General features: G+C 34.7%; 4 protein-coding genes across 6 annotated transcripts; 1 reads left to right on the forward strand and 3 right to left on the reverse strand.

The window, feature by feature from the left end:
• Positions 1 to 1371: 1371 nt before the first annotated feature.
• On the forward strand, positions 1372 to 5504 carry LOC112732376 (probable serine/threonine-protein kinase PBL17). The gene is made up of 6 exons (XM_025781079.3): positions 1372 to 2100; positions 2170 to 2444; positions 3009 to 3144; positions 3575 to 3711; positions 4580 to 4703; positions 4781 to 5504. Exons 1-6 carry the CDS (start codon positions 2025 to 2027, stop codon positions 5275 to 5277), a joined length of 1245 nt encoding a protein of 414 aa, XP_025636864.1. The 5' UTR covers positions 1372 to 2024; the 3' UTR covers positions 5278 to 5504.
• A 1539-nt stretch (positions 5505 to 7043) lies between these two features.
• On the reverse strand, positions 7044 to 12220 carry LOC112732378 (26S proteasome regulatory subunit RPN13). 3 transcript variants are annotated; one of them, XM_025781082.3, is made up of 14 exons: positions 12083 to 12220; positions 11813 to 11876; positions 10691 to 10783; positions 10495 to 10554; positions 10263 to 10301; positions 10083 to 10157; positions 9918 to 9984; positions 9471 to 9552; positions 8459 to 8574; positions 8349 to 8369; positions 7810 to 7904; positions 7650 to 7727; positions 7512 to 7566; positions 7044 to 7399 (listed from the first exon to the last, which is right to left on the reverse strand). In XM_025781082.3, exons 2-14 carry the CDS (start codon positions 11849 to 11851, stop codon positions 7275 to 7277), a joined length of 945 nt encoding a protein of 314 aa, XP_025636867.1. In that variant the 5' UTR covers positions 11852 to 11876; positions 12083 to 12220; the 3' UTR covers positions 7044 to 7274. The 3 variants fall into 3 exon arrangements, with proteins under 3 accessions (XP_025636867.1, XP_025636865.1, XP_025636866.1); XM_025781080.3 differs by having other exon boundaries at positions 7044 to 7402; XM_025781081.3 differs by having other exon boundaries at positions 7044 to 7402; positions 11989 to 12166.
• A 25184-nt stretch (positions 12221 to 37404) lies between these two features.
• Positions 37405 to 40417, reverse strand: LOC140177649 (uncharacterized). Its single transcript, XM_072210793.1, has 10 exons — positions 40189 to 40417; positions 40027 to 40101; positions 39671 to 39843; positions 39213 to 39413; positions 38624 to 38906; positions 38080 to 38546; positions 37959 to 37978; positions 37734 to 37843; positions 37478 to 37578; positions 37405 to 37431 (listed from the first exon to the last, which is right to left on the reverse strand). Exons 1-10 carry the CDS (start codon positions 40415 to 40417, stop codon positions 37405 to 37407), a joined length of 1686 nt encoding a protein of 561 aa, XP_072066894.1.
• A 6463-nt stretch (positions 40418 to 46880) lies between these two features.
• LOC112735132 (uncharacterized) lies at positions 46881 to 47723 on the reverse strand. The gene has a single exon (XM_025784704.1). It carries the CDS (start codon positions 47721 to 47723, stop codon positions 46881 to 46883), a length of 843 nt encoding a protein of 280 aa, XP_025640489.1.
• Between the last annotated feature and the right edge of the window lie 24366 nt (positions 47724 to 72089).

Raw genomic sequence — 72089 nt, forward strand, 5'->3', positions numbered from 1 at the left:
GATGCATAAACACATATACGAACATGAAATATAATATGATATGTGATATGTAGATACATCAATTTTAAATTTTGATATGAGATGAAAATACGATATATATATATATATATATATATATATATATATATATATATATATATATATATATATATATAAAATATTTTAATATTTTATTAGTATTAAAATATAAAATAAATTTTTAATTATTTTTAATACTTATTAATTAAATAAAATATTTAAAATACATATTAAGAATAAGATTTGACATATTAATATGTGATAATATTTAAGTGTATCCAAGTATATTTGATGAAAAATTTATTTTTATTAATATACAGTTAGACACAAAAAACACATATATTGAATGAATGATGATAAATATTATATTTAAAATATATTTGATATGTGAACACCACAATTAGATAAAGTGTTTGTGTTTTACAGGATTAAAAATTTATATATTATATATTATGAATTTGGATCTTCTAAATTTTAAATTTGTACTTTAGAGGATAAAGTGTGATCTTTTATTCTTGAATAGTTTTTCTCTCATATTTATTTTTGGTCCACCTATAAAATAAATGATAAAAGATCACACTTTATTTTTTAAAGTAAAATTCAAACTTTAGAAAATTCAAATCGATATATTATATACCAAGTATAATTGCTCATCATTAGAAAAAAAAAAAAAGCCTGTAATGTTCACGAAGAAACTTGATAGTTGATACATTGATTATAATAATTTTATATAATGGGTTGAATTATTGATCAACTTTCCGTGTTGACATATTGAAAGATCAATCTCCTCCAAGATGAAAAATAAATAAACTAATGAATGAACAAGTCAATTATCTAAAAGAACAACTAAAATTGGTAATTAACAAATCAACAAAATAGCTCATACAGTTGATACATTCATTCAATTTGATACTTAGAATGGAAATCTTTCGGTAGCAAAAAAAAAAAGTATTGATAAAAAATTATTAAAATTTATTATTTTTAACTTTATTTAATATATTTTGTAATAAATAAATATTAAATAAAATAAAATAAATTTAAATAATTTAGACAGATATTTTTTTTTCTAATAGTAGTGTATTTAAATACTTAAAAAAATATCAAAAAGGCAGTAAACTGTCTACTTGGATTAATTTTAATATCCTCACGTTAACAAAATAATTCTTTTCATTTTTAATTATTTTATCAGATATTTTTATCATTAAATAATATTCTCTTACATATTCTTTTATCTCATTTAAAAAGTTATACGATAAAAGATTACACTAATAATTTTAAAAGAAAATTGATAGGATCTATTCGAGATTAACATTAACTGTATAAAGTTATGGATCCTACTCTGTTACCAGTAATCCTATATTTAGATATTCATACTGACATTTTCTTTTTCTTGTTATAGCTCTACGCGTATAGTGAGGCTTGCTTTGCTTCTGTTTAATTTTTCGTACCGTCGTCAATTAAAAAAAATGAAAACAAATATCTGTTAAAGTGGTTATAGATAGAAGTTGCCATATTAATAAAAGTTTAAAAGCTGAAAGGGTTTTCTCTACTCTGTATTACGAGATGAGATGAGATGAGTGATTAGATAGATATTGAAGAGTTGAAAATGAGAGAGGAATGCAAAAAAGAAATGGGAAAGGAGTACAAATAGAAGAAAGTGTAGGGTTATTTTGTAAAAAGAAAGAAAAGAAAAGGATTGGGGAGCCCTTAGTTTGGCGCTTTCGGCGCTCCCGGTGGAAGCCACTGCGAATGCCATCAAACCTTTGAATCATTCTTCACTCGTTTTTCTTTCTCTCTCTCGCTCTCAAAACTTCAAATTCAAAATTCCAATCCAAATACCTCGGGAGTCGGAAAATCAGATCCAAATCCCTCCTCCTCCGTCGAGCCATTGCCATTTCTGGAATGGAGGGGCAACCATGAATACTGAATGTGAATGCGCGTTCTATTCTTCAATCTCCATCTAGATTCCGATTCCGATTCCGATTTTGCTATTCCGCTTCAGATTCATGGGGATTTGCTTCAGCATTGAAGACCAAAAGCATCACTCCATCTCCGATTCGAGTTCTAAGCCTCGGCCTCAAGGTAAGTTTCGCTTTGAACCGTTCCATCTGACGTGTCTATTGGCGAATCACTGACGGTAGGGTTTTTCAGGATATGAATCTGCATCGTCGACGACTCCGCTGAGTTCGATGAATATCAAAGATCTGCGGCAGAGTGCTGGATACTGCAATGTTGATATATTCACGTACGAGGAGCTGAGGCTAGCGACAAAGTACTTCCGCCCTGACTTGATTCTTGGAGAAGGTGGCTTCGGAGTGGTGTATAAAGGTGTCATTGATGATAGTGTGAGGCCAGGCTTCAAGCCCACTCAAGTCGCCATCAAGGAGCTTAATCGTGAAGGATTTCAAGGCGATAGGGAATGGCTCGTACGTAACTTACTTCTCTTTCTCTCTATTCCATTTATTGCTTTGTTTGCATGTTCATTCAATTTAAATTTTTTAATGGAGTTGTCGTATCAGATATTAACTAGCCATTAAAAGTGTTCCACTCTTACATTAACTACGCTATAAGTAGGATTTTAATTTTGAGAACTGTCGGTGAAATTAAGAGTTGTACAAAAACCTAATTGGTTGTAGATTGACAGTGAATTTTTTTTTTATAGTTTATCAAAACTAACTCATGGATCAGTTATTGCCAAAAGCCAAATTGGTTGAGTGGTTGACAATATAGCGTTTTACATAGTGCCTCAAAATTATTCTTCTAGAAATCATACCTTGATAGTTCATTGAAGTTAATCTTGTATAATTGATTGACAGCGTAAAGATATTTTTGCTTATAGTGTATCCAAGTTAGCCCATGGATCATTTGTTGCCACATTTTATAATAGTTGAATTCATTGTTTTTCAATAACGAGTAGCAAAATAGACTTGTGGCATGAAATTAGTAGTGCGCAATGAACTTAACTGCCTGGTTTTGCTCTCTCTTTGCAGGCTGAAGTTAACTACTTAGGTCAATTCAGTCACCCAAATCTTGTAAAGCTCATTGGATACTGCTGTGAGGATGAACACCGGTTATTAGTCTATGAGTACATGGCAAGTGGCAGCTTGGAGAAACATCTTTTTCGCAGTAAGCTTTCATTTGTAATTGCAGGCTACCTAAGTCTTAGATCAGAGTTAGGTTCTGATCTAACTGTGTAATGTCCATCAGAAGAGCTATTGTTGCCAATTGAGAGGGTTTATATATATTTTTGTCATCCTTAACATGATGAATCATATTATGAAACAAGATGTTGGAAAAATTGTTCTAGTTCTAGATTTCCTCTTCAAAATTTACCCCGAGAATACCGAATAATCAAGGCACTTGATCTTCAATTCATGTTATCAGTATCTCATCCCGTATTTCGCCATATCTCTCTTTTAATATGGAAGCCTTGAATAAATCTTATGATTAGTACAATTCAATTCCTGAAGACAATATTACTGAAAGAAAAAAGAAAATAGGTAAGGAAACTGCCTCTACTTTACAGTCCTAACCTTCCCATTGTTTATTGGTGTAGGAGTGGGCTCAACACTAACTTGGTCAAAAAGAATGAAGATTGCTTTACACGCTGCAAGAGGGCTTGCTTTTCTTCACGGTGCAGAGAGGCCCATCATATATCGTGATTTTAAGACATCAAATATCCTGCTAGATGCGGTATGTTGTCTTTTACTTTATACTTGAGTAAAGATATGACATTCTAAATACTAAATGAAGTAAAAAGCAGCTCAGTGTCTTGGAATTTAAAAATGAGAAAAGATTGGAAACCATTTTTTTTTTGGCTAATAATCAACCAACGTTTATCTTTGCCTTTACATTTCTCTTACCTTCCCTTAAAATTTGTTCATTGTCACTTTGTTGGCTGATTGTTGGTTAAAAAAAGTTGTTCCCTAGCAAAGCCATTTAGAAAAATAGTAAAATCTTCCTCCATTTAGTAGTTAGGAGAATATTTAGAAAGATTTACTTAGAGGATGAAACATTTCTCTTTATGTCTTATTGTTCAAATTGACTTACAGATACTTCAAACTAAAAGAATTCTTTTGAGCATCTTTTGGTGCTCAGCTAATGGTTCCTTCTCAAGGGTTTCACTTAAAGATATTTAGAGAGATTGATGGGGTTTCACTGACAGATTTAGAAAGATTGACAAGCTTCATTTAGTTGATATGTTCCTCGCCTACTTTATGTGTTTCTGTGATTCTTTTTGGAGAATCGTTTGTCCTCAATAAATGCATTTCTTTGGTTTAATTCTCCAGTAAAATTTAGCATTTTATTTAAAACAAAATGAGAAGAGTTTCCCGCTCAATCTCATCACAAGTCTTCCAGTACCATTGTTTTGCTCCGTCCCCCCTTCTCTCCCCCTCCCCCCTTCCCCCTTCTCTCCCCCTCCCCCCTTCCGTTCTTCCTCTTCATCCTCCTCTTGTTTTGGGAAGAGCAATGTAGAAGAATCAATCATCACAGGTGGTTTACCACTTAAGAGAATTTTGTCTAGTCTTCGGCTATTTAATATCAACATATAAATTGGCAGGATTTCAACGCAAAGCTTTCAGACTTTGGTCTTGCTAAGGATGGGCCAATGGGGGACCAAACCCATGTTTCAACACGAGTGATGGGCACATATGGATATGCTGCTCCTGAGTATGTCATGACTGGTAAGTTTAGTTCTAATAAAATTGTAGGTCAATGTTTGACTCCATATGTTGGCTAAGCTGTGCATCAATATGAACAGGGCATTTGACAGCTCGAAGTGATGTGTATGGCTTTGGGGTGGTGCTACTTGAATTGCTTATTGGTAGGAGAGCGTTAGACAAGAGTAGGCCCAGCCGAGAGCATAACTTGGTTGAGTGGGCACGGCCACTGTTGAATCATAACAAGAAACTTCTAAAAATTTTAGACCCTAAAATCGAAGGGCAATATTCAAGTAAAACCGCAATAAAGGTAGCTAATTTGGCATACCAGTGTCTTAGCCAAAACCCGAAAGGCAGACCCCTGATGAGCCAGGTAGTTGAAATTCTTGAAAATTTTCAGTCAAGTGGGGAAAATGAGGAAGAACAAATGATTCAAAATGGCAGCAGCAGCCTAACCATTTATGAGGTTCCGAAGGGCGGCAATGGCAATTCACTTGAAGGCAGGAACCAAAGTCGAAATGATGAGCTTCGTAGGAACGAACGAAGAATAGAAAAAAGCAAGAGTCAGCCTTCAAATCGTAATTTATCCGGTTCTTAAGATGTAATGCTCGTTGATAAAGTCAGCTCGTAATTGGGTCTGAATAGTATGGACGTTAATGAAAATTTGTACAAAATGTTAACAAGTGCATTTGGTTAATGGTTGGTATTTCCAGATGTTTGCCTGTTGAGTAGAATTTGGCGAAGTCAATTATGTAGCTTGATCAATTTTCTTTATATTCATTTTTCCAATTTTTATCAACGAAGATGTTAATGGGGTTATTTTCATGGGCTGTTGTTAAACAATTCTTCCGCTGTTTTCTTTTTTAGGATAAATGTCCATTACTGTCCTCAACAATTTTAATGGGCTGTTTCCAATCTTCTAGGCTTCCTTCTGTACACAAGATGATGATGATGATGATGATTATTATTATGATTATTATTATTAAACTTTAACAAAAAAACTATTAAACTAGAAAATTTTTTTGGTATAATATACGAACATTTTTAAATAAAGTTTGCATTAATAATTTAATATTGAATAAAAATTAGGGCAATGATATCGCGCTCCTATGTTTTACAAGGATTGAGCCATCTCGTTTTCTGAAAACACATCTTAAAAGTATGATTATAGAACTTTTTTTTTAATTTTTAGAAATAAAAAAAATTCAATAATGTTTAGTCAAATATTTTTAAGATATTAAAATGTTAACAAAAGACCTTTTTTATAATACTACTACACTTTTTTTTTTCATTATATACTTGCATGAATTTATAAATATTTAACATTATCATAGTAGGAGTATTAATATCTATCCCCTTAAAATTAAATTGCAATACATTATTTTGTGAAATTTGATTTATGGATATTAATTTAGATCTTACTAAAAAATATTTTTCATTGATAGTGCTCCTCTTATGCTCAATAGGCTAATGGCTGATGATGTAAAAAGGGTTTTAATCCGTAAACATTAGTTTTTTTTTTTTTTCCCTTTGGGGGCTTAGGCCACGTGTAAACCAGAAACAATTTCCTGTAACTATTATAAGATATGGTACAATTAAATTGTAAATTGTTACCTAATAAGTAAAATTATGCGATGATAGAAGTTAATATATAGTTTAGTCATTTAAAGATTTTGGTGATATCAGTTTAATTATTAAAAGAATTTTTCATTAATGAGTTTGAATAAGTTAAAATATATCAACAGCTTTTCCGGACAAATAATTATTTCGACTATTACCATACGTTGGTCTAACCCAAATTAAAAGTTAAATTAACTGATAGGCTCCAACCAAGGGTTAACAAATATAACAAACTAAGTACCATTGGCACAAATATTTTAACTATTGGTATGAAAGTTCAAAAGTAGGGAAGAGGATAAAAATAAAAAGTTCATGTTATAATAAGGAGAAAAAATAATGAAAAGATAAAAGTTCTCTTTAATGGATAGTTGAATAACTATCACATGAAATACCTCATTTTATTTTTTTGTTTATTTTTCAAATAAAATTAAGAATTCTTCATTCTATACATAAAAAAGCTTCATTATAATATTGGCCAAAATAAAAATGCAGGACAAACCTGAATTTTTTTTCACGAGAACACGGTAATGCTATCAACTTGAATGCATAAATGAGTTTCACCGCTTATCCTCTAACCCTTTTAAGACTTCATAGACAACTAATCTATTATGGCTCATCATAATTTTTCAAGTCCTACTCACCAAAGTGCATCCTACATCGATGCACTTCAAAAGCCATAACCTTTTGACAGACACTAGCTAATATCTTACTATACAGATTACAATTAGTAAAACAAAGTAGAAAGGAAAACAATGGCTAAAAATTTAATTAATTGTTGCCTTAAAAGATCCAAAGTAAATTAGTATCCTTTTTCAATGCCCTTTAATTTTTTTCTTTCATGCAGAAATGTTTATAAAAAAACAATGTCTTATCTTTAAACTTTAAGGGAGGGGGAGGGAAAGGGAAGGGGAGGGAGGGGGAGAGAAAGGAAGGGAGGGGGAAGAGAGGGAGGGGGAAGACAAGGAAGAAACCTTGCTACTTAGATTCATCCATAGGGTCATGACGGTTACAAGATTGATCTTGTCTGGATTCCTCTGCCTCTGATGATTCAGAAACAGAATCTTCAAGAGCCTCAAGAAAAGACAAAACTGTGAACTTGTCTGCTAAGAAATAAAGAAATATAAGCTATATCAAAAATATTAATACTTGGGCAAGGCTAAATAAATACTATGGAAGTGGAATGACTACTTTGGAAGTGGAATGACTACTTACATTTGCTTGGATTAATTCCAAACTGAGTTAAATCTATCTGTCCTGTTTTAAGTACCTATTGCAATAAAAAAATAAAATCGATAGTTACTAATCATCTTGGAAACAACGAAAGACAAGAACAATGCTCAGCGATCTCACATAAGTAAATGAATCTACTTGCTGACGGAAAGGTGGGCTCTGCAACAATTCCAATATATCTTCTGGAGACCACTTACCCTACCCAAACAATAACAATATTACATGTATATGTAAACGGCTAAAAAAAAACCTAAAAATCAATCATTAAATTGATACATACCTCAGGTAAGTAGGGAGCTAAACGCTGCTCCAAAGATATTGTGTCCATCAACGGCATTATTAGATCTGGCTTCAATATATCACCAAGTCCCAAGCCTAATTGAGATACAAGAAAACTGTCAAACAAAAAATCATACTTATGAACATCATCTTGTCAAGAGTAACATAATATAAAAACTAACCCCTCCTATACCTGTGCTATTCCAAATCAAAATGGATAATACCAACAAAAGAATTTAGAAAGAAACAGGATACTTTATATAACCTTAAGTTAAAGGTACGCATTTGACAATTGCCCCCAATTATCATACCAATATAGTGGTGAGTGGACCCGAACATCTATACTGATATGACTTTACATAAAAAAAATATATATCATATTTAGTTGATATTTATTTTCCTCTCATCATTGCAACAAATTGCACTTCACTTCAGTATGAGCAGTCCTCTAATTTGATATTTGAATCTAATAGCATGCAATATTATCTGTTTTCACATATCTTTGATGCCCAGGAATGGATTAGAAGATCACATCATTACCTCCGTCAAGATCAAGAATATCTGCAAACATCTCATCAGAAGAATAATGTTAGGTCTCAACAGTTAACAGTGCACAATAGAACATCTCTCTTTCATATAAGCTTGTATACCTGCAGGCCCAATGTTACTCAATATTCTTTGGAGATCTGCCAATTTAACTGGACCAGAAGATGTTACATCACTAGTTGCTTCCATACCCAAGTTTGGGACAACCAGGTTTGCAGCTCTATTAATTTAATGAAAAAATACACACGCTTAGTATCCAGTTGAGTAATATGATAAAAGTAGCTAAGTTAGCCACTAAATTCTTGATAAATCTAAACTTCAACTGTTATAAGCAGATCAAACTAAGGAAAACTCATAACCCACCATAGACTTTAAATAACACCGATTCATTTTAAAAATTAAAAGTAAATCTATTTGTCGATGACATGAATAAAAAAACCATGTGTCATTTGGTATTTATTACATTGGCTGGCAACAATAAAGCAATTGGTGGTGAAAAGCTTTCAGTTAAAATATATCTGTTTAGACCCTTATTTCTTTTTTTTTTTTCCAGTGAAAAAAATATTTGCTATAAAAGCAATTATATCACATCAACATCAGATTTAAACAATCATGATTCTGGTTTAAACAGAGGAACTGAACTTGCAAAAGACAATGCTACCACATTTGTAGCCTCGCTCTGATATTCTATTTTAAATAAATCAATTTAGCACAAAAGGCATATAAATCCATCTAAAGTTGGAAGGATATCCACCAATTTCTGCAAACAAAGTGGAATCATTATATAGTTGGCCAGTGAACCATCTCCAACAGATTTTCACACAAACAAGATTAGACAATTGGTCTCTATTTGGTGTAGAACTGATGGATCTAATCAGAGGACTTTTCCTATCAAAAATGTTGAGAAAGCTACCCTTCATTGTTAACATTTTCTTTCGTTTATTTTTGCACTCGTTGTGTGCATTATTTCTATTTTAGTTATGACTTGTACGAACTGGCTTGAAACAGTATTCATCGCAGTATTTGCAAATTACTACTCAGATTGCATGAAACCAAACTCAAATTTTGCATGTCCAAACATTCGCAAATATTTGAATAACCAAATTGCATGGGTACCTAGATGAGATATCATCCTCAATCATATCTTCAGAAACTTGAAGAGGAAGGGATCCATCAGCCTCTTCTTCACCAAGGAACTCTGTTAAATAGTAAATATCCCCATAAGACAATAACATGCACACTGAAGAAAGTATTGACATAGATTAGGAGCTATTTTGAATGTGTTCATTCATGGCTTTATATAAACTTCTGTCAATAAAAGAGTTTTAACTGAAACTACCTTTATTTTCTTGTTTTTTTTTTTTTGTGCGGTGTTTTGGGGGAAGGGGGGGTTATTTACTTTCTATAGTTTCCCCTTGGTTCTTAAAAGAATAATTAAAACTTGATACGGATATTATTTCACAATGCATATAACAAGAGTAGGATGGCAAAAGATATAAAGTTTAACCTCGCAAAACGAAGCTTGGAATTTCTTATTTAGAGAAAAAGGAAAGTTAATTATACCTATTGGTGTGTTAAGGTAATCATTCACCGAGCTACAGAGTTGTGAATCACCATCAGCGTTTGGTTCCTAGATAAAATTCAGGGACATATAGAAAGGTAAGAACCAATTATATTGCCAAAGCACCTAGAAAGGAAGACAAGAGGGTAATTAGTAAACATATCAACCTGCATCCAGAAGAAAAACTTTCTATCATCACCATTAAACTTCAATATGTAAATCCTTCCAGAAGCTTGGTTAACCTAATCAAAGAAGAACCAGAGTAGTCAAAATCATCACCAAGTAAGCAACTCAATAATGAATAGTCTAAACCCTAAACCAAAACGATCATGAGCAAGCAGAAGAACCTTCTCAAAAATTGCTTCATTTGGAAATATTATTTGATCCTGTGTTAGCTTAGGTCAAGAAAAATCAAGATAAATCCAGCAGAAAGAAATAACAGTGAGGAATAAAAAGTTATTAATCAACTTCATTCTTAAATATATATATATATAATAAACATGATGAATGAGCAGGAACGTAAGCTTGGAAAACATCAAAATAAGAATGACAATAAGTGGAGTGGGAAATAAAGGATACATCTTCGACGACATTTTGTGTCCGATCAAGCCACTGAAAATGGACTAATCCCTCCTCTCCCTGAGTCAAAAGCAATCACTTTAACAAAATCACTGATGGTCATGAGTGCAAAACATGAGGAAATGATGGACAGTCTTCAAACATACAACATCAAAATCATATTTAAAACAAAGACTGATATTCAAGAAAACCGTACCCTAGCAATACGAACAAGTCCTTTTCGTGCATCGGGGACAACCCTTTTTCCCTCGAATAACATTTTACCAGCACGGAATTCAAGCATAATTTCCTGCCAATAGATACATATCCAATGAAAAACAAGATGAAAATTACAACACCAGTGCTAACACACCTATCACATATCTCATTAAATACATTAAAATGAATTTATCCATCACATTTCAGATCATGATGGTACCCAACATTGATGACAAACTGCAACTATACCAAGCATACACATTATCATCATCCCATATTTCATGTCTAACATGTTTTGGGTTGTGGATCACATCACATGATGCAGCCACAATAATCAATACCGTTATTGCAGCCACCGCTGCAACTGCACTGCACCAAGCAGAATTGCATGAACTCTCAAATCTCAATCACAGAAATCAGCCCCAGCTCAATTTCCATGTGGCCGCAATAGATGTAGGACATAATAGGTACTATGTCAGGTTGTAAACTCACACTGATCTCACCCAGAAGGCCAGAAGCGGCCACATTGTGCACTCTGACAGTTACAATACCACACAGGTGGCCAACGCCGTAATTCAAAAAATGAAAAGGAAACGCTCCATTCATTAAAAAAAAGCAAGAGATTCTAATAATGTTTTTTTTTCCATTCATTAAAAATTGTTCCAAAATACAAAAGAGGTCAATCACATCATATATATAATATAAACATAAGACTATATTAAACAGAAAACATTATCAACGTAAATTATATATTTTATATTTCACAAAAATAATAATATAGCCGTAACCGTAAATATGAATCCTAGAATTTCTCTGATATAACAAATAAGAAAAGACTTCAGCTCGATCTAACTTCAGCCTAGCTTATTAAGTTACGTTAATGAATCTAGGCTATCTAGCCATGAGACAATGTTATTGAGTTATGTTAACTAAAATCCGTACTATGATGCACTTGTCTTTGGCTAAACATCGAGAAAATCAACAGAGTGAACTGGCTAAGTTACTGATGTTATATTACATTATTTTTTGTTCCAGAGAGATTAAAGTAAATTGTTAGGGTTTGTTAATTGAAAAAAAAAAGTAACAGCTAGATTGAAGGTAAAATACAAAGAGACATTACCTGAATTGCTGGAAAAGGATCCGCGGAAGACGAACTCATCCCTCTAGTAGATTGCGATAAAGAGCTGCTTAAAATCAATCAATAAATTAATTAACTAATTGTAAAAAAATATAGACATTCAAGAAAACGTAACAAATCAAGTAGCTTCACAATGAACCAGTTATAGTGAAATTTACATTGTCACAAAAGAAAGAGAGAAAAGAAAAGAAACGCAGCATTCGAAGAAAACCCTAGAAGATGGAGAAGAAGGATGAAGAGACACGAACTTACAAGAACTCAGTATTAGTACTAATAATATTACTCCTCAACTCAACGAAAAGCTAAGAGGGAAAAAACGAGAGCGGAGCGCACCAGAAACGAATTGAGGGTTCCGCATATTTATTTTTCGCACTAGTAATAGTTTTCTCCAGCTAGCTATCCAACCTCACCGCCCTTTATCCAATTCAACCCTCATCTTCAATGAAACCACGAAAATGCCATCCACCTTTATTTATGTTTATTAAATTTTATTAAATATATTAAATTAAATATTTGAATTAGTATAACATTTCTTTTTGAATTTATATTTTTTAAATTTTGAATTTTATTTTAGACGATAATTTTTTATTATTTATTTTATAAAAAAATATAAAAAATATTTAAAAATAAAAAATTATATTATATCTTTTCAAATAAAAAATAAAAAATTTTATTTAAAAATTAATTTTTTTTCATCAACGGTGGATTTCAATTTTCTCTATCGAAGTTGAATAAAAGAAGAAAATATTTGTGAATGCTTCTCCATTATAAATAAAATAAATATGAATAAAGTATATATTTTATTTTTTATTTTTTTCATAATGTTTCGTATATTTTCAATTAGAGAATTTTTTTTAAAAGATCATTAGGTAAATTTAATTATTAAAAAAATTTATAATATTAAAATTAGGATAATTCACACAAACAAATCAAATGAAAAATAATATTACACTAATGTTTTAAAACGAAAAAATTTACATACATGTCATAAAATAAATTTATATAAATCGAAGAGTAAATCCTTATAATGGTCTCTGAAAATCATGCAATTATCCGATTTGATCTTCGAAATTCTAAATTTTGCATAATGGACCTCTAGATACACCGCTCCGGGATCATAGTTGTCCATGTTCTTGTTTCCGGTGATGAGTCAGCAATCACGACATTGACATGTCATGACTTGCCATGTTGAAATGAGTTAAAATGTTGCCGTTCTGATTTGACGTCCACTTTTGACAAAAACAATACTGTTCAAGTCAAATTAAGCATGTAAAACGCTTTTGATTAAACACCCTCATTTCATTCGTCTTCTCCACTTCCACCCTTCTTGTTCTTCTTCTTTTTTTTTCCCTCTCTTCATCAATGGTATTCCCGTAAAATTCTGTTAGAGCGATTAAAATTTTTGTCTCCGAAAGACATCTAAATCAGGTCTCATTTTGTCGTTCGTCTTCTCCTTCATTATAAGTAGGAAGTTTTGTCATTGTTATTATTAGTGAAGGTAATTCTTTTTTTGCAATGCAGGATGATTCTTCATTATGTTTATGTTGCGAGTGTAGTTGATGTTGTTTGATTTTTTTTATCAGTGTAATTCTAGAAATTAGGTTGGGATTTATGAGGATGCTTTATTTGATTAGTTTACATTTTGATAGTATAATCACTTAAACATGTAGCATAATAATATTGTTTTTTACTGTTTTTATCATTTTTTTATTAGATTCTTTGGAAGTTTTGCATTAAAATATATAAATAGATTTCGTATTCAGCTATGAAAAAGTTAAAGCTCAAAGCCAAGAAAGTTTTTTGTTCAAGTGAGAGTTGATTATTTGCTAATTTTAATTTTAGAAAATTTATAAGGTAAATAGTTTCTTTTTTCTTTTTAATTCATATGCGAGAATAAGAAGGATTTAATTGTCAAGAAATGTTTATGTCAAATGAGTGGAATACTGATTGTTAAAAATAAGTGGAGTACTGATTGTTGAATAGTTCAAATAAGTGGACTACTAGTTGTTAAATAAATAATTAGTGTATGTTTTCGTGTTCTATATAGGTAATACATAAAATTATATAAAAAAAAATTTATTAAAATTTAAATAAAAAAGATCTATTATAATTATTATTATAAATATTTTATAATTTAAAAATATTAAAAATAATTAATATTTATTTTAATTAATTTGAATTAATTGAATGGTTATCTCATTTGTCCGCTTAAATAAGTATTTAGAGTTCGAATTTCATCTTGTGTGACAGACTCTTAATAAATAGAGTATTAATATGTGGTGGATTAGTTTTCGACTTACCGAGTTAGAAAATCTGTAGAAAAAAATTGTATTTGTCTTTAAAATAAAATCATTTTTCACTAATAGCAATACTTATGGACTTTTGTCTTTGTTGAAATTTACTTGGGATAATTTTATTTGTTGGTATCATATTCATTCTTGAAGTCAAAACAATATGATCAACATTGTTACTTGTTAAAAGTTCATATTTTATGAAATAATTTTTAAATTTTCAAATTCATAAACTTATGTCATTACAAAAGTTATTAGATTGATTAATATTTCTTGATAACATGGTGTAACGAAACACTATCGTTGAGTATTAGTTAGTGTAAAAAGAAACCAATAACAACTTTTGTTATTCAATATATAACTTATTCTATTGCAAAATAAATTAATATTTTCTAAACTTGTAAATACATTTTCTTCTAATTTCTTATCTTAAAATGCATTCTGGTTAGTGAGATCAAATTTAAAATATTTTTTTATTTTCTTACTCAAATTTAAAATTAAATTTAGAACTGATTAACAACTCATCCTTTTTTAATTTCAATAAAAAATAAATTGGTTAGATACAAAATATTCAACATTTAATAATTTTAATCTTTTAAATTTTAATTAATATATATATATATATATATATATATATATATATATATTAGTATGTAAATAATAATATCCAATGTATTGATTATTTTTTTTTTGACAGAATTAATGTATAATCTATTGAGAATTGATTTATTATCCAAAATATTTTTTATAAAATTTATAATATGTGATAATAGTGATCTTATTTTTTATTATTATTTAAAAAATTTTTCAAAATTTTATAATTATGTAATTAACTTAATAAATAATTTTATTATTACTTTTATACTAAAAAAATTAATTTATACTATTCACATAATTTTTTACTACTAATAAATAAATAAGTATTTACACTATTATACTTATTGTTTTAAATGATGACTTAAGTTACTTATTTTGTATGTTAAATAATATTTTGTATGTTAAATTTATTAAATATTAAGATGAAAAAATTGTTCAATAAATTATACAAATAGTTATTATAGAAAAGAAAAAAAAATTATATATCATATATAATAATCATTGATATATATAGTGTCATGTATATATTAAGATTATCTATTTTAATTATGTGTGTAACACCTAACTTTTAGCACCTCATGATCGTACCAAAAGCGAGGCGTTACTAACCTAATTCCTTTTATTATCTATTTAATATTGAGCCTTTACGTATAAAATTATCGATTGTTTTACTAAAACTTATAACTTTTCCAACAAGAACAAACAACACATATTCACATACTTAATATTAATAATACATTGTAGTATTATATACAAAAGCAATTATAAAACCTACCCCTCTGAATAAAACTCTAACTGACAAGGTGGGGGTGAATAAATTCTAGCAACTCAACTCGTAAACATATTCCTCTGTGCTCCCGCAACTTCGCAATAAGCCTTCGCACCTGTAGCTGAAAGGGGTGGAGATAGGGGGTAAGAATTGGGGAGTTCTTAGTAGGGTCGGGGTTAGAAGTTAAGTTCATTATCCAAATTTAAAACTCTTATTTTCCTTATAAAAATTTCACGCAAAATGACATTTCATATATTTCACCGCTTACTAAGAAACCATTTTAACCAAAGCCTACTGCTGGTCCTTCCAATCACGGCCTTTGGCCCAAATCAAATCAACTCCGTCTCTGGTCCAAATTAAATCAACTTGGCTTACAGCCCAATTCAACACGAATCACCATCAAAACTCAATCACAAAACAGAATCAATTATAGGCACAAACAATGCAAGACAAACACAAATCAGAAGGCAATTATAGAATATAGAATCCAATCACAAGCACACACAATCATAAAAACATAATCACAACAAGTATGCGCAAACAAGTATGATGCATGTCTAGTCCTATACAGGCCATGAGCTCATGTGTCGATTTGTTACCTGATTCCCGACATTGGTCCTGAGATAAGCGTTCCGTACCGTCATCCTTATCTCAGCCAACGTCCCCTTCATGAGCATTACGCATCGCCGTCCTCATGGGGGAACCTTCTTTACAGTCTCCAGTGAGCGTTACGCATTGCTGTCCTCACTGAGCCGTCCCTATAGTATCAACGTCCCCTCCATGAGCGTTACGCATCGCCGTCCTCATGGGGGAACCTTCCATTCGGTCTCCAGTGAGCGTTACGCATCGCCGTCCTCACTTAGCCGTCCTTATAGTGTCAAGTGAGTGTTATGTATCGTCGTCCCCACTAGACACTTGGCACTAAGGCCCAAACAGCACTCAAATTCTTTTCAATCTTTGCTCTCTACTCTACTACGGTAGAGATCCCTTTAATTAATACATTCTTTTCTATCTGCTCTACTGTGGCAGACGTTCATTAAAATCTTTTAGTCTTTACTCTCTGCTCTTCCGTGACAGACAGTATTTTAAAGTCTTTTTATCTTTGGTCTCTACTCTCCTGTGGCAGATATCCCTTTAGTTAATACATTATTTTCTTTCTCCTCTTTCTTTTTATTTTCTTACTTCTTTTCTTTCTCTCTTCTTTTCTTCAATCTTTTAATTCTTTATCATAACTCAACTTCGCATTCTTCCTTTGCCTTTCCCTAAGTATCTTATGGAAAAGAATTGTAAAGTACTTTAATGAAGATTGCGTTCTCTAAAACTTTTAAAATTACTCTATTTGCTCTTCTCTAACATATAATAATATTAATAATATCTTTACTAGATAACATTTTTAATAAAATAATAATAATAATAATATAAATAAGATATTTTAAATAATAAATAAATAATATATTTATATCTTTTCTTAAAACTTAGTTTATAAAACCTTACTTTTAAATTTTTATCAATTACTTTCTAAATCATGAATCTTTTAATGTTTTATTTTTTTAACCTCAATATTTTATAAAATTATATTCAAATCCTCAATTATTTTCATATCTATAAAAATAGCTTGAATTTTTATAAAATATCCATTTTACCCCTAAACTTTACTTATTACCCAAAATACCTGAAAAACGTATATAATTATAAAATTAACTTCAATTTTTTATTAAATTACTATTTCATTCTCAAATATAATTCTTAATTCTCCGATTATAACTTTATCAAAAAATTGAATCTCATTTTCAAAATTTTTCAAGTTTTCAACTTGAGTTTTAAGTTCATTTTTTTAAGTTTTACTATTACCGATTTTTTCTCAATTTTTAATTTAATCTTTCAGCTACCAAATCTCACCAATTTCCTCAAAAATATTGTAACACCCAAAACTTTAGCACCTTATGATCGTACTAAAAGTCCGAACACTACTTACCTCTATTCTTTTAATTATTTACTATGTTTATTTAATATTGAGCCTTTGGAAATACAAAACAAAACTTTAATTAAGAAAATAAAATAGTTTTTATTACTTTCACTTGCTTAATCACAAAGATATATATATATATATATATATATATATATATATATATATATATATATATATATATATATATATATATATATATATTCACATAGTATGATATACATAGACTTATTCAAAGACTCTCAAATACAATTCCTACTTCTCTAAAAAATAAAAACAATAAATAATGAGGTGAAAATAAAATCTAAGAACTCAACTTGTAAACAGAATCTTCTATGCTCTTGTAGTTCCGCACTAAGCCTTCGCACCTGTAGCTGAAATGGGTGGAAATAGGGGGTAAGAACTTGGGAGTTCTTATTAGGGTTGGGGTGTATAGTTATATCCATTTTATATATACTTGGTTAGCAACAACAGTCAATAAAGTACGAGTCAATTCAACAATTATAGAACTCAAAACCCAATCACAAGCACACAAATCATAGAAAATACGCTCACAAACAAATATGCGCAAACAAGTATGATGCATATCTATCCCTAGTGCAAGTAATGAGCTCATCTGTCGGTTTTGACCTGCTCCCGACGCAACTCAACAACCTTTGTCTGAGTTTGGTTTCCAGTGTCATAACCTCTGTCTTACAGGTGCGACTCTCTTGAGTCGATGTATGTAAACATAACCTCTGTAAGCAACCTCTGTCTTACAGGTGCGACCATCCCCTGGATTGGCCGATGTATCTCTGAAAGCAAATCTCGGTGGACTCACCACCATATCTCTGCTCGTTTTCAGCAGGTACATAATCATCTTAGCTCGTTCTTTCTTTCGTTTCTTTTATTCCTACTCCCTACTCTCCTATGGTAGAGATTCTTTAGAATTTTTTAACATTCTCTCTCTGCTCTTCTGTGGCAGAAGTTTTCTTTAATATTTTTCTTTCCTTTTCTTTTCTTTCTTCTTCTTTTTTTCTTATCGTTCATAATATAAATCATCCTCACATTGTTCCCTCACCTTTTCCTAAGTGTCTTATAGAAAAGAATTATAAAGTTCTTTATTTAATTAAGTCTGTGTTCTCTAAAGATTTTAGGATTACTTTGCTTGCTTGCTTACTCATTAATATTGTACACTATAATATTCTTACAAAATAATATCTTTGATAAATACTAATTATAATAATAATTTATTTTAATATAAATAGATAATTTTAAAAAAGTATTTAAAATAATATTTATAATCTTCTTTTAAAACTTAGTTTATAAAACCTTATTTTTAAACTTTTATTAATTACTTTCTAAATCATGAACTTTTTAATATCCTATTTTTAACTTTGATATTTTATAAAATTATATTTGAATCCCACTTATTTTTATATTTATAAAAATAACCCTGGTCTTTTACAAAATACCCATTTTTACCTCTTGAAAAATACAATTTAATTACTAATCTTTTTCTTATATCAAAACTGAAACCCTTAGCCCTTTCCTTTCAAAATATTACTTTTTATTTTAATCCGTTCTCGAATTTTTCGATTACCGATTCTTCATAACTTTTAATTTAATCTCTTGACCATCAAATCTCACCAAATTTATACTTTATTTTCAACGATATTCCAGCCCAAAATTCACCAAAACACCCTAGCTGACCGTTCATATATAGCCGAATCAACAAATCACAATCAACAATAATAATTCAACCAAACTAACTCATTCAAACTCAAACAATAATCAACCAAATCAACATTTTCACTTATCAAATTCACATTTAATTATTATAAAGTTACCAAATTCTACCTCCGTACGAAATCAAAACAACAGAAGCTCCGAAAAAACTTTCTGACCGAGTCGCTGAAAAAAAAAACGTCCGAAATTGCCTGTACCTCTTAGAACTCTAATTGACCAAACTTAAAGAGAAGAAAAGCTATGTCACTATCAATTTCTACCGAATAAAAGTGATACTAACAAAAAAAAAAAAGATACAAACACTTTTAAATGATTAAATTTTTTTTTGGAGTTATCGATCTCAATTTATCGAATGCCAAAGACCGAACGTTCCATGGTTTCTCATTCTCTCTCTCGGCCATCCTTCTTTTCTTTCTTCTTTGGATTCGGTGGTTCATTAGAAAGATGATGATGGTGATTAAGAAAGTTCACATGTGTCATGCATGTTATATATATACATATGTATTCATGCCACGTTTTCAATTTGCTTTCCTTAGCTATATATATATATATATATATATATATATATATATATATATATATATATATATGGAAACATTTCAAATGTACTGGGAGTACCAGAGCTTCAGTTATTTTAACCGTTAATCTGAATTATAAAAAATATATAATATATATTAATTGAAATCAACGATTAAAACAAATAGTGCACCGATACTTCCAATACACTTGAAATATTTTCTATATATATAACCACGTTTTAATGTCATATATATATATATATATTTTAACCGTTAATCTGAATTATAAAAAATATATATAATATATATTAATTGAAATCAACGATTAAAACAAATAGTGCACCGATACTTCCGATACACTTGAAATATTTTCTATATATATAACCACGTTTTAATGTCATATATATATATATATATATATATATATATATATATATATATATATATATATATATATATATATATATATTAACTTGAGGAACCACAATCATATAGTATTATCATATTATAATACTAGAGATTTACTTTATTTAATGTAAGACCCGGTTAATTAACGGCTAATTAACCCATAAATGAGAATTTATTCTAGAAAGTTAAAGATGTTATTTTTATGGCTAAATGTGATAGAGGAGAGTGAGACAAGAATTTCGGTACCAATTTTATAGAAATCGGACCAAGATTGGACTGAACGGACCAAATCGGGCCAACCGGACCCAAAGTGGACCCTTGGCCCAACTAAACTAAACTAAAACCCTAGTTTTCAGCACTCTCTCTCCTAACAACACACAAACACACGCTGAAATGGTGGAGAGGAAGGGAAGAACACTCTCTCAAGTTCTCTCCTTTGGTTGATCTTCAAATCACCATAACTTTTGATCTAGAGCTCCGATCGCCGCACCGTTTGCGGCCACGCGTTCACCACGGAGAGCCCTACAAAACCCATACAATCAATCTTAAGGTAAGCCACGTTTTGTTCTTCGAAAATCCAGCCCTTGTTTTCGAGTTTCATGGATGAAATGTTGAGATTTTGGGCTCTTTGATGTTATAGGACCCAACTCTCTTGAAGGAGAAGGTTAATCTTGTCTCCTTGGACCTTGGGTGTGGTAAGATTCTCAACCCTAGTGTAATTTATTGTTCTATGATGTTGGGTATTGAGATGTTGTGTATGGGTATGATGATTGTGGCTTAGGTTACGTATATGTGAATATTGGAGCTTGATTGGTGATTTTGGAAAGCTTGGGAGAGGGTTTTGTGTGATAAAATCTGTTTTTGGAGGTGTTGAGACCTTGAGAGCTTGTGGACAAGGGGTTTGAAAGTGCTCCGGTTGAGCTTGGGAAATCGGCTAAGGTATGGTCTCGGTTTCTCGTATCTAATATGTAATATGGTAGGAAATACTTAGGCTAGAGGCCCTAAGATAGGCATTGAATGATTGATGTTGTTAAATGGTTGAGGTATATGATGTGATCATATATGTGATTATGAATATTGATGCCTTGATTGTGTGATATATGAGAAAATGCATGTTGTGATATATGCTTAATGAATGATTAAGGTTGAATTGGTGGGTGGTACGCTGTTGATGGTGAGTATGATGTTGATTATGTATAATGATGGTTGATTGGAAATGGTATTATTGGAAATTGGGATGAGGGAGGATGTATGACATGATATTGTGTTTGTCCTTTAGCCATTTGAATGAGAAGTGTTAAAAAAGTTGGATGGTGATTTTGGAAAATTTGGTAAAATGTTAATGTGTGAGTTGAGGATGGCTTGATGTTGATTTTGGTACATTTTGATTGATTTCAAAGAAAAGGGATGAAATTGGCATGTTTTGATTGATTTTGAAAAGAGTTGAAAGTGGCTTGTTTTGAAAATGGCACTTTATGGTTTTGTATGAAAACTTTATTTTTGGGCATACTTTGATGGAACATAACTTAAACTACAGATCTCTGATTTGTGCCAAATCTATTTAGAAATGAAACTGGACCCGGGATGTCCATGCCGTTCGAAGAACGGGTGAAAAACGATTTAAAATGAGAAAGTTATGTCCGTCGGAAGATTGGGGGTTGAATCTGTAAATTCTGCAGCTTTTAACTTAGAAAATTTTTTAGCAGAATGACCCTCCGCGCGTAGGTGTACTTGGCGCGTACGCGTCGTTCTTCAAGAAAGCACCATCCACGCGTGCGCGTGGTGTGCACGGGCGCGTCGATGCGCTGCACCAAATGCCTAGCTATTTTTCCGAGAGTTGTGCCAGAGTTGTACCAGTTTTGTGCCTGGGGCGCAAGAGCACCCACACGTATGCGTGGTTGACGCTCGCGCGTCGTTTGGCTATTTTTCAACCCGCGCGTCCGCGCGTATGACGCTTGCGCGTCGATGAGATTTTGTGGCCATCCACGCGTGTGCGTGGAGTGCGCGTACACGTGGCTCTGTTTTCATCCCAAAGTTGATTTTTGAGTTTTAAAAGCCAAATTTCATACTTCTAAGCCTCCGATCTCACCACTTATGTCTTAAATCATTATGATATGCCTAGCAATGAGGCAAGGGGCTAGTAAATGTGGTAACTTACGAGTGAAGCAAGGGAAAAATGAATGATCAATGAGGATCAAAGATGATTATGTGAGATGCGGAGGATGGCGATGGAAGTGCTTGTTGTGCCATGGGCCGAAGGGCCGTAATTGTTAATGAATTGGCTGGTTATGGATTTAACCGTGAGCCGGATGGCTAGATTATTGCCGTGTTACGGCGGAGCCATGATTATGGCTAAGTATAAATGCATATATGCTGTTGAATGAATTGTGAATGTTTGCACTTCCACCATCGGAGATGAGGGTTTCCCTGGGAGGAAGCAGTGGCTAGCCACCACGTGCTCCAGGTTGAGACTCGAAGCTCTTTTGACCCTATGTCGTAAGTATGGCCGGACACTGTGAAAGGCCCGGATGAGCTCGCCCCCGTAAATATTCACCAGTGAGGGTGATGGATATGGATCATGATTATGATCAAGTTTATGATGAGTATAACTCGAGTTGGGGATGCGCGACAGAGGGACAGTCCAATGGTTAGCTACCAGGACTTGTCGGGTTGGCTCTATGACCGACAGATGATATCATCAGCCACTAAGGATAGGCATTCATCATATGCATACTATATGAATTGTTTGAGATTGCCTATTTGACTGCATATTACTTGCTAATTGTCTAAATGCATTATTTGTTTCTATTTGTAAATCTCTTGTCTGATCTAACTGTGTTTGCTATATTTGCTCTAGGATTGCCTTCGGCTTTCCTCTATTATTATGTATTATATATGTGGAAGCTGTTACCATGCTGGGGACCTCTGGTTCTCACCCATGCGGATTTTGTGGTTTTCAGATGCAGGACGTGAGGTTTCTCGCTGAGGCATGCTAGAGACTTCTGGATTAGCGAAGATCCTTTGTTCTCGGGACTCCGTCTTGGTTTATATATTTTGTTTAGATACTTTTATCTCCACTAAATAATACAAACTGTGATGACTCCTCTTATAGGAGATTTTTGGAGAATAGGGTTCTGTATTTGTGTCCCTTTGGGTTTCCTTTGGGGTTTTCTTATTTTATTATATGTATATATATATATATATATATATATATATATATATATATATATATATATATTGCTATGCTCGGACCAGTTATCTTCGCATCCGGATTTGAGTTTTGATATTTCCGTTTTTGACACTCTTTTGTATATATATAATCTCGCGTTAACTTATCCTTTGCTTGTTGCGTTATCGATCGGAGTGTTGCGCTTTCGAGTTGCGATTTTTGCTTACCCCTTTTTCTACAAAGGCTCCTAGTTATAATCCTTATTCACACTACTATACATACTAGATTTTTGTTTTAGATGTCGTAATACCTTGCCATCTCTGGATTATGACTTAAGCATAAGACTCTGTATGGTAGGGTGTTACATTATGGTATCAGAGCAGTTCGTTCCTGTAGAGCCTGAGGGACGGACTGACTATGTTTCTGTGCATTCTCTGTATGTGTGTTATGTGCTGTTAGTATATCTACTTGATATAATTGGCATAAACGTTCATGAGCATGCATTTGGGACTTTGAAGCACTAGACTTCCGATATTGAGACTGATCATCTTAATATCGATTGTTTGGTGTGTATAGGAACCAGATGGCGCCATGTGGACGCGGTAGAGGTCGTAGGAGCGGTCATACGAATGCTCGTGCGCCGGAGATTAACCCTAATGACCCGGTGAACTTTATGACTGCATTGGAGAACATGGCTGCTGCTATGCAAGCCACTGCTGAGGCTCTTGGTCAACAGATGAACAACCATGGTAATGACGGAGGTGGAGTTCAGGGTCTGATGACACTGGCAAACTTTTTGAAGGTTAATCCACCTAAGTTCAAGGGAACCACTAGCCCGACTGAGGCCGATACATGGTTTCAGGCCATGGAGCGAGCACTGCAAGCGCAGGTGGTACCTGAAGGGCAGCGTGTGGAGTTCGCTACCTATTTTCTCACTAGGGAAGCGTCGCATTGGTGGCAAGGAATCCGACGCCTCCTGCAGCAGGGTGATGCTTATATCACCTGGGATGTCTTCCAAGAGGAGTTCTATAAGAAGTACTTTCCGACTTCTGCCAGGACGGCCAAGGAGCTTGAATTGTTGCAGCTGAAGCAGGGTACTATGTCCGTATCTGAGTATACTGACAAGTTTGAGGAGCTGTTCAGATTCTCTCGTATGTGTCAAGGGACTCCGGTGGAATATGAGGAATGGAAGTGTGTTAAGTACGAAGGAGGACTCCGGAGTGATATTTTCGGTTCGGTGGGGCCAATGGAGATTAGGACTTTTTCTGAGTTGGTGAACAAGTGTAGGGTTGCTGAAGAGTGTGTGAAGAGGGCAGCCACTGAGAAAGGAAGTCACAAAGGATCATTTCAACAGAACCGAGGGAAGAGTTTTGCACCTAGAGGTCCGCCTTTCAAGAGGGAAGGTTCCTTTAAGAGGCCCAACAACAACTACTCCTAAGGGAAAAGGTTTGGAAAGCAGCCTCAGAATGATCAAGCTTGTACTAGGTGTGGGAGTCACCATCCGGGAGTACCATGTAAGGCCAGATGGGGTTTGTGCTACAATTGTGGAAAGGCGGGGCATAGAGCCGCAAGTTGTCCGGAGCAGTAGAAGCAAGGTGTTGGGAAAGCACAACAGACCGGTTGGGTGTTCACCACCTCAGCTAGGGGTGCAGAGGGATCCGAGACACTCATTCGAGGTAACTGTGAAATGGCTGGTCAAACTTTAAATGCTTTATTTGATTCAGGAGCATCGCATTCATTCATTGCATTTGAGAAAGCCCATGAGTTAGGATTGAAGATCGTAACCTTAGGTTATGACCTAAAAGTATATAATGCTACCCATGAAGCCATGGTAACTAGGCTAGGATGCCCGAAAGTTTTGTTTAGGTTCAAGCAGCGTGATTTTGTCCATAATTTAATCTGCTTACCGATGATCGGTCTTGATCTTATCTTGGGATTGGACTGGTTATCTGAGAACCATGTCCTGCTTGAGTGTTCTACAAAGTCGGTGTACTTTATGCTGGAAGATACAGAAGGGCTGGTTGTGGTGAATAATTATTACTTGAATTCGATAATGGTGAACTGTTCCGGAATCGAATGTCAGGGTATCCTGTTGTTAACCGCGGGTGTTTTGGGTGATGACCAAAGGTTGGATCAGATTCCAATAGTGTGTAAGTTTCCGGAAGTGTTTTCCGATGATATTGAGGAATTTCCACCTAATCGAGAGGTCGAGTTTGCTATTGAATTGGTGCCTGGGGTGGGACCAATCTCAAGTGCTCTTTATAGAATGTCACTGTTAGAGATGGCCGAGCTAAAGTCTCAGTTAGAGGAATTTTTGGGTAAGAACTTTATCTGACCAAATGTTTTCCCGTGGGTGCTCCAGTGTTACTGGTAAAGAAGAAAGATGGAAGTATGCGACTCTGTGTGGATTACAGGCAGCTGAATAAGGTCACCATAAAGAATAAGTACCCATTGCCGAGGATTGATGATCTCATGGATCGGTTACAAGGAGCTGGGGTTTTCTCCAAGATCGATTTGCGATCCGGTTATCACCAGATAAGGGTGAGGGGTGAGGATATCTCTAAGACCGCTTTCAGGACTCGTTATGGTCATTACGAGTACACTGTAATGTCCTTTGGGTTGACGAACACTCCTGCGGTATTCATGGTTTACATGAATAGAGTGTTCCGTCCGTTTCTGGATAAATTCGTTGTTGTCTTCATTGACGAGATACTAATTTACTCCAAGACTAAAGAAGAGCATGCAGAACACTTGAGGACCGTGTTGCAAATTCTAAAGGAGAAGAAACTCTATGCGAAACTGTCTAAGTGTGAGTTTTGGAAGGATGAGGTAAAGTTTTTGGGTCATGTGGTGAGTAAGAAGGGAATAGCCGTAGATCCAACTAAGGTGGAAGCTGTGATGGATTGGAGGCAACCAACCACAGTAACTGAGATAAGGAGTTTTCTGGGCTTAGCTGGCTATTATCGAAGGTTCATCAAAGGCTTTTCGCAATTAGCCTTGCCGTTGACAAAATTAACCCGCAAAGACACTCCGTTCGTTTGGACTCCTGAGTGTGAGGAAAGCTTTCAAGCATTGAAAAAAAAGTTGACCACTGCACCTGTGTTGGTGTTACCTGAGCCGAACGAACCATTTGAGGTGTACTGTGATGCCTCACTAAAGGGTCTAGGATGTGTGCTGATGCAGCATCATAAAGTGGTGGCGTATGCCACACGACAGTTGAGACCTCATGAAGTTAGTTACCCTACGCATGATTTGGAACTCGCTGCGGTCGTGTTTGCCTTGAAGGTGTGGAGGCATTATCTCTATGGGGTTAAGTTCCAAGTCTTCTCCGATCATAAGAGCTTGAAATATCTCTTTGATCAGAAAGAGCTTAATATGAGGCAAAGAAGGTAGATGGAATTATTGAAGGACTACGACTTTGAGTTGAATTACCATCCGGGAAAGGCAAATGTAGTGGCGGATGCGTTAAGTCGAAAGTCGTTATATGTGGCTTGGATGATGCTTCAAGAGGAGAAGTTGCTCAAGGGATTCGAGAGTCTAAAAATTGGTGCTCGAGAAGTATCTGGAACCTTGTGTTTGAGCCGATTAGAAATCTCGAGTGATTTTAAGTCCGAGCTCCTAAAGGCTCATGAAAATGATGAAGCGTTATGGAAGGTGTTACCGGCTATCGAGCAAGGAAAATAGTGGAGAGTGTCGGAAGAAAAAGATGGGTTATGGAGATTCAAGGGTAGGGTCATTGTGCCGGATGTTGGCACTTTGAGGCAAGATATCTTAAAGGAGGCACACAAAAGCGGATTCTCCATTCACCCGGGAAGTACTAAGATGTACCATGATTTAAAGGCGATGTTTTGGTGGCCAGGTATAAAGAATGATGTGGCGGAATATGTTTCAAAGTGCTTAACTTGTGAAAAGGTGAAGATTGAACATCAAAAACCTTCCAGGATGTTGCAACCTTTAGAGGTTCCGCAATGGAAGTGGGAAAGTATTACAATAGACTTTGTGTCAGGATTGCCAAGGACTAGGACTGGTTTTGATGCTATCTGGGCGATCGTGGACCGACTGACGAAATCAACTCACTTTTTACCCATTCGGATGACTTACACCCTTGAGGAACTAGCACGGTTGTACATAAAGGAGATTGTGAGACTTCATGGCGTACCGGCTACTATAATCTCTGATAGAGATCTTCGTTTCACTTCGAGGTTTTGGGGTACATTTCAGAAAGCTTTTGGAACCCGATTAAGCTTGAGTACAGCGTACCATCCTCAAACAGATGGTCAATCCGAGAGGACGATCCAAACACTAGAGGATATGTTGAGAGCTTGTGTTTTGGACCAACTGGTGAGTTGGGATCGGTATATGCCGTTAGTGGAGTTTTCATACAATAATAGTTACCATGCGAGCATCGGAATGGCTCCGTATGAGGCCTTGTATGGGAGGAAATGTCAATCTCCGCTATGTTGGTGTGAAGCTGGAGAGAAAGGCTTGTTGGGGCCGAAAATGATAGCTGAGACCACTGAACAAGTCAAGAAAATTCGAGATAGGATGCTTACGACGCAGAGTCGCCAGAAGAGTTACGCCGATCAGAGGCAGAAGCCCTTGGAATTTGAAGCAGGAGATTATGTTTTCCTGAAGGTTACTCCAACCACAGGAGTAGGTAGGGCGATTAAAGCGAAGAAGTTGAATCCTCGATACATTGGTCCATTTCAGATCCTGGAGAGGATTGGACCAGTAGCGTATCGGATGGCTCTACCACCTCATCTTTCGAACCTGCACGATGTGTTTCACGTGTCACAGCTTCGGAAGTACACTCCTGATGCTAGCCATGTATTAGAACCTGAGTCGGTTCAGTTAAGAGAAGATTTGACGCTTCCAGTAGCTCCAGTTAGAATTGACGATACTAGTATCAAACGATTGCGTGGAAAAGAGGTTTCATTAGTCAAAGTGGCTTGGAGTCGAGGCGGTGTTGAGGAACACACTTGGGAACTTGAGTCGGAGATGCGAACGGATTATCCGCACTTATTCTCAGGTAATTGAATTCGAATTTTGTGGGCAAAATTCCCAATTAGGTGGGTAGGATGTAAGACCCGGTTAATTAACGGCTAATTAACCCATAAATGAGAATTTATTCTAGAAAGCCAAAGATGTTATTTTTATGGCTAAATGTGATAGAGGAGAGTGAGACGAGAATTTCGTTACCAATTTTATAGAAATCGGACCAAGATTGGACCGAACGGACCAAACTGGGCCAACCGGACCCAAAGTGGGCCCTTGGCCCAACTAAACTAAACCAAAACCCTAGTTTTCAGCACTCTCTCTCCTCACAACACACAAACACACGCTGAAATGGTGGAGAGGAAGGGAAGAACACTCTCTCAAGTTCTCTCCTTTGGTTGATCTTCAAACCACCATAACTTTCGATCTAGAGCTCAGATCGCCGCACCGTTTACGGCCACACGTTTACCGCGGAGAGCCCTACAAACCCCATACAATCAATCTTAAGGTAAGCCACGTTTTTCTCATCGAAATTCCAGCCCTTGTTTTCGAGTTTCATGGATGAAATGTTGAGATTTTGGGCTCTTTGATGTTATAGGACCCAACTCTCTTGAAGGAGAAGGTTAATCTTGTCTCCTTGGACCTTGGGTGTGGTAAAATTCTTAACCCTAGTGTAATTTGTTGTTCTATGATGTTGGGTATTGAGATGTTGTGTATGGGTATGATGATTGTGGCTTAGGTTGTGTATATGTGAATATTGGAGCTTGATTGGTGATTTTGGAAAGCTTGGGAGAGGGTTTTGTGTGATAAAATCTATTCTTGGAGGTGTTGAGACCTTGAGAGCTTGTGGACAAGGGGTTTGAAAGTGCTCCGGTTGAGCTTGGGAAATCGGCTAAGGTATGGTCTCGGTTTCTCGTATCTAATATGTAATGTGGTAGGAAATACTTAGGCTAGAGGCCCTAAGATATGCATTGAATGGTTGATGTTGTTAAATGGTTGAGGTATATGATGTGATCATATATGTGATTATGAATATTGATGCCTTGATTGTGTGATATATGAGAAAATGCATGTTGTGATATATGCTTGATGAATGATTAAGGTTGAATTGGTGGGTGGTACGCTGTTGATGGTGAGTATGATGTTGATTATGTATAATGATGGTTAATTGGAAATGGTATTATTGGAAATTGGGATGAGGGAGGATGTATGACATGATATTGTGTTTGTCCTTTAGCCATTTGAATGAGAAGTGCTAAAAGGGTTGGATGGTGATTTTGGAAAATTTGGTAAAATGTCAATGTGTGAGTTGAGGATGGCTTGATGTTGATTTTGGTACATTTTGATTGATTTCAAAGAAAAGGGATGAAATTGGCATGTTTTGATTGATTTTGAAAAGAGTTGAAAGTGACTTGTTTTGAAAATGGCACTTTATGGTTTTGTATGAAAACATGGTTTTTGGGCATAATTTGACGGGACATAACTTGGACTACAGATCTCTGATTTATTCCAAATTTGTTTAGAAATGAAACTGGACCCGGGATGTCCATGTCGTTCGAAGAACGGGTGAAAAACGATTTAAAATGAGAAAGTTATGTCCGTCGGAAGATTGGGGGTTGAATTTGTAAATTCTGCAGCTTTTAACTTAGAAATTTTTTTAGTAGAATGACCCTCCGCGCGTAGGCGCACTTGGCGCGTACGCGTCGTTCTCCAAGAAAGCACCATCCACGCGTGTGCGTGGTGTGCGCGGGTGCGTCGATGCGCTGCACCAAATGCCTAGCTATTTTCCCGAGAGTTATGCCAGTTTTGTGCTGGGGCGCAAGAGCACCCACGCGTACGCGTGGTTGACGCTCGCGCGTCGTTTGGCTATTTTTTAACCCGCGCGTCCGCGCGTATGACGCTTGCGCATCAATGAGATTTTGTGGCCATCCACGTGTGCACGTGGAGTGCGCGTACGCGTGGCCCTGTTTTCATCCCAAAGTTGATTTTTGAGTTTTAAAAGCCAAATTTCATACTTCTAAGCCTCCGATCTCACCACTTATGTCTTAAATCATTATGATATGCCTAGCAATGAGGCAAGGGACTAGTAAATGTGGTAACTTGCGAGTGGAGCAAGGGAAAAATGAATGATCAATGAGGATCAAAGATGATTATGTGAGATACGGAGGATGGCGGTGAAAGTGCTTGTTGTGCCATGGGCCGAAGGGCCGTAATTGTTAATGAATTGGCTGGTTATGGATTTAACCGTGAGCCGGATGGCTAGATTATTGTCGTGTTACGGCGGAGCCATGATTATGGCTAAGTATAAATGCATATATGCTGTTGAATGAATTGTGAATGTTTGCACTTCCACCGTCGGAGATGAGGGTTTTCCTGGGAGGAAGCAGTGGCTAGCCACCACGTGCTCCAGGTTGAGACTCGAAGTTCTTTTGACCCTATGTCGTAAGTGTGGCCGGGCACCGTGAAAGGCCCGGATGAGCTCGACCCCGTAAATATTCACCAGTGAGGGTGATGAATATGGATCATGATTATGATCAAGTTTATGATGAGTATAACTCGAGTTGGGGATGCGCGACAGAGGGATAGTCCAATGGTTAGCTACCAGGACTTGTCGGATTGGCTCTATAACCGACAGATGATATCATCAACTACTAGGGACAGGCATTCATCATATGCATACTTTATGAATTGTTTGAGATTGCCTATTTGACTGCATATTAATTGCTAATTGTCTAAATGCTTTATTTGTTCCTATTTGTAAATCTCTTGTCTGATGTAACTGTGTTTGCTATATTATACTCTTGCTGGTGGTTGGGAGGTCTGAAGGAATTGGAAAGGGAAGTATTAGTTAGACTGAAGGATCTTTAGTCAGTTGCCATTTACGGTTTAGTTTGTTTATAAGCTTTGATATTATCTGGAGGAAGTTCTAGGATTACCTTTGGCTTTCCTCTATTATTATGTATTATATATGTGGAAGCTGTTACCATGCTGGGGACCTCTGGTTCTCACCCATGCAGATTTTGTGGTTTTCAGATGCAGGACGTGAGGTTTCTCGCTGAGGCATGCTGGAGACTTCTGGATTAGCGAAGATCCTTTGTTCTCGGGACTCCGTCTTGGTTTATATATCTTGTTTAGATACTTTTATCTCCACTAAATAATACAAACTGTGATGACTCCTCTTATAGGAGATTTTTGGAGAATAGGGTTCTGTATTTGTGTCCTTTTGGGTTTCCTTTGGAGTTTCCTTATTTTATTATATGTATATATATATTGCTATGCTCGGACCGGTTATCTTCGCATCCGGATTTGAGTTTTGATATTCCCGTTTTTGACACTCTTTTGTATATATATAATCTCGCGTTAACTTATCCTTTGCTCGTTGCGTTATCGATCGGAGTGTTGCGCTTTCGAGTTACGATTTTTGCTTACCCCTTTTTCTACAAAGGCTCCTAGTTATAATCCTTATTCACACTACTATACGTACTAGATTTTTGTTTTAGAGGTCGTAATACCTTGCCATCTCTGAATTATGACTTAAACATAAGACTCTGTATGGTAGGGTGTTACATTTAATATAAAAGGAATTATATCTTTTATTATTATAATATTTAAAAATTACGTATATATCCTTATTATATAATATTCATACTATTACTTTTATTACATTCAAAGATAAGTTTTACTATTTATATATACCAAAATTCTAATTTTAATTATACAAAATATCACATTTAATAAAATTATGTATATAATAATTTTAAATAATTTAAATTTTAATAATTATAAACTTTTATTTAATTATTTTTGTTAAAAATAATTTTTTAAAAAATAAAATCTTAATAAATATAATAATTTATAAATAATTAATTATTTAATTTTAAAAAAATTGAGATGTTACAAATATCACATTACAACAGTCTCAAATTGACATTCACTTATCAAATTTAAATTTAATTATTATAAAGTTACTAAACCCTACTTCTATAACATTCTGAATTTTTGAAAATTAAATAATTATCTATTTATGAGCTAAAATATTATATTGACATATAATTTTTAAAATAATTATTTTTAACAAAAATAATTAAATAAAATTCTATAATTATTGAAATTTAATTTAAATATTACTTATTCTATTAAATTTAAATTATTTATCAAAAAAATAATATAATAAGATAAAAATTAATTATTATTCGGTACAAACGGAAACGATTAAGGGAATAAAGTAAAAGAGATTGAAATAAAACATCTAATGCAGACATACATATATAATAATGACACATGTTTTGATTATTTTATTATTCTTTTGAGACCTAATAACATCTTAATGCCACAAATCTTCAAGTTTCACCATTATCCTTTACTCATCTTTATTTTTCTTCCTTCATCACCGAACTGCACTTGGAAAAGAAACAAAGAGAAACCGAGACTGTGGGTGAGAAAAACCGTAGAATCTCTTATCTTTTAGCTTTGATTTCTTGAGATTCGTAACTCTAATTAAAAATTTAATCCAGTAAAAGTGTTCGTATTCTCCTCTTTTACATATTGGCGTTACTTTTGTCCGGTAGAAGTTGACAGTGACGTAGCCTCTCTTTCTCTTGAGTTCGGCCAATTGGAGTTCTAGGAGGCACAGACGACTTCTGACGTTTTCTTCTTCAGCAGCTCGGTCAGAAAACTTCTTTAAATTTTTGTTCATTCTGATTTTGTACGAAGATAGAAAATTTCATGTTGAAATTAACTGTTTTAATTTATGAATGCCATGGAGTCTAGTGAATATTTACAAATAATTTATGATTGTTTGGAATGACTGAATGATAAGTTTGAATTGCACTTGTGACTGAATGTGATGAATATGTATTTGATTTCTTGATTGTTTAGGAATGCTAAGAATTCTGATTATTGAATTAGAAAGTCGGTTTGATTTGTTGGTATTGAACTGAGATTTGAAAATAATTTCTGATTTTGGAAATATTTGAAAAGAGGTTGAGAATTGTTCAATTGGGACCCGAAAAGAGTGGCAAAGTCCAAGTTTTAGGGGAGATGCTGTCGAAATTTTATTATGAAACTTAAGACTTTATTTGAAATATTTAGAAAAATGTTGGACTTAAGAAATTTTATTATTTGGCTTTTGATTTATTAAGAAAAGATTTACGTTTGGGTTTGATTTATTAAGAAAGACTTTATGTTTTGAGTTTGATTGTCGTCCTCTCTAAAGTCTCGAGACCCTGCCGTGAGATTTATTTAATAAATGATTCTTTTAAAGATTTTTAAATCTGAAATGGTTTTGAAGTTGGGTTGGAAAAATCATGGTTAAAAAAGAACTTGTTTTTGTATGAAAGAAGAACTTGTTGTAAGTAAAGTGGTTTCAGAGGTTTGGAAAGGTTATAAAGAGAGGTGTTGGTTTTAAATAAAAATGACTTAAATCTGGTTTATTAAGTAAAGGAACCTCTGCCATAGAAGAGTAGAGAGCAGTGACTGAAAAGATATTGAGTGTTGTTGGGCCTTAGTGCCAAGTGTCTAGTGAGGACGGCGATACGTAACGCTCACTTGACACAATAGAGACGACTCAGTGAGGACGGTGATACGTAACGCTCACTAGAGGCCGTGAGCTTTATGTGTGAATGATTGTGCGGGGATGCCCGTGTGTATGGAACGGCTTTTAGGAGGAAGTGGCACATGCTTCAACTGGAGAATCAGCGCCTGCAAGTACTTGCAGAGGTCATGTTCGGCATACTTCAGCTGGAGAATCAGTGTCTGCAAGAAGTAGAAACTTGCAGAGGTTATGCCGCTCGAATACCTTATCTGACTTGCGAGTCAGATTGCGTCGGGTGCGGGTCGAAACCGACAAATGAGCTCATTACCTGCGATAGGACTAGACATGCATCATCATTGTTTGCACATTTGTATTTGATAGTGTTTGCTTATCTTGTCTCTCTTTGATTGTGCTGTTTGTCTTATTGCTGTTTGTTTGTGTGTTGATCTGTTTCCTGTGCTATTAGTTTGTGTATTGAGGTGACTGAGAACTGAGGTTGTGATTGAGATTTGTCTTAAGTCCGAAAATTTAAAGAAGGTACTTAATTATATAAAGTAATAGTATAAAGTATTTTCAAAAGGTTTGATAAAAATATAGTTTTATTGAGTAAAGTTAATTATTTGCATTTTATTTCATTACTCTTACGGCATTCCCATTCCCTATTGAGAACGCGTGATTTGTTCTCACCCCAAAATCTTTCACCCTTTCAGTGACACAGGTTCGAAGACTCATTTGAAGCTGCGAGTGATTATTAGTCTTATTTGAGTTAAGTTTATGTGTTGAGTCGCTTTCCTGGAATTCCCTCGCTTTTGTTAGTTAAGATTTTATTATACAGAGGGATAGGAGTTGTATCTGAGTTTCATTTGAATTCTTTCGTATGATATTTATTATTCTTACTAACTATGTGACTAGTATTGCTTGGAGATATTTGATATATGATTTTAATTAATAGAAAACAAAACTTTTCGGCTTTTTCTTAAAAATTGAAACGCGAAATCGAACTAAAGGCTCAGTATTAAATAGTAAATACGGAAAATAGGCCAGTAACGCCTCACTTTTGGTACGATCATGACATGCTAAAAGTTAGGATGTTACATTATGGTATTAGAGCAGTTCATTCCCGTTAGTGCCTTGGGAATGGACTAACTATACTTTACTGCATGCTCTGAGTGTCTGTCATGCAGTAGGACTTGTCCTAATGTCAAGAGTTTGAGTCTCAAATGCATGATTGTCTGTTGATTAATGCTGTTAGTCGACTGTTGCATCTCTCATGGTATTAGATCTGGCCAACTTGATTTGTGCATACAGAAACACTAATGGATTGTCATAGACGAAATAGAATTAATAGGTGATGCGAATTATGGGTTTTGGAAACGTTAGAAGTTGCATCTCGGGGTTGCTCGGTCACGTATCTTGTTCTTCCATGGTTTATCTTGAAGTTTTGTTTGGGGTTTCTTTCTAGAAAAGTGAACTAATTATTCCCCAATCTTGTTCCTTATTCATATGTTATTTTTATTTGATCTTAACTGCATACGTTTACTTGAATTCCCTGAGATATTTGCTTTTCTTAAGATGCGGTTTGGTTTTTTTTCTTCATGTCTTGCATCTTATGTATATCTCATTTCGATTGAATTTGGTTCTTTTGAAGTTCTTGTTTCGAACCTTACATTCTGAATTATTCCCTGCCTAATAATGTTCTTAAACATTCTCTTGAATTTTTGTGAACCCTGTCCATAAATTTTGTTCTTCTCTTCCTAAGTTTGATATCTTTTTTAAGTAACTCAAGCTTGTTTTAGAGTAACATGCGATTCCTTGGATATCTGTCTTGTGTTGTTTAAACTCCTTTTCTTGGCTCATGTATTCTCTGATGTAATTTTGGACTTATTGATGCATCAAAGAGAAATGTAGAAATCTTTGTGAACATTGTCCTTGTTGCTTGTCCTTTCTCTGAGGTCTTCTATCCTTTTGAGTGACTTGAGACTTGTTTTGGTGACATGTGCAATCGTTAGATATAGCAAGCGATATGTTAGTTCTTTAGGATACGTTGTGCGGACGCAGAAGGTGGAGTTTGTAAGTGTGCGACATCACAGGATGTTGAGGAGCTTGATTCTTGCGAAGGAGTTTGGTTGATGTTAGACTTGTGCCTGTTAGTGGGTTGCGGAGTGTTTGATAAGGTTGAGAATTCGCGGAGAATCTGTTTAATATGGTATGGTTGGGAATGGTGAAGTTACGTCATGTTGAAATTTAGGTAGCTGAAGCTCTAGAGTTGGTATGAGTTCAGTGTACAAATGATATACCCGTCGTTCTAATACCAGCCTGCCTTGTAATCTTTTTGCATCGAGTCTATCTTGTATCTTCTGCTTTGCGCCAGACTTTTTCCCTATATTTTTAAGCCATAAAAATATCCTGGATTTGAAAACTATATATATATATGTTGAGACCTTAAAGTTTCTTCCTTATATGTTACGTCTTATATATGCTAACATATTTTGCTTTTATTCCTAATGTGTTCAAAAGTAAAGCTAGTTTGAACTTCTTCTTTTTTATATCAATTTTTGAAGGCAAAAATTTTTGTAAAGTAGGTGGGATATAACACCCCGAGTTTTTGAAAATTAAATAATTATCTATTTATGAGCTAAAATATTATATTGAGATATAATTTTTAAAATAACTATTTTTAACAAAAATAATTAAATAAAATTCTATAATTATTGAAGTTTAATTTAATTATTACTTATTCTATTAAATTTAAATTATTTATCAAAAAATAATATAATAAGATAAAAATTAAATTTTATTATTATTATTATTATTATTATTATTATTATTATTATTATAATAAGATAAAAATTAAATTTATCTATGCAACAAACGGAAACCATTAAGGGAATAAAGTAAAAGAGATTGAAATAAAACATCTAATGCATATATACATATATAATAATGACACATGTTTTGATTACTTTATTATTCTTTTGACACCTAATAACACCTTAATGCCACAAATCTTCAAGTTTTACCATTATCCTTTACTCATTTTTATTAGTGAAGTGTCCCGTGCGATGTACGTGTATGATAATTTTAATGAAAAATAAAGTTATAATTAAATCATGGACATCTTATGATAAAAGTATCTCTGTTAAATAATAAGCAAAATATATTTTAATTGTAATAATATAATGAACATATTATCAAAAAGATTTAGGATGGCTAATTTTATAATCATGTATAAAATAATAACTTGATAGACGACGGAAAAGTTGTGATTATTATATATTGACAACAAAATTTTGGAATTATACACGGTCACTAGGTTCTTAAATACTTCTTTATAAACAACATTGATGGTATTATCTTTTGTCTTGAATGAATTATTATCAATTAATACCCTTAAACCGGATTTTGATTTTACCCTTGATAGAGCAACATAAAGTTGACCGTGGGTAAAAACAGGTTTCGGCAAGTACAATCCCACAGTTGTTAAAGTTTGACCCTGAGACTTGTTAATAGTCATAGAAAATGAAACAACTAATGGAAATTGCCTCCTTTAAAACCTAAAAGGAATAGTAGCATTGTTGGGTATCATGTTGATCCGTGGTATCAAAACCACTTGACCTGCTTTATCTCCTGTTAATGTGATACATTCAATAATATGATTACCTAACATGCGTACCTGTAATCTTGTGCCATTGTATAGCCCATTTGATTGATCAATGTTTCGTAGTAACATTACTGGTACACCTTCTTTAAGAGTCAACACGTGAGGAGGCAAGCCTGAATAATTTATAGAATTGAAAACATCTGAAGTGATTGTATCTAATTCAGATTCCATGTTACTTTTCTCTACGCACAATGAATTAGAGCTAAGGTAGGTCTTCTCCTCTCTAATTTAGGTATGTTAACTTCGCTTTCTTCATCAGTAGAATCACCTGCCAAACCATCACCAATAGTCAATAGCCACTCAGCAAATTGTGAAATCTGTCTTAGTTGAGTGTGGTTAGCTCCAACAGTAAGCCGCATGTTGGTTTTAGCTTCAAAACTGTGTAGAATTCCCAGAGATATGATGAATTTATCGAAGACTGCACAATATCTTGACGTGAGTCCATCGGTATGATTGGAAGAATCCGCCTAAAATCACTGCCTAACAAAATAACCTTGCCACCAAAAGGCAGATCTGGATTATAACATTTCTCATACCTCAGAATATCCCGCAAGCATTTGTCCAATGCTTCATCCCAACTTGGCTAACGAAGTACGTTGCTTGATACAACACACAGAGTCTTCATTTAGATCAAGTGGTATCTTAAATCTTAAATGAGTCGTATGACTATTGGGGAGTAATAAGGATGCAGTTCCACTGGATGCCACATTTAGAATAATTTCACCTCTACTCCGTTTAGCAGCTGATAGTGTCCTGTAGAGGTACGTCTTTCCAGTACCACTATATCCATATACAAAAAAAAAGCCTCCAACATCATCATTTACAGCACTAAGGACCTTATCAAATGTTTCATGCTGCTCCAAATTCATGGTGGGTAAATTATTCTCCAACTCCTCCTTAAGTAGGGATAAATCAAAGTTCATCTCATCCATTATTAGAGGATCATCTATGCCATCTAGAGCATAGATAGTTGAGAGAGGCATCTGATCATACTCCTTAACCGATCTACCATTAGCTTGTAATTTTTCCTCAATCTTGGAAAGAGTTAGATTAAGAATTTGCTCTTCAGAAAGTTGTAACTCTGTAGTACATACAACAACTATTGTTAGTATGGTGCTATGTATATACATAATAAAAGAATATAATTAAATATACAACCTTCACAATGCATAGCCTTTCTATGAGAATAAAGGATGTCTTCAGATAATACATGATAACAATGTTCCCAAACCTTTATAGGACTCGAGATGTTGTTTGATAGTAAAAGAACAACAAATAGATCTCGAATGTATCTTGCAGAAGCCCACGTGCTTGCTTCCAACATAGCGTCAATAAATTCTTTATCATCTTGCAACAAACCTAAAGCATAACACGCTTCCTTGAATGTTGAATACACAACACCATCTACCGTTCGAAGATGGATGAAACTCATGCACCCTTTCTGAATGTGCAGAAGAAGTCTGAGGTAATAGTCTTCTCCATTGCCACGCGGCACATGGGTCAACCTACCAATTGAAAACCCTTGCTTCCTTGGCATCCACATTGATATGTCCTCTTTCCATACAAATTTCTTAGAGAATTAGCTGTATGTAAGAGACCGGCCAAAAGTAAACAATTGATTAGTGAGCATCCATGCTAACAACTTGGTGAGCTTGCCATCCACCCTTTCTATGACATCAATGATGTTTTCATGATCTCTAAAGACAACTGGATATTCATTGGGTAAATGAAAAAGTAGTCTAATTACCGAAGGCTCTTTTTGTTGTATGTCATACCCAAATACCCTCCAAGCAGCCTCACAGGCAGATATGTACCTACAGTCATAATAATTACGTATCTCATCAACAACTTGTTGGCAATCACCATCACCTGTTGATTGATAAAAAGCAGCTGTGACCCTATCGTTGCCTTTGTGAACATACTTGAATAGATATTTTATTGCAGATGTCTGACATGTATGCTCGACATTAATGTGACAACCATACGTTAACAGCAGTGATGGATTGTAGGGTACAATGAAAGAATTGTCAAGAACTATGTTCTTTTTTAAAATTGTGCACCAATTGTCAAGCCTTTTATACTTTGGGAACCCAGCTTCATCAATGATAGTCGTTCTTCGAAATTGTTTTGGGTAGAATTTAGAGCAACGACCATTGATTATGCAAGGACTGTTCTCTTATTATGACGACCACATGGTCCATGAACCATGAACTTCTCTACTGCTGCATAGAGCTTAGGTCTATGTAACTTATCTGGTATCTCAGCATAGATCATGTTGTCAATGTCATTTGGAGATTTAGGTGTGTGTTTGGGATCCACGAACAACAGAATATGAGCATGTGGTAAGCCGCATTTCTGAAATTCTACAATACATACATCTACAAAAAATTGGACAATGCGTTAAAGATATTAGATGAAATCTAGTTAAATAAAGAATAATGTATTATCACATGCAGTTATCTGGCCAAAGAATCTCCCGTGCTTAAAGTCCATAATAAGCTCATTCAACTTTATGTGAAAGATCCTAGACACTATGTCGGGTCAATCTTCAGCTTTAAGACCTATGTCCTTTAATAGACGTTTAATCTCATCCCATTCAGGATTGCATGTTATTGTGATAAAATAACTTGGGTATCCTGCATATTTGAAAATTGCAAAAGCATCTTTATAATTATTAAACATATATCTTGGACCACCGGTGAAACTACTTGAAAGGATTATACGTTGACCAGTAGCCACATCATTTGCTTCACCTCTAACCAATGACTCACGTAGAGAGCTGTACTTATCAACCCTCAATTTAGGCTGGTTGTTTTGTATGAAGCTAAGACATTCAGACTCTATCATAGTGTAAGCATCCACCAAGAACTGCTGAAATAATCTTCTAGAATAAAATAAAATGGGAGAATCTTCAAATCTCATCTGAATTTGATATGAGAAGAAATCTCTCATGCTTATATTCTTTTTCTTATGTGAAGATGTACTTCCATGGCGTACAGAAGTTTCAATTCCTGGTCTAAAACCATCTTCTCTATACGAGAATAATAAGGGATACTGAAGGGGCAAGTACAATGGGTGAAGAACGTCAATCCTTTATAACTTCTTGGAAGTGGTTTCGATGATTATATCTCTGTCTAAAATAGATTCATCAATGTCTCTAACAATTAGAATAGCAACCTCTGAAGCAGTTGGTAAATTATATAGTCTTCCATCCTTAACCCTATTACGAATAAGCTTCATCTTAATATCCGGACTATTCTCATTCTTGAACCTTTCTCTAGCATAACGAAATCTTCTCGCCAGTTGATTATGGTTATCCAACATTTCCTTTAGGTCGTGGACAATTTGTCTTTCAATAGCGTTTGATGAATCAACGGAACTGGTATAAAGTTAATGAAAATAAATTAAATCTTATTTTTAAAAGAATTGAGAAATAATATTTCATCAACGTAAAAAAATTACAGAGTATTATATACCTCACAGAAAATATTCGATTTTCGATTTAATTCTATGTATCATAAATATAAAGCTGGGCAAATTTGGGCCTATTATTTTCAACTGGAAGTAAATTACCGATTGAATGGTAATTTTGACCGCTGATTGAAAATGTAGGTGGAGTTGAGCCATTATTGACGCTACGATTAATTTTTCCAGCTATCGACGTGAAAGCAAACATTGAATTAAACTTACGTATGTGTCTCCAAAAGTATCTTCCTTTTTCATTATCATTACAATGCAACTCTTCGAGACGGATAAGAACTTCTTTAAGATTTGGGAGCTCAACCTTTCCGTCCATGCAACATAATCCAAACTATGCAATTTTGTTTCTCACTTTTTGAGAGTCTCTCACCTTCTCACATTGCTGCTTTACAATAAACACAATTATAAATTGGATCACCAGCATCCCAAGTATCTGCATATGTATCAATTTTAAGATTGTGTAATAATAAAATATTAATAATATAATTTCATAAATTAAATAAAAAAATTACATGAGTTACCTTCTTCAACTGAAGGAGTAAATGATGTACCACATACATTATGCTCTACGTCTGAAAATTATTTTTTATATAAATTAAACAAAACCATACAGATAAATTTTATGTATAAAATTTTTGTTGTTGTAATAAGTGATATAATAATAACTTTATTGTTATATGAATTATCACGATCAATGATATTATTATTCTCTAATACAATATCGTCAAATCCATCTATAAGGCATTTATGCAGAATTGGATTTAATATTAAATAAATAGCGCATATTAATATTTATTACACATAAATAAAATAATACCTTCATGATCTTGATTATCTTCTAGAATTTCTGAATCACATTGATGGTTAACTGAATTGGTAATCTACCTGTTACGTTGGACTATAGATTGGGGTCTAACATTTAAACTAAAAAAGAAATTCTTAAACTAATAATTTGACGTCTTCATAAAAAAAATTTAAACTAAACATTATAATAATTAAGTATCTAAACTAATAGTTCCATTAAAAAATAGGTTAATAATAATTAGGTACAAAGACTGCGGTATAACATTAAAACTAAAAAAAATAATCTTAAACGTCTAATTTGAGTTGTTCATAAAAAAATTTGAGCTAAATATCATAATAATTAAGTATATAAAATAATAATTTCATTATAGATTAATTTAATAATAATAACGTACTTACCATTAAGGTGAATTCGATCTGCCACTACTTGTGATATTTGGAGAAAACTTCGTTATATAACAACTCGAGAAAGGTTGATCACCCATGCAATTCGTTTGATGATATGAGTTCTCTTTCCCAGTTGTTTTGATTCTAGACTGAATGGAGAAATGTGAAGAACAATTCACTGATAACATAAACATTAGTTAATGGCCAATTGATTCTGTGGACATAAAAATTAACACAGTGTTTTGTTCCAAAAAAAATTATATTTATTATTAAGAAGATAGAAAATTAACAGTATTTTAATTAAATATTTACATACCAATCGAATTATTTAATAGTGGCTGACGTAAATCATTGCTGCTATGCAATATTTTTTTGAGTTGAGTTATTTTTCTCATGTGGCCCATCATGTACGTTATCAATAAAGACATGAGACTAAGTAGTAGAAGAATCCATAACATTTTCTTCGGTTGAGTTTGAAGAATAATTCCTTAGAGATGTTGCTGGTCTTTTGAGAGGGAGAAATGGATAGTGGACGATAGCTGAATTATTTTTTTAACAATATTCAATAACACAAGAATACATAGCAAATTTGAAAATCAATATATTAAAATACTTTGTAGTTGTCAAACTAACCAGTACTCACCCCAGTCTCGAAACTTCTTTGATTTCTCTCTCTAATTTTCTGCTTCATGATTAATCTTCTCCTTAGCCTAGCTAACTTTGGGCTAATTTGGTAATCGATGGAGTCCATTCAAGATTGAATTGCTTAAAGAAAAATTGTTGCAACTAATTTAAAACTACGAATGAATAGTAAGAAAATAAGGTAAGTATATATTTCTCTAAAATTGATAAATTATAATTGGTAATTGGTAATATATATAAATATATGTGCAAGTGATTAACAGTGTTATTGAACGAATTCTTATAACAATAAATTGAAATAAAATAGGAAAATATTACATTTTATGACGGAGGAACGAAAAAGTGGTAAAGAAATGAAAGTTTAATAATGTAAAGTATAAAAAAAGTTTAGCAAGTCAATTAATCAATTAAAAGGCATGAATTTGAGGACTACACATAATACATACGTATGTTGGAAAGTTCATCATAAAAAGTCATAAAAAATGACTATAATAATTGAATTGATAGTGTGTGGTTCAATCACATTGAACTATGCATGAGTGAATAAATAATTATTTAAAGTTACTTGTTAACTATAATTATTTTGAGATGGCTTAATAAATATAACGTAGGTTAAATTCTGTACGAAGAAAATAAAAATCTTAAGCCAATTTAGTATTATATTATTTTTAGATATTTCCTTCATTAAAATATCAAGTAATTAGGGAAGAGACTTAGAAAATTTTAGTAATAGGGACAAAAATAACTTGGCTTAAAAAATTAACATCAACGTATTTAGATTAAGAGATCTAAAATTATTGAGTCAAAATTTAATTACTTTAATTAACACATCAAAATGCATATTAATTAAAAAATATTTTTTATCATTTATGAATTTTAGCAATGTTACATAATATGTTTATTATTAATATTAATATCTTTTCAAATATCATTTGTATCCATCAACTCATATTTTATTTATTATTTTTTATATAATACAAAAAAAATTATAGCATAATATATAGTTAAAGAATCTATAAAAAGTATAGGATTAAGGAAAGAAACACAAAAAAAAAAATTGCAAGAACGACAAAAATTCAAAACAAAAAACCATTATTATTTAGATATACTTATAGCTAGTTTCTCTTTTTCTATCAATCAATTATTCAAATATTTTTTGTCATTTAATTGTAGATTTAATAATTTAATATTTGTGGAAGAATTTTTTTTAATCAAATATTTATTATATGTAAAATCGGAATCAAATAAAATAAAATAATAAAAAGATAAACAATATATAATCTATGTTATCTAAATTAAATTTCAAACAAAATATTAAATATTAATAGTTTCAATTTTTATCCGAGTAATTTTTCATGTTGAATTCTACCCAATTCTCTATAAATTAAAAGGTAAGTTATCCTTGTGACATGTCTTACTTATTAAATGAAATGAAATAAAAGGGTTTAGTATGGTTAAATTTAACCTTTAATCTAACTTAAGTTTTGTTAATCTAATCAATTAATCATGATGTAACTTTTTTTTTACAAATTATAAAAATTATTAAAAAAGTTTAAATTTTAAATACTTTTATTTTTTTCATAATATATTTTTATTAATTAATTTCAATCATAAAATAAAAAAAATCTCAAAATAAAAAAAGAATAAATAAAAAAAATTCAAGCAACACCAAAATTTTAAAATTCTAAAACTGTTATGTATCTTGGTTTCTTAACTTTTTTTAAAAAATCTTCTTCATTACTGTTATTAACTAATTATATTTATTTATTATCGATCATTTACATTGATTTGAAAGCCAAATATGTAAAAAATTTGATTATTTTGAAATGTTTTCAATAGATCTAATTTAATTGTAAAGAGGAATAAAGAAGATTTTTGAAAGCATAAGGAAAGTTAGAGAAAATTATTAAGAAAGTGTTTTGAAAATTTTAAATTTTGTGTTTCTTTGATTTTTGTATTTGTTTTTTTTTTAGATTTTTTATTTTGTGATTGAAATTAATTAATAGATGTGTGATTTATTCTTTTAAAAAAAAATTTATAAAGGGTCACAGCCTCTAGTGATTTTTATAATTTGTAAAAAAGGATATATTATAATGAGTTGATTAGGTTAACCTAATTTAGGTTAAATTAATAATTTAACTATGATTAGTGAACTTATTTTATCCAAAAATAATAAGATATGCCATAAAGGAATAAATTAGCCTTTATTTAGAGAGAGTTAGATAGAACATATATTTTTGAATACATACATTACAAAAAATAAAATAGGGGCAAATATATTATTTTAAAGTGGACATTTTATACTTATGTATATACTTACCGTGTGTTTTTTAAAATTTAATAGGGGAAACTGTCTCCACACAAATGCAAGTAAATCCATTCCGGCAAGCAGGGGCGAAGCTAGACAATATTTATCAGGAGGGCCAATATTCTTTTTAGCTTTTTATTTTAACAAAAAAAATTAAAAGTAACTCTATATATAATTTTAATTAAAAATAACAACTAAAACTTAAAATTTACTTTTTATAAGATATCTAAACATATTGTATATTAAAATAATTAAACACAAATATCTTAAAACTAATTTCAAATATTGTAAATATAAGTTGTTACATACTTGTTTTTAGAATCTTCAAATACTATTCAATTCTTTTTTAGACGTTTCCTGCAAAATTATTAAAAAAATATATTATGCTTCAACCTTTATGTAAATAATTTAAATCACAACCATAACTTATGCAATAAAAAAATTAGTAACAATATTATTAGAACTAAAATAAATTAAAATTTACAACTTACATAGACAATTGAGCTCGACGTTTTTTCCTTGATTCAAAGTTATCTATTATTGAATCTGTACTGAAAGTAGCTGCAATTTCTCTCAATGTAAATGACTAAATTATCTGCAAAAAATTCGTCTGCCATTTTATTCCGAAGTCTTATTTTAACAATTTTCATTGCCGAGAAAACTCTTTCTGTTGTTGCTGTAGATACTGGAAGAGTCAAGACATTACGAATCAGTCTATCAACCAAATGATAAGTTCTTGATTTTCCTGTTTCCTTCAATCTTTGACATAACTCAGAAAGTGTCCCAACATCTTTTAGATGATTCGGTATATCAAATGCATAATGTTGCAATTGAGCATTCAAGAGAATCATTTCATGATCAGAAAAATATGAAGGATAAAACTTTTCAGTTAACTTGCATATATTCTGAATATTAAACAACTTAAAATTGTCTTTAGGGTCCAAAGCAGTACTTAAAGTCAAAAGCCCCATGGTTTCCTCATTGAATCTACTATTTAACTCTTGAATTTGAGAGTCAATTGCTGCCAAAAACACATCAACTCGATAATGATGCTCGATTGTTATCTTTGGTTGACGAGATCGACCTCTTCCAACCGTGTATTGTGTACTCATATCACGGATGTCAATTTCATGTTTCTCACAAAACTTCTTAACAATCTCAAGTAAATTGCACCAACCATTATCCCTCAATTTTTGAAGAAGTAGTGGAAACAACATGCATTGCATTCAAAATATCTTGAGATTTTTGTTGTAATGCTTGGCACAAAATATTAGTAATCCCCATAATTTTCTTCATCAAATGTAACGAAAAAATAAATTCAAACGAGGATAGCACTTTGTTGACACCATAAGCCTCACCTCTTTGAGCAGAAGTCGTACCATCATCAATAATGTTATTAAGAACGGTTTGAGTAGCTGCAAACATTCTTATCAAGCTACAAACAGAATGAAAGTGAGAACTCCATCTTGTATCTCCAGCTCTTTGTAAAGTGCCCATTTGATTTACACCTTGACCTGTTTTTAGCTCATCATTGGCAATCAATTTTGCATTTTCAATTTCTTGATCTTCTTGTAGTTGATTATGTCGTTTGCAAGATGCACTAACAATATTGACAATAGCAATCAATTGTGTGAAAAACTCATGAATTTGAAGTACTTCCCTTGAAGCAGCCACTAGTGCTAACTGCAATCTATGAGCAAAACAATGGACATAATATGCTTGTCGGCAATCATTGAGAAATAAAGCTTGTAAACCATTCCATTCCCCTCTCATATTGCTAGCACCATCATACCCCTAACCTCGAATATTTTCAATTTGGAGATTATAAATAGAAAGCACAGACAGCAACTCTTTTTTCAAAGTCAAGGCACTAGTATCACTAACATGTACAAGATCAAAGAAGCGTTCACGAACAAAACCATCCACATCAACAAATCTCAAAACAATAGCCATTTGCTCTTTTTTAAATTCATCACGAGCTTCATCAATGATAATACAAAATTTGGCATCTCTAATATCCTTTCTAATTGAGTTTCTTACCATTGTAGTAAGAACATATAGAATTTCTTTCTGAACATCACTTGAAGTATATTTAGCAAATCTAGGAGCATTTTCCAAAACAAGCTTCTGAACACTACTATTATAAGAACCCAAAAACTTTAACAATTCAATAAATTTACCTCGATTATCTGAACTCAAGCTTTCATCATGGCCTCTATAAGCGCAACCTTGAAAAGTCAACCATCTAATACAATCAATAGATACTCCAAGTCTACGTCGATGATTCTCAATTTTCTCTGATGTTTTTCGTTTCATAAGTGTATCAACATGTTGTGATTGCTTCATCAAATCATCACATGATTTCGTTGCCCTATGATAGAACGAATTGGGGCCTTTGCCAATGTGATTCAAAAGAGGACAATCTTTTCCACTATTTACCTTCTTCCAATTCCTGAAGCCGTTTTCAATGAAAGCATTTGAACCTGTATTGATTGAAGATTCCATAGCAAATAGGTAGCATGGTAAACAATATACAACATCATCTTCAATAGAATACTCTAACCATGAAGGATATAATTCAAACCAAGAAACTTCCAAATCATTGGTCGAATTCCTGGATCTCTTATCAAATGACATACTTCCATTTGTTCAGGATTAAGTCGTGGACGCTTTGACTTTGAACTATCTTGTTGAGGAGCTAAAGTGTTCATGTTTGATGCCTCAAGTATTGAAGAGGTTGGTGTTGATGTAACAACATTAGAAACATTTTCACTCTTCTGGCTAGTCTTTTTGAAAAAAGTATCTATTATTTTCATCTTGCTCATGATTCAACTAAATTCCTACAATTAAGAATTTACATAGATAATAAAATAAACATTATGCAACTTAACCAAACTCAATTTATTTTATTTTTTGCAAATCAATAATATCACTGTCACAAACAATTAATAATGAGAAAAAAAATTAAAAACAATACAAGGATAACATTATAATTACATAATTCAAAAACCTAAATTATTATTACAATATTATAAACTAGATAAATAAATAAATAAATATACAAATTATTCATAAAAACAAATAAAATAAATAACTTACAAAAGAAAGAAGAATGAAAGATGATAATGGAAGACCAAAGACTACTTGCTATCTTCTAAGTTGTAATGATAATGGAAATATGGAGTGATGTTTTATTTTCTAATTGAAAGAAGAGGGAAGAATGGAAAAAGTGATTTGTTGACTTTTTGTTATTACCTTTTCAGATTCTTCACTTTTAATATGGATTGGGGCTTTTTTTAATTAAGTATATGACCCACTATTCATAGCCCAAATAACACACTACTTTCTAAACCATTTTTTGAATAGAATTATGTACAGCACATATTTTTCAAAGGGGGGAGGCCTACTTTTTTTTAGAGGGGCCACTCTTTAATTTTTTATTATTCTTGTAAACAATTTTTGGGGGGGGGGGGGCACTGCCTCCCCTACAATCTAAGAAGCTTCGCCCCTACCGGAAAGTAATAAGTAAACTATACTAAAAAAAATGGTTGGAACCTTATCAATGAAAACACAAATAAAAAATTTTGTATACTCTAAAATTTTCCCACATTTGTTGTGACATTGTCTTCATTATCTTATCGATATGGGTAATTTTAAGTGAAATACTGTCAAATACCATGGGTTCCATGAAGTTATCAAAATTTAGTAGTAGATGACAAAGAAATAAAATGTAACAGAAGATGAATCAAATAGTAACATAGGCAAAGTAACTTGATGAACCACTTAATACAAACACTAATAAGAACTTGACCTGTTTCTCCTAGTGGCTGATGAATATGAGTGATCTTCAATGACATGGTTCAATAAGTTACTTAACAAAAGAGGAGTGGAATATAAAGAAAGTTCAGCTAATAAACTAATTAACATTTATACTAACCAGCCAAATTCAACATTTCTGTAACACCCTAACTACCAAAGCTCACGCTTCCGGCTGCGCGACTCTAATAGCTCGAACATTACGATGACACTTATATTATTTAATACTAAAATATGAGCATGTTTAAAACTTTAAACCGCAATACCGCTCCCAAAGATGCTTTCGTTCGGTAACGTACATCCATAAATACCATTCAACTTACAACAACCCATAAAGAGTACATCCATATATATACATAGATATATATAAATAATATTACAAACATAATCCAATACAATTCCTATCCCTCTTACAGATTATAACAAGATAAAGGCGATGGTACGGTAAACCATAACTAAAACAATACAGAGCATCACAACAACAATTAAATAAGCTCTTCGTAACTTCTGCGCCCATATCCTGAAAGGGGAAAAATGTAGGGGGGTGAGAACATCATCCTCGAAAGGGTTCTCAGTAGAGGGTTTTTGGGAATTACTGTAATAGGATACGTGAAGATAAACCGTACCAGTGATTAATAGCCGTCTTATGCCTCTTTTCAAAAACAACAGTTTACAATAAAAGTAAGGTCGGAAATCTTTTCTGAAAAAGGAACCATTCAATTCTCAAAAACTCAAAAGCCCTTCAAAACGGTTTATCTATGCTAAACCAAAACAGCCTTTCATATTTTATTCCAAACTAGAAACACACAACCGAAATCAACCATCGATTCATCTCATTTCAACCACGGCCCTAGGCCCAAACAATCCAACCATCAACCAATCACCACAGTCCAACAGAGTCCCAGTAGCAAACACAAATAGGAAGATGCAAGCACAAACAAACAGTTATTGCAAGTAGAACAATTAGCAATTAATCACATAGGCACACCAAGTATAATATGCACACCCAAACAATGTCACATAGATGCATATGATGCATGCCTGTCCCTAGTGGCTGATGATATCATCTGTCGGTTATAGAGCCAACCCGACAAGTCCTGGTAGCTAACCATTGGACTGTCCCTCTGTCGCGCATCCCCAACTCGAGTTATACTCAATATAAACTTGATCATAATCATGATCCATATCCAACACCCTCACTGGTGTATATCCACGGGGACGAGCTCATCCGGGCTTTCACAGTGCCCGGCCACACTTACGACATAGGGTCAAAAGAGCTTCGAGTCTCAACCTGGAGCACGTGGTGGCTAGCCACTGCTTTCTCCTAGGGAAACTCTTATCTCCGATAGTGGAAGTGCAACATTCATATTTATCAATGATTCAGCATAAACATGCATTCAATCTCATCCATGGATCAACATCCATATCAGCCATCCGGCTCACGGTTCATTCCAGAACCAGCCAATATTCATATCATACACAGCCATCCCGGCTCACGGTTCAATCCAGAACCAATCAATATGTATAATCATACACAGCCATTCTGGCTCTCAACAAAACAGCACTTCCACATTCAAAATCATCAAATTCATGAAATCGGCATTTAAGCCATAAATCATTTTCTCAATTTATTCCACTTTGAAATCAAGTTTCAACTCTTTTCAGCCTTGGCTTTAAAGATCTCATTTCTCAAATTATCTCAGGCTCATAAGCCACTTTTACTCAAGGAAAATTCCCTTTTTAAAACAAGCCACTCTCGGCTTCCTCTTTCCAAAACTTCCAAAACTATGGAAAGTTAAAGATTCCTTTTGAAACATTCAAAATCACCCATCCAACAATGGGATTTTTGTAACAAAAGTTTCTCGGCAGAGTCCCAAGTCCTTAGGGGAGAATAGCATAACTCATTTCTCCAAATTCATTTAAAATCATTAAAACCTTGGCTTCCCGATTTGAGTAATAAAATAAGATCTAAGCCAAACTGAGTCACGTAATCATTTATTTCCTTCAAAGCCGTTCCCTTTACTTAGGCAAAACCAGCTTCAACCCCCATGACAAATTCTAAAGCGTTTCAACTGTTCAAAATTGTTTGTCTTGCAAAAGTTCAGGATTCAAAGAGTGCTTAAAACCTTTCTCAAAACATTTCAAAATGAAACTTGTCAATAGACATTTAGGTTCTTTCAAAGTCATTGAAACTCCTCTAATTGAAACCCTCGAGTCAAATTCAAAGGCATTACCGTTGTCATATTTAAAACAGCTTTAAAACATAAGTTTCACCTAATTAACTTTCTCCTGAAAGAGATACAATGCCTTTCTTACGAAGCAAGACTAAATCACAATTTCCTCTTTAATAATTCATTTCAAAAGCATGAATCATCCTTTTCTTGATAATTCAATTAAAATAGTAGAAGTCTTTAACTCATCATTTTTCCAAACAGCGTTTTAATAAAGACTCAGCTTTTATATAAATTCCGGCAGCATCTCCCCTAAAACTTGGACTTTGCCACCCGGTTCGGGTCCTAACAAAACCATTCCACAATCCTTTTCCAATAGCCCGAATTCCAAAATCAGTTCACGGCAAGCCAAATTTAACAGTCATCTCAATTCCATATTTCAAGGAAACCGTTTCAAAAATCAAATCGTTATCATCCGAATAAACTCATTTCCTAAGCTTTAAAGAAACGGTTCAGTAATAATCATTTATCAAAAACCAGATCATTTAAAGCAAGCCAGGCTGAATTCAAGAGTGTATTCTATTTTTCACATCATCAAAATAATTGACTCAATTCAAACCAATCCCCAACGGATTAAACTCAGATTTCAAATCTTTTAAAGAATCAACTTCAAAACATTACATTTCACAAAGCCGCACAACAATTCAACCAAACCCACATCCATAATCACTCGAGTCAATCAAATAACACATAAGGCAGATACAATCACCAAATACACAATATCTCACAACAATATCCATATGTAATAATTCCAATATATAAGAATATAGTTTTTGGAAAGCGCCCCTACCTCAACGCAAAACCATAGCCCAAACGCGTCACAGAGTCCTTTCCGCCTCAACCCGAAATCAGCAATCGAAATCCCGGCAACCAAAACCTCAGCTCCCAGCCACTTTCGCATTAACCATAGCAACTCTAATCGCAACGTATAATAATCAGGACTCGACCCCATGTTACCAAATCTCATATTTATTAACCAACACAACCGGATACTAACACAAGGCTTTTCGAAACATAATTGCTTACCGAAACGATGAAAGGAACGGCTGAACCGAAGCAGCGGCGGTCTCCGAACCGGTTTGGCGGCAGCCCGGCAGCTACCTCAAGCAGCAGCGGCGACGAATTTCGATCATGATAACTGAAATCAACATGCAGTGACCATAATATTCTCGGAATTCAAAAGGACAGAGGCTAATGACAAGGCCCTTACCGGCAGAATTTTCTGGCGACGGCAGCAGGGGCATTTTTCGGCCGCAAAGGCTTACCGGCGCAACTCAACACAGAACCACAAAGAGCGGTGACAACCTCCAACGACTTCGGTGAGTTCCCTCAACGACGGTGATGGCCGGAACCCCGGCGGCGCTAACGGCGGCAGGAACAGCGCCGCTGGCTTCGCACAGCACGGATCAGCAGCGGTCCTTGGGCAGTGACATGTGCGACGGGACGCACGGCTTCCCTCTCCCCGCAGCTCTCTCTCCCGTCTCGTGAACGTGTCCCTCTCGGGATTCAGTTGCTGCAACGCTTCCTCTCCGGCCGCGACTCACGGTGGCGATAGCAGCACCGTTGGAAGACATGGAAGCAGTGGCAGCGACAAGGTCGGCGCAACGAGCAGCGGCTCCGAGATCTCCAGCGACAGAATGGGGTGATGGGTGGCAGAACCGCGACTGGGCAGGGATGAACGGGGCAGCTTCGATGGCGGCACTCCTCGCGTGCGGCAGTCCGGCGGTCACGGCGGTAGTACCCAGCCGGCGGCGCTAAGCCCTTACCCCTCTCCTTCTCTCCTTCTGGATCAGTCTCCATTCCTGATTTCCCGTTTCTTTCTTTCATGTTTCTGTGTGTGGGCATCTCTGAGAGGGTGAGAGGGAAACATGTGGGGGTGTGGCTGCTGGGTTTGGGAGAAGGGGATTTTTCAGCGGCTAGGTCAATAGGTTGGTGGGGTGTGTGTGTGTGTAAATTAAGGTTAGGGGCAATATAGTCACATAAAATTGAGAATAATATAGTAATTAAAACCCAAATTAAATCCAACACTAGATGTATATAGAAAATACTATTTGCTCATCAATTTTACAAATTATTTTCCATAAAATGCCCAAATCAAATAATTAGAAATAATATACTTAATTTCTTCATTTTTCCAAAATAGCAATACTAATATTTAAAATATTACTTATTTAATCCAAGTCATATAAAATCCTTATTATTTCACAACTACTGACTTTATAATTTGAATATAGGAAATAATCCAATAATTATAAAATTGGATAATAAATCATAACTTGTCTCAAATTCAATAAATCACAACTTGCCTTAATTATCTTTAATAAAATAATTTTCGAAATTAAGGCTATAAATAACTACATGAATTGAGACTTGATCATAATAAGATTTTTCAAAAGTTTTGGGTCTTACAATTTCAGCACCTCTGCAAACATAAATGTCTCATCTAAGGATGACACCATAAATCTCAACATGCTTCCATGGTGAAGAGAATTATAATTTTCAAAAGATCTCCATCCCTTGTTCATTACTACATGAAAGGAACCATTCATAGAAGTCCATCGCATCCCCATGTGGTATGAGATTCCACCTTTTTGAACCACACGAACGTAATCAAACCTGGATGGGAATGCATGCATAACAAATTCAGGGTGCAAAACCTGTATGAAGAATTAACAACCATAATAAGCTAATAAATTAACAATTTATAAATATTAATGAAGACTAATGAGAAGAAAAGCTAAAAAATGCATATAAATTACTAGTGTGCCGTATTCAATCTCATGCTAGGAAAGACCCAAAAATCGAGAATTGAAACTCACTACCGTTGCGCAGCCTGTTGCGAAATGCCCAAACATGCCTATGGTTGTAGCATCTGCCGCCAGCACAAATGCCGCCGAACCTGCCTCTGCATTCGCCTCCTCCCTGGTTGCATATCTTGACCCATTCCACAATGTGCTTTAGCAAATCATCCACCAACACCACATCCCTTGCACTGGCTGCGACCACCACCAACACCATACCATCATCCACCACCAAAATAGCAACCACCGTAACCACTGCCGTAAATCAACCACACCGGATTGTGTTGCCTCAACAGCGACAAATCCCCTGAAGCTTGGAGCCATCACGAGCAGCATCAAATCCTCCACATCCGCTATCTCACAAATTCTATAATATCCACTTCCAACTTAGATTAGAACAATAAGAAGAATAAGAAGAGGAACTGAACTGAACGGAGAAGATGAAGTGAAAAAAGAGGAGGAACTAAAGATGAAGAAGAAGAAAAAAGATCAAAGAAGAATATGAAGAGAGAAAAGGGGAGACAGCTAATGGAGAGAGAACGTAAATAATGGGAATGATTTTTTTCTCCATATTTATTTTGAATTCAAAAATTAAAATATCACTGGACTGTGACGGACAAAGCCAGAGCAATATGAGAAACGCCACATAGGAATTCCACTATGAGTATAACCGTGTTTTCAAGGAATGTTATAGGATTCCCCTTCCTTCATCACTGAACTGCACTTGGAAAAGAAACAAAGAGAGATCGAGACTGTGGGTGAGAAAAATCGTAGAACCTCTGAGCTTTCAGCTTTGATTTCTTGAGATTCGTAACTCTAATTAAAAATCTAATCCGGTAAAAGTGTTCGTATTCTCCTCCTCTACACGTTGGCGTTACTTTTGTCTGATAGGAGTTGACGGTGACGTAACCCCTCTTCCCCTTGAGTTTGGCCAATTGGAGTTCTAGGAGGCACAGACGACTTCTGACGTTTTCTTCTTCAGTAGCTCGGTTAAAAAGCTTCTCCAAAATTTCTGTTGATTCTGATTTCGTACGAAGATAGGGAATTTCATGTTAAAATTAACTGTTCTAATTTATAAATGCCATGGAAGTCTAGTGGATATTTGCAAATAATTTATGATTATTTGAAATGATTGAATGATAAGTTTGAATTGCACTTGTGACTGAATGTGATGAATATGTATTTGATTTCTTGATTATTTAGGAATGCTGAGAATTCTGATTATTGAGTTAGAAAGTCGATTTGATTTGCTGGTGTTGAACTGAGATTTGAAAATGATTTCTGATTTTGGAAATGTTTGAAAAGAGGTTGAAAATGGTTCGGTTGGGACCCGAAAAGGGTGGCAAAGTCCAAGTTTTAGGAGAGATGCTGTCGAAATTTTATTATGAAACTTAAAACTTTGTTTGAAATATTTAGAAAAAGGTTGGACTTAAGAAATTTTATTATTTGGCTTTTGATTTATTAAGAAAAGATTTACATTTGGATTTGATTTATTAAGAAAGACTTTATGTTTTGAGTTTGATTGTCGTCCTCCTTAACGTCTTGAGACCCTGCTGTGAGATTTATTTAATAAATGATTCTTTTAAAAAGGTTTAAATATGAAATGGTTTTGAAGTTGGGTTGGAAAAATAATGGTTAAGAAAAAACTGGTTTTTGTATGAAAGAAGAACTTGTTGTAAGTAAAGTGGTTTCAGAGGTTTGGAAAGGTTATAAAGAGAGGTGTTGGTTTTAAATAAAAATGACTTGAATATGGTTTATTAAGTAAATGGACCTCTGCCATAGAAGAGTAGAGAGCAGTGACTGAAAAGATATTGAGTGTTGTTGGGCCTTAGTGCCAAGTGTCTAGTGAGGATGGCGATACGTAACGCTCACTTGACACAATAGAGACGTCTCAGTGAGGACGGTGATACGTAACGCTCATTGAAAACCGTGCACTTTATGTGTGAATGATTGTGCAGGGATGCCCGTGTGTATGGAATGGCTTCCAGGAGGAAGTGGCACATGCTTCAGCTGGAGAATCAGCGCCTGCAAGTACTTGCAGAGGTCATGTTCGGCATACTTCAGCTGGAGAATTAGCGCTTACAGGAAGTAGAAACTTGCAGAGGTTATGTCGCTGGAATGCCTTATCTGACTTGCGAGTCGGATATGCTTCAGGTGCGAGTCAAAACCGACAAATGAGCTCATTACCTGCGATAGGACTAGACATGCATCATCATTGTTTGCACATTTTGCATTTGATTGTGTTTGCTTATCTTGTCTCTCTGTGATTGTGCTGTTTGTCTTATTGCTATTTGTTTGTGTGTTGATTTGTTTCTTGTGCTATTAGTTTGTGTATTGAGGTGACTGAGAACTGAGGTTGTGATTGAGATTTGTCTTAAGTTCAGAAATTTAAAGAAGGTATTTAATTATATAAAGTAATAGTAAAAAGTATTTTCAAAAGGTTTGATAAAAATATAGTTTTATTGAGTAAAGTTAATTATTTGCATTTTATTTCATTACTCTTACGACATTCCCATTCTCTGCTGAGAATGCGTAGTTTGTTCTCACCCCAAAATCTTCCACCCTTTCAGTGACACAGGTTCGAAGACTTAGTTTGAAATTGCAGACGATTATTAGTCTTATTTGAGTTAAGTTTATGTGTTGAGTCGCTTTCCTAGAATTCCCTCGCCTTTGTTAGTTAAGATTTTATTATACAGAGGGATAGGAGTTGTATCTGAGTTTCATTTGAATTCTTTCATATGATATTTATTATTCTTACTAACTATGGGACTAGTATTGCTTGGAGATCTTTGATATATGATTTTAATTAAGAGAAACAAAAATTTTTGGCTTTTTCTTAAAAATTGAAATGCAAAATCGAACTAAAGGCTCAGTATTAAATAGTAAATACGTTAAACAGGTCAGTAACACCTCACTTTTGGTACGATCATGACATGCTGATGAAAGTTAGGATGTTACAACTTCCGTACGAAATCAAAATACTCGAAACTCTGGAGAAGCTTTCTGACCGAGCTGCCGAAGAAGAAAATGTCTCGTCTGTACCTCCTAGAACTCCAATTGATCAAACTTAAGGAGAATAGGAGCTACGTCACCGTCAATTTTTACCGGACAAGAGTAATGTCAATGTGTAGAGGAGGGAGATACGAATACTTTTATCGAATTAAATTTTTAATTGGAATTACGAATTTAAAGTAATTGGAGTCGAAAGGGTTTCTCTCCCTCACCTTCGATCACTCTTTCTTTCCCTTAATCCTTGATTTTGGTTTCGGTGATGAAAAAAATCAAATAAAGTAAAGATGGTTATGATAATTAATAAATAGAAGGATAGGTGTCATGTGTATATATAGAAGGATAGGTGTCATGTGTATATATAGAAGGATAGGTGTCATGTATATATATATATATATATATATATATATATATATGAATACATGTTGCCACGTTGTTTTCTTTCTTTTTATTTCCCTTAGTGTCTTCGGTTAGAAAGAAAGAAACTAAGGCATTGTGATTAAAACAAATGATGATTTAAGTTATTGTTAATTGTAACACCCTAACTACCAAAGCTCACGCTTCCGGCTGCGCGACTCTGATAGCTCGGACATTACGACGACTTTTATATTATTTAATACTAAAATATGAGCCTGTTTAAAATTTTAAACCGCAAAACCGTTCCCAAAAATACTTTCGTTCGTTAACATATATCCATAGATACCATACAACTTACAAAAACTCATAAAGAGTACATCCATATATATACATATATATATATATATATATATATAAATAACATTACAAGCATTACCTAATACAATTACTATCCCTCTTACAGAATATATCAAGATAAAGGCGAGGGTATAATGAGTAATAATCTAAAGCAATACAGAGCATCACAACAACAACTAAATAAACTCTTCGTGACTTCTGCGCCCATATCCTGAAAGGGGAAAAATGTAGGGCGGTGAGAACATCATCCTCGAAAGGGTTCTCAGTAGAGGGTTTTTGGGAATTACTGTAATAGGATACGTGAAGATAAACCGTACTAGTGATTAAAAACCGTCTTATGTCTCCTTTCCAAAAACAACGGTTTACAGTAAAAGTAAAGTCTGAAAATCTTTTCTGAAAGAAGAACCGTTCGATTCTCAAAAACTCAAAAACCTTTCAAAACGGTTTATCTATGCTGAACCAAAACAGCCTTTCATATTTTATTCCAAACCAGAAACACAAAACCGAAATCAACCATCGGTTCATCTTATTTCAACCACGGCCCTAGGTCCAAACAATCCAACCATCAACCAATCACCACAGTCCAACAGAGTCCCAGTAGCAAACACAAATAGGAAGATGCAAGCACAAACAAACAGTTATTGCAAGTAGAACAATTAGCAATTAATCACATAGGCACACCAAGTATAATATGCACACCCAAACAATGTCACATAGATGCATATGATGCATGCCTGTCCCTAGTGGCTGATGATATCATCTGTCGGTTATAGAGCCAACCCGACAAGTCCTGGTAGCTAACCATTGGACTGTCCCTCTGTCGCGCATCCCCAACTCGAGTTATACTCATCATAAACTTGATCATAATCATGATCCATATCCATCACCTTCACTGGTGAATATTTATGGGGGCGAGCTCATCCGGGACTTTCAGAGTGCCCGGCCACACTGACGACATAGGGTCAAAAGAGCTTCGAGTCTCAACCTAGAGCACGTGGTGGCTAGCCACTGTTTTTTCCCAGGGAAACTCTTATCTCCGATAGTGGAAGTGCAACATTCACATTTATCAATGATTCAGCATAAACATGCATTCAATCTCATCCATGGATCAACATCCATCTCAGCCATCCGTCTCACGGTTCATTCCGGAACCAGCCAATATTCATATCATACACAGCCATTCCGGCTCACGGTTCAATCCAGAACCGACCAATATGTATAATCATACACAGCCATTCCGGCTCACAACAAAACAACACTTCCACATTCAACATCATCAATTCATAAAATCGGCATTCAAGCCATAAATCACTTTGAAATCAAGTTTCAACTCTTTTCAGCCTTGGCTTTAGAAATCTCGTTTCTTAAATCATCTCAGGCTCATAAGCCAAATTTACTCAAAGTGAGTTCCCTTTTTAAAACAAAGCCACTCTTGGCATTCTCTTTTCAAAACTTCCAAAACCATGGCAAGTTAAGGATTTATTTCAAAGTATTCAAAATCACCCATACAACAATGGGATTTTATAACAAAAGTTTCTCGGCAGAGTCCCAAGTCTTTAGGGAAGGTCAACCTATATCAATTCCTCAAAATTCATTGAAACTCTTAAAATCATGGATTCTCGGTTCAAGTAAATAAAATTGAATTTATTATGAAACCGACCATACAAAATCACAAGTTCCAACCCGGTCCAAAAATCAACTCATTTGAAAAGGAACCGATTCATTTGAATCAAACCACTTTTAGGTTTCTTTTTGGAATCCATTTTTCTAACTCTTCCAAAATGCCTCAAACTTAATTACTCAATCAAAAGTCTAGATTCCTTTGAAATCACTAAAAGCTCTTTTTTTATATATTGAAATCAATATTAGAGCATCATTCTTTCCTTCAATGATTCAAACGGTAAAAATAGTTCATTTCTAAATAAGTCAAACTCAAGGCATAAAGTTCACTAAATAAATTAAGCGTGAAAATATAAACATTCTCTTAATAAATCAAATAATACAACTTCTCAAATCCAATCCTTTTTAAATAACTTTTTAAACAAGACTAGGATTTTGTAGAAATTTCGGCAGCACCTCCCCTAAAACTTGGACTTTTGCCACCCGATTTGGGTCCCAACTAAACCGTTTCTCGTTCCTTTTCAACAGCTCAAAACCATAAATCAATTCAAAGCAAGCTAAATCCAACAGTTGCCTCAGTGGCATATCTCAAGAAAACCATTCCAAAGTCAACTCAATATCAACCGATTTAACTCATTTCCAAAGCTTTAAAGAAATGGTTCAGTAACAAATCATTTGTCCAAGATCAAGTCAATTAAAGTAAACCGGGTTGAATTCAAAAGTGCATTCGACTTTTCACATCATCAAATAATTGACTCAAATTAAATCAATCCTCAACAGATTAAACTCATATTTCAAATCTTTAAAGAATCACTTCAAAATATTACATTTCACAAAGCCGCACAACAATTCAGCCAAACAAACATCCATAATTATTCGAGTCAATCAAATAATACATAAGGCAGATACAATCACTAAATACACCATATCTCACATCAGTATCCATATGTAATAATTCTAATAATAAACTATAGTTTTCGGAAAGCGTCCCTACCTCAAAACGCAAATTTCATAACCCAAACGTCTCTCAGAGTCCTTTTCGCCTCAGCTCGAAATCACAATCAAAATCCCGACTCCGCGTGTTTTTCTCAAATATAAGAAACAGCCTCAGCACCACGTATAAGCTCAGCTACTACTTCCTAACACATCAATATCGCGGAAATATTAAAACTCATGACTGAAAACAAATGGCGAGGATCTCCGAGATAAAACACTTACTGAAATAAAAGGAATGACACGGTAGCCTCCGCAGCACTTATGCGACACGAAACCACCGGAACTCAAACCTACATTACCAAGCCTCAAGATCTTTAGCCAAACATAACCGAACACTAAAGCAGGGGTTTTCGAAACGCAAAATACTTACTATACTAACAAGCGAAGCAGCTACGACTTCAAATTGCCCTGACAAAAGATCCGTGAGCGGCCAGAAGCTCCGGTGGCCCAACAGCACACAGCGGCGTGGCTCCGCGCGGTGGTTTGCGCTCCTCATCGCGTGACCTTCCTTCCTTCTCGTGCTCCCTTCGCGCACGAGCTCTCCCTCTCGTCGTTGCAATTCTCTTCAGGTGATGGAACGAGGTGATGGATGGCAGAACCACGACTGGGCAGGAACGACGACATGTTTTTGACGGCGACGCTCCTCGCGGTTCTGGTGACAGGGAGGACGGCGTCTCCCTCCCCTCTGAGCCCTTTGTCTCTCAGACCTCCCTTTCAGTTTCTCTTCTTTCTCATTGCAGCGTTGCTGCTGCTCCTGATTGTGTTGCGTTTGTGTGAATGGAAGGAGGAAGGGAAACAAGTTGAGTATGGCGGCTGGGTTGGGAAGGATTAGGGTTTCATGCCTGTGAGTTTGCTGAGGGTGAAAGGGGGAAGTGTCTGCTACTGCGGCTGTGTGTGTGTTTGCGCAGCAAAGAGGATGAATGAGAGACTGGTGGCTGCGCAGCGTGAGGAGAAGGGTTTTAGGGGATTATGTATCCAAATTAGGGTTAGGGACATTTTGGTAATTTCCAATAAAATTGAGAATAATATAGTAATTGAAATCCAAATTAAATCCAACACTAATTGTATATAGAAAATACTATTTGATCATCAATTTTTACAAATTACTTTCAATAAAATGCCCAAATCAAATAATTAGAAATAATATACTTAATTTATTCATTTTTCAAAATAGCAGTATTAATATTTAAAATATTACTTATCTAATCCAAATCATATAAAATCCTTATTATTTCATAACTATCAACTTTATAGTTCAAATATAGAAAATAATCCAATAATTGTAAAATTGGATAATAATCATAACTTATCTCAAATTCAATAAATCAAAACTTGCCTTAATTATCTTTAATAAAATAATTTCTGAATTTAAGGCTATAAATAATTATATTATTTGAGACTTGATCATAATAAAACTTTTCAAAGGTTCTGGGTCTTACATTCTACCCACCTTATAAAAATTTTCGCCCTCGAAAATTGATACAAAATGAAAGGAATTTCATAACAGTTCACCCTTGAACACTTATAAGGAAGAAGCAGAAATATCCCCAAAACATAAACATATATACGATTTTCAAATACTTGGATTGTCGTATGCATAAGGGTACAAAGGTAGGAGTATGATTGCAAAGCAAACATTACAAGATAGGCTCAATGCAAAAGATAACATGGTTCAAGCATGTGATAGTAAAGCAAGGCATCGAAGGCTATAAGACATGATGGGGCTAAAACGACGTGCTCAATGGTATGCGAAATTGTTACTCTGAGGTTGTAAAATTTGTTGTTCGTTCTCTCCCTGGCAATGGTGCCAATAAATGGTGCACAATACCATGGTCCAAACATAACTTCACAACTTCGCACAACTAACCAGCAAGTGCACTGGGTCGTTCAAGTAATAAAACCTTACGTGAGTAAAGGTCAATCCCACGGAGATTGTTGGTATGAAGCAAGCTATGGTCATCTTGTAAATCTCAGTCAGGCGGATATTAAATGGTTATGGAGTTTTCGAAAATAATAAATAAATAAACAGAAAATAAAGATAGAAATACTTATGTAAATCATTGGTGAGAATTTCAGATAAGCGTATAGAGATGCTTTCGTTCCTCTGATCCTCTACTTTCCTGCTGTCTTCATCCAACCAGTCCTAATCCTTTCCATGGCAAGTTGTATGTAGGGCATCACCGTTGTCAATGGCTACTTCCCATCCTCTCTGTGAAAAAGGTCCAAATGCTCTGTCACAGCACGGCTAATCATATGGAGGTTCTCGATCATATTGGAATAGGGTTCACCCTCCTTTTGCGTCTGTCACTACGCCCAGCACTCGCGAATTTGAAGTTCGTCACAGCCATCCCTTCCCAGATCCTACTCGGAATACCACAGACAAGGTTTAGACTTTTCGGATGTCAGGAATGGCCATCCATGGGTTCTAACTTATACCACGAAGACACTAATAACTTGGACTCGGTCCCCTGTATTAGATATCCAAGAGATATTCATTCTAGCTTGTTTGCATGTAGAACTGAAGTGTTTGTCAGGCACGCGTTCATAAGTAAGAATGATGATGAGCGTCACATAATCATCACATTCATCATGTTCTTGGGTGTGAATGGATATCTTAGAAGCGGAATAAGTTGAATTGAATATAAAACAGTAGTACTTTGCATTAAATCATGAGGAACAGCAGAGCTCCACACCTTAATCTATGGAGTGCAGAAACTCTACCATTGAAAATACATAAATGATAATGGAGTTCATTGGTCTCGGCCCCAGAGGGGAACTGGAGTAACCAAGACTGTGAATACAATGATAAAAAGTTCTATATATACTAGACTAGCTACTAGGGTTTACAGAAGTAAGTAATTGATGCATAAATCCACTTCCGGGGCCCACTTGGTGTGTGCTTGGGCTGAGCTTGAATGTTACACGTGTAGAGGCTTCTACTGGAGTTGAACGCCAAGTTGTAACGTGTTTTTGGCGTTCAACTCTGGTTCGTGACGTGTTTCTGGCGTTTAACTCCAGACTGCAGCGTAGAACTGGCGTTCAAAACCCTTTTGCGTCATTTAAACTCGGCCAAAGTATAGACTATTATATATTGCTGGAAAGCCCTGGACGTCTACTTTCCAACGCAATTAGAAGTGCGCCATTTTGAGTTCTGTAGCTCCAGAAAATCCACTTTGAGTGCAGGGTGGTCAGAATCCAACAGCATCAGCAGTCCTTCTTCTACCTTTGAATCTGATTTTTGCTCAAGTCCCTCAATTTCAGCTAGAAAATACCTGAAATCACAGAAAAACACACAAACTCATAGTAAAGTCCAGAAATGTGAATTTAACATAAAAACTAATAAAAACATCCCTAAAAGTAACTAGATCCTACTAAAAACATACTAAAAATAATGCCAAAAAGCGTATAAATTATCCGCTCATCACAACACCAAACTTAAATTGTTGCTTGTCCCCAAGCAACTGAAAATTAAATAGGATAAAAAGAAGAGAATATACTATAAATTCCAAACTATCAATGAAACATAGCTTCAATCAGATGAGCGGGACTTGTAGCTTTTTGCCTCTTGAATAGTTTTGGCATCTCACTTTATCCATTGAAGTTTAGAATGATTGGCATCTATAGGAACTTAGAGTTCAGATAGTGTTATTGATTCTCCTAGTTCAGTATGTTGATTCTTGAACACAGCTACTTTATGAGTCTTGGCCGTGGCCCTAAGCACTTTGTTTTCCAGTATTACCACCGGATACATAAATGCCACAGACACATAATTGGGTGAACCTTTTCAGATTGTGACTCAGCTTTGCTAAAGTCCCCAATAAGAGGTGTCCAGGGTTCTTAAGCACACTCTTCTTTTGCTTTGGACCTTGACTTTAACCGCTCAGTCTCAAGTTTTCACTTGACACCTTCACGCTACAAGCACATGGTTAGGGACAACTTGGTTTAGCCGCTTAGGCCAGGATTTTATTCCTTTAGGCCCTCCTATCCACTGATGCTCAAAGCCTTGGAATCCTTTTTATTTACCCTTGCCTTTTGGTTTTAAGGGTTATTGGCTTTTTGCTCTTGCCTTTTGGTTTTAAGAGCTTTTGACTTTTTCTGCTTGCTTTTTCTTTTTCTTTCTATTTTTTTCGCCATTTTTTTCCTTTTTTTTCTGCAAGCTTTGTATTCACTGCTTTTTCTTGCTTTAAGAATCATTTTTATGATTTTTCAGATTATCAAATAACATGTCTCCTTGTCATCATTCTTTCAAGAGCCAACATATTTAACATTCTTAAACAACAACTTCAAAAGACATATGCACTGTTCAAGCATTCATTCAGAAAACAAAAAGTATTGTCACCACATCAATATAATTAAACTAAGTTCAAGGATAAATTCAAAACTCATGTACTTCTTGTTCTTTTGAATTAAAAACATTTTTCTTTTAAGAGAGGTGATAGATTCATAGGACATTCATGACTTTAAGACAAAGTAACTAAATACTAATGATCATGTAATAAGACACTAACATAGATAAGCACTTAACATAAAGAAAACGAAAAACAGAAAATTTGAGAACAAGGAATGAGTCCACCTTAGTGATGGTGGCGTTTCCTTCTTGAGGAACCAATGATGTCCTTGAGCTCTTCTATGTCTCTTCCTTGTCTTTGTTGCTCCTCCCTCATTGCTCTTTGATCTTCTCTAATTTCATGGAGGATGATTGAGTGCTCTTGATGTTCCACCCTTAGTTGTCCCATGTTGGAACTCAGTTCTCCTAGGGAGGTGTTGATTTGCTCCCAAAAGTTCTGTGGAGGAAAGTGCATCCCTTGAGGCATCTCAGGGATTTCTTGGTGATGAGCTTCTTCATGCGTCTCTTGAGATCCATGAATAGGCTCTCTTGTTTGCTCCATCCTTTTCTTAGTGATGGGCTTGTCCTCATCAATGAGGATATCTCCCTCTATGTCAATCCCAGCCGAATTGCATAGATGGCAAATGAGGTGGGGAAAATCTAACCTTGCCATAGTGGAGGACTTGTCAGCCACCTTGTAGAGTTCTTGAGGTATAATCTCATGAACCTCCACCTTTTCTCCAATCATGATGCTATGGATCATGATGGCCCGGTCTATAGTAACTTCAGACCGGTTGCTAGTGGGAATGATTGAGTGTTGAATGAACTCCAACTATCCTCTAGCTACAGGCTTAAGGTCCAGTCTTCTCAATTGAACTGGTTTGCCTTTTGAGTCAATCTTCCATTGAGCTCCTTCCACACATATGTCCATAAGGACTTAGTCCAACCTTTGATTAAAGTTGACTCTCCTTGTGTAGGGGCGTGCGTTCTCTTCCATCATTGGCAAGTTGAACGCCAACCTCACATTTTCCGGACTAAAATCTAAGTATTTTCCCCGAACCATGGTGAGATAATTCTTTGGGTTCGGGTTCTTACTTTGATCATGGTTCCTAGTGATCCATGCATTAGCATAGAACTCTTGAACCATTAAAATTCTGACTTGTTGGATGGGTTTTGTTAGAACTTCCCAACCTCTTCTTTGGATTTTATGTCGGATTTCTGGATACTCATTTCTCTTGAGTTTGAAGGGTACCTCGGGGATCACCTTCTTCTTGGCCACAACATCATAGAAGTGGTCTTGATGAGCTTTGGAGATGAATCTTTTCATCTCCCATGACTCGGAGGTGGAAGCTTTTGTCTTCCCTTTCTCTTTTTTAGAGGATTCTCCGGTCTTAGGTGCCATCAATGGTAATGGAAAAACAAAAAGCTATGCTTTTACCATACCAAACTTAGAATATTTCTCGTCCTCGAGCAAGAAAAGAAAGAATAGATGAAGAAGAAGAAGAAATAGAGGAGAGGGAGAGACAGATGTGTTTCGGCCAAGAAGAGGAAGAGAGGGTTGTGTTGTGTGAAAATGAAGAAGAATGGAGTGGTTTATATAGTGGAGGGAGAGGGGTTAGGTTCGGCCATTTAGGGTGGGTTTGGGTGGGAAAGTGATTTTGAATTTTGAAGGTAGATGGGGTTTATGAGGTAGGTTTATGGGGGAAAAGTGGATGGATGTGAGTGGTGAAGGGGTAGTAGGGAAGAGAGCTTGATGTGATTGGTGAAGGGTTTTGGGGAAAGGTGTTTATTGGGAAGAGAGGATGAACATTGAGAAGAGGGAAGAGTATGAGTGGAGGTAGGTGGGGATCCTGTGGGGTCCACAGATGCTGAGATGATCCTGTGGGGTCCACAGATCCTGAGGTGTCAAGAAATTACATCCCTGCACCAATTAGGCATGTAAAATGCCTTTGCATGCAATTCTGGCGTTTAAACGCCGAATTGGTGCTTGTTCTGGGCGTTCAACGCCCATGTGCAGCATGTTTCTGGCGTTGAACGCCAGTTCTATGCTTGTTTCTGGCGTTCAGTGCCAGCTTTCCTCAGTGTGCGTTTCTGGCGTCTGAACGCCAGGATGCTGCTTATTTTGGGCGTTCAACGCCAGATCCATGCTCTGTTCTGGGGTTGAACGCCAGACAGATGCTCCTTACTAGCGTTTAAACGCCAGTAAGTCCTTTCTCCAGGGTGTGATTTTTCTTCTGCTGTTTTTGATTCTCTTTTTAATTTTTTGATTTATTTTGTGACTCCACATGATCATGAACCTAATAAAACATGAAATAACAATAAAAATAAAAATAAAATTAGATAAATAAAAATTAGGTTGCCTCCCAACAAGCGCTTTTTTAATGTCAATAGCTTGACAGTGGGCTCTAATGGAGCCACACAGGTGATCAGGTCAAATTTATAGACTCCCAACACCAAACCTAGAATTTGGATATGGGAGTTCAACACCAAACTTAGAGTTTGGCTGAGGCCTCCCAACACCAAACTTAGAGTTTGATTGTGGGGGCTCTGTATGACTCTGTTTTGAGAGAAGCTTACTGTGCCTCTTTTCCATGTTTACAGAAGGATAACCTTGAGTTTTAAACACAAGGGAGTCCTCATTCAATTGAAGGACTAGTTCACCTCTGTCAACATCAATCACAGCTCTTGCTGTGGCTAGGAAGGGTCTTCCAAGGATGATGGATTCATCCTCATCCTTCCCAGTATCTAGGATTATGAAATCAGCAGGGATGTAAAGGCCTTCAACCTTTACTAACATGTCCTCTACTTGTCTATAAGCCTATTTTCTGGAATTGTCTGCCATCTCTAATGAGATTTTAGCAGCTTGTACCTCAAAGATTCCCAGTTTCTCCATTACAGAGAGTGGCATGAGGTTTATTCCTGACCCAAGGTCACATAGATCCTTCTCAAAGGTCATGGTGCCTATGGTGCAAGGTATTAGGAACTTTTCAGGATCCTGCTTCTTCTGAGGCAATCTCAGTTGATCCAATGCATTTAGTTCATTGGTGAACAGGGGAGGTTCATCTCCCCAAGTCTCATTACCAAATAAATTGGCATTCAGCTTCATGATTGCACCAAGGAACTTGGCAACTTGCTCTTCAGTAACATCCTCATTCTCTTCTGAAGAGGAATACTCATCAGAGCTCATGAAGGGCGTAAGGATGTTTAATGGAATCTCTATGGCCTCTAGATGAGCCTCAGAGTCCTTTGGTTCCTCAAAGGGAAACTTCTTATTGATCACTGGACGTCCCAGGAGGTCTTCCTCACTGGGATTCACGTCCTTCTCCCCTCTTGTGGGTTCGGCCATGATGGTCAATTCAATGGCCTTGCACTCTCCTTTTGGATTTTCTTCTGTATTGCTTGGGAGAGCACTAGGAGGGATTTCAGTGATCCTTTTACTTAGCTGGCCCACTTGTGCCTCCAAATTTCTAATGGAGGACCTTGTTTCATTCATGAAACTCAGAGTGGCCTTAGATAGATCAGAGACTAAGTTTGCTAAATTAGAGGTATTTTGTTCAGAGTTCTCTGTCTGTTGCTGAGTGGATGATGGAAAAGGCTTGCTATTGCTAAACCTGTTTCTTCCACCATTATTAAAGCCTTGTTGAGGCTTTTGTTGATCCTTCCATGAGAGATTTGGGTGATTTCTCCATGAGGGGTTATAGGTGTTCCCATAAGGTTCACCCATGTAATTCACCTCTGTAATTGCAGGGTTCTCAGGATCATAAGCTTCTTCTTCAGAAGATGCCTCTTGAGTACTGTTGGATGCAGCTTGCATTCCATTCAGACTCTGAAAAATCATATTGACTTGCTGAGTCAATATTTTATTCTGAGCCAATATGGCATTCAGAGTATCAATTTCAAGAACTCCCTTCTTCTGAGGCGTCCCATTACTTACAGGATTCCTCTCAGAAGTGTACATAAACTGGTTGTTAGCAACCATGTCAATAAGTTCTTGAGCTTCTGCAGGCGTTTTCTTTAGGTGAATGGATCCACCTGCAGAAGTATCTAATGACATCTTAGCTAATTCAGACAGACCATCATAGAATATATCCAGGATGGTCCATTCTGAAAGCATGTCAGAAGGACACTTTTTGGTCAAATTGTATCTCTCTCAAGCTTCATAGAGGGATTCACCTTCTTTCTATCTGAAGGTTTGAACATCCACTCTAAGCTTACTCAGCTTTTGAGGAGGAAAGAACTTGGCTAAGAAAGCCTTGACCAGCTTATCCCAAGAGTTCAGGCTATCTTTAGGTTGAGAATCCAACCATATTCTAGCTCTGTCTCTCACAGCAAAAGAGAAAAGCATGAGCCTGTAGACTTCAGGATCTACTCCATTAGTCTTAACAATATCACATATCTGCAAGAATTCAGTTAAGAACTGAAAAGGATCTTCAGATGGAAGTCCATGAAACTTGCAGTTTTGTTGCATCAGAGAAACTAATTGAGGTTTAAGCTCAAAGTTGTTTGCTCCAATGGTAGGAATTGAGATGCTTCTTCCATGTAAATTGGAATTAGGTGCAGTGAAGTCACCAAGCATCCTCCTTGCATTATTATTATTTTCGGCTGCCATCTCTTCTTCCTGTTCGAAAATTCCTGTAAGGTTGTCTTTGGATTGTTGTATTTTAGCTTCTCTTAATTTCCTCTTCAGAATCCTTTAAGGTTCAGGGTCTGCTTCAACAAGAATGTTCTTGTCCTTGCTCCTGCTCATATGAAAGAGAAGGGAACAGAAAAATAATAATAGGGATCCTTTTTACCACAGTATAGAGGTTCCCTTGTTGTGAGTAGAAGAAAAGAAGAATAGAATGTAGAAGAGAAGAATTCGAACTCAGAGGAGAAGAAGGGGTTCGAATTTTGGGTGAAGAGAAGTGTTAGTAGATGAATAAATAAATAGAAGGAGATGAGGGAGAGGGAATTTCGAAAATAAAAAAAATTAAAATTTAAAGTTAGATTTTGAAAATAGTTTTTGAAAAAAGGTTAGTAATTTTCGAAAATTAGGAATGAAATAAAATTAAAATAAAAAATTAAAATGATTAGTTAATTAAAAAGAATTTTTGAAAAAGAAGGAGATATTTTCGAAAATTAGAGAGAGGAAGTTAGTTAGGTAGTTTTGAAAGAGATAAGAAACAAACAAAAAGTTAATTAGTTAGTTGAAACAAATTTTGAAAATCAAATTTTTAAAAGATAAGAAAATAAGAAGTTAGAAAAGATATTTGAAAGAGATAAGATAAAAAGATATTTTTGGAAAGATATAATTGAAATTAGTTTTGAAAAAGATTTGATTTTTAAAATCATAATTAATGACTTGATTCACAAGAAATCACAAGATATGATTCTAGAACTTAAAGTTTGAATCTTTCTTAACAAGTAAGTAACAAACTTGAAATTTTTTAATCAAAACATTAATTGTTGGTAATATTTTCGAAAATTATGAGATAAAATAAAATAAAAAAAATTTTGAAAAATATTTTTTTGAATTTTCGAAAATAAATAAGAAAAATGAAAAAGATATGATTTTTTGAAAAAGATTTTGAAAAAGATAAGATTTTTAAATTGAAAATTTGATTTGACTCATAAGAAACAACTAATTTTTAAAAAATTTTAAAAAAGTCAACTCAAATTTTCGAATTTATGAGAAGAAAAAGGGGAAGATATTTTTTTGATTTTTGAATTTTTTTTATGATGAGAGAGAAAAACACAATTATGACCTAAAACATGAAAATTTTGGATCAAAACCAATGATGCATGCAAGAACACTATGAGTTTCAAGATGAACACCAAGAACACTTTGAATGTCAAGATGAACACCAAGAACTTATTTTTGAAAATTTTTAATGCAAAGAAAACATGTAAGACAGCAAACTTAGAAATCTTTAATGCTTAGACACTATGAATGCAAAGCTGCACATGAAAAACAAAAAAAATCACAAAATAAGAAAACATCAAGATCAAACAAGAAGACTTACCAAGAACAAATTGAAGATCATGAAGAACACTATGAATGCATGAATTTTCGAAAAATGCATAAATTTTTAGAAAAAATGCAATTGACACCAAACTTGAAATTGACTCAAGACTCAAACAAGAAACACAAAATATTTTTGATTTTATGATTTTATGATTTTTTTGTATTTTTATTTTATATTTTTCGAGAATTATTTGAAAAAGAAAAATAAGGATTTCAAAATGTTTAATATGAATTCCAGGAATCTTTCAATGTTGGCCTAAAGCTCTAATCCAAGGGTTAGACATGGCTTAATAGTCAGCCAAGCTTTAGAAGATACAAATCAGTCATACAATAACAAATTTGATTAGCAACAACTAGCTTGCTCTTGTAATGATGACTTGGAAGCCTCAGTCCAAATGAATTTAGACATGGCTCTACAGCCAGCCAGGCTTCTACATGCTTCATGAAACTCTAGAATTCATTCTTAAAAATTCCGAAATAATTTTCGAAAATAAAAGAAAAATAATATTTTTTGAAAGATTTTGAAAACAATTTTTTTGTGAAAAGAAAACAAAAAGAAAGTTACCTAATCTGAGCAACAAGATGAACCGTCAGTTGTCCAAACTCAAACAATCCCCGGCAACGGCGCCAAAAACTTGGTATGCGAAATTGTTACTCTGAGGTTGTAAAATTTGTTGTTCGTTCTCTCCCTGGCAATGGCACCAATAAATGGTGCACAATACCATGGTCCAAACATAACTTCACAACTTCGCACAACTAACCAGCAAGTGCACTGGGTCGTCCAAGTAATAAAACCTTACGTGAGTAAGGGTCGATCCCACGGAGATTGTTGGTATTTAGCAAGCTATGGTCATCTTGTAAATCTCAGTCAGGCGGATATTAAATGGTTATGGAGTTTTCGAAAATAATAAATAAATAAACAGAAAATAAAGATAGAAATACTTATGTAAATCATTGGTGAGAATTTCAGATAAGCGTATAGAGATGCTTTTGTTCCTCTGATCCTCTGCTTTCCTGCTGTCTTCATCCAACCAGTCCTAATCCTTTCCATGGCAAGCTGTATGTAGGGCATCACCATTGTCAATGGCTACTTCCCATCCTCTCTGTGAAAAAGGTCCAAATGCTCTGTCACGGCACGGCTAATCATCTGGAGGTTCTCGATCATACTGGAATAGGGTTCACCCTCCTTTTGCGTCTGTCACTACGCCCAGCACTCGCGAGTTTGAAGTTTGTCACAGCCATCCCTTCCCAGATCCTACTCGGAATACCACAGACAAGGTTTAGACTTTTCGGATCTTAGGAATGGCCATCCATGGGTTCTAACTTATACCACGAAGACACTAATAACTCGTACTCGGTCCCCTGTATTAGATATCCAAGAGATATTCATTCTATCTTGTTTGCATGTAGAACGGAAGTGTTTGTCAGGCACGCGTTCATAAGTGAGAATGATGATGAGCGTCACATAATCATCACATTCATCAT

Source organism: Arachis hypogaea, chromosome 13, assembly GCF_003086295.3.
Source record: "Arachis hypogaea cultivar Tifrunner chromosome 13, arahy.Tifrunner.gnm2.J5K5, whole genome shotgun sequence".
Taxonomy (NCBI): domain Eukaryota; kingdom Viridiplantae; phylum Streptophyta; class Magnoliopsida; order Fabales; family Fabaceae; genus Arachis; species Arachis hypogaea.

Coding starts and splice junctions, on each gene's coding strand:
- LOC112732376 (XM_025781079.3), top strand. CDS start 2,025: ATGGGGATTTGCTTCAGCATTGAAGACCAAAAGCATCACTCCATCTCC. Junction 3,145..3,574: donor GGAGAAACATCTTTTTCGCA/GTAAGCTTTCAT, acceptor TTATTGGTGTAG/GAGTGGGCTCAACACTAACT. Junction 4,704..4,780: donor TCCTGAGTATGTCATGACTG/GTAAGTTTAGTT, acceptor CAATATGAACAG/GGCATTTGACAGCTCGAAGT.
- LOC112732378 (XM_025781080.3), bottom strand. CDS start 11,851: ATGAGTTCGTCTTCCGCGGATCCTTTTCCAGCAATTCAG. Junction 10,555..10,690: donor GACTTGTTCGTATTGCTAGG/GTACGGTTTTCT, acceptor CTTTTGACTCAG/GGAGAGGAGGGATTAGTCCA. Junction 9,985..10,082: donor AGTTTTTCTTCTGGATGCAG/GTTGATATGTTT, acceptor AATTTTATCTAG/GAACCAAACGCTGATGGTGA.
- LOC140177649 (XM_072210793.1), bottom strand. CDS start 40,417: ATGAGAGATTTCTTCTCATATCAAATTCAGATGAGATTTGAAGATTCT. Junction 39,414..39,670: donor CAGCAGTAGAGAAGTTCATG/GTTCATGGACCA, acceptor CATACATGTCAG/ACATCTGCAATAAAATATCT. Junction 38,547..38,623: donor AAAGGCTATGCATTGTGAAG/GTTGTATATTTA, acceptor TATGTACTACAG/AGTTACAACTTTCTGAAGAG.
- LOC112735132 (XM_025784704.1), bottom strand. CDS start 47,723: ATGTCATTTGATAAGAGATCCAGGAATTCGACCAATGATTTGGAAGTT.